Genomic DNA, 72089 nt, shown 5'->3' with positions numbered 1-72089 from the left:
ATATTATATGAATAAATGGATAAGCACCTCATGAACATCATCCCTACAATTTCACGGAATACACATGTATTATAAATACACATACAATTATAACTAACCATGCCAGATCAATCGAACTATTACCATTTTTAAACATCATCCATTAGGTTACCGTATCCAACATATATTACAGAACATTCAGATAACAACTTTATGTCTATCACACCATACCACTTATCGTGAGGTCGGAACCTCACACAAACGTTTAGACACATCATAGACCCATAATCACATCCAACTAGTCAATCCTGATCACGTAAGTTACCATCTGATAAAGGTTACCTCTCGCCTGAGCTTAACTCGTATGCCCCTCATAACACATCTTTCCATTTGCATAACCAGCACCTTCTCCCATACATAACCATACAGCTAACACTCATTACGAGAAACCGCCTCCTAAGACTACGTCTTATACTTCCTCACAACCATACATAACAATTCGGTCTCTACAAAATCAACCTGTTTAGAATGGCCATCTTTCCTATTTATCATCACCCTTAACCACTAGTGACAACACCTCCACACTACCACCGTTCGTACATCAAACTTCTTACACTCATCTCTAAACATCACAGTTTCTTTTCTATCTTTGGTTATCATCCCAAATAACGAACATCAAATACATCAACAAAAATCATCTCAACACTATTTCCAATTCCATCCTTAATTGTATCGTCACCCGACTCACTACGAAGATCTCATATCGTGCAAATTCTTTACCCAACTTTTACTTTACTTAATTCCTCGAAACTCATGATTATCATGTCATCCTGAAACTCCTATATAACTGTTAACTCAAATCCTCATGATAGTATCATACATCTCGACGATTCCTTACTTTTATATCACATAACTCCGGTGAACATTTTCTTAGTTTTACTCCCCTCATTCTTTTCTTTTTACACTCGACAAAAGCAATTAACCATTCAAATCCTTATTACCTCTTACCTAACTCTTTAATGCTCCGGTTACCTTCTCATTGCTCCAAAACTCACATCTCATTATTTCATATCGTATCATCTAACTCTTTCTTACCATAAATATTTTCTTATTATGCTATCACTCACCCTTGCCACCAATCCATCTATAGAATCAACGTTTACTTGTTCAAACAATTGCATCTCCCTTTTTACATTTCTAGAAATCAAAATTCATTTTATACCGTTAATTGCCCAAAGAAATCACACATTGGTTTCACCTCTTGATAACACAGATTCCCAAACTCACTCACTATCTGCAAATCCACATTGTGACATGTCTCCATTAAGTTCACTATATACCACTCTTCTCAATTCCTCTAAAACGACCTTTCACTACATATATTCTTAACCCACACGATTCCTAACCATCTGCCTCCATAATTCCTTACACATCTCAAGTTGCCACCATCCACATCCTTCATTTCAATCTTTTCATTCTCACGTTCCATAAACTCACATTATCCCTTGCCCACATTCACTTACTTTTACATTACTCAATACAAAATCATATCACTCATCTCATTTCACAAAACATGCTTCATGCCTCAATAAACCTTACCAATCTTCCTTTTCGTTTTCCACTACCTACTACAATTACATACAACTCATATCCTCCCACCGAACTCATACTCACTACAGGTGTCACTCCTTACGTCATAAGATTGGGTAACTTATGCATCAGGACCAATACATACGTAAAACAATGCATAACGAAGTAAAATAACACATTAGAATCAAACATAATATGCAACGAAGTCAAAAGATAGGCATATGACCCAAAACAGGGGTCACTAGATCGAGTACAGGCCACTCGATCGAGTAAGTGACTTACTTGATCGAGTAGGTGTAGGTCAGAAGCACGTGAAACAAATTACCAGGGTTACTCGATCGAGTAAGGGATACTCGATCGAGAACCAAGGTGCACTCGATCGAGTGAGGGCCACTCGATCGAGTACCCTACGCATTTCTCAGCACTGTCTAGTTTTCGTAAAACGGTCATAACTCACTCGTTTGTTGGTCGTTTTGGGCGTGTGACCTATCGTTAGAATCGTAAAAGAACAAGCTACCACCTCCAATTGGAATCACATTAAAATCATTTATTCATCTCAAGTTATAACAGTTTAAAGACAACCTCTCTATAATCGAAAATACAACTACTTGATTTTACGTCCAAACAACTTAAATGACAACAAGGTAAACAAAAACAACTCGATGCTCATAAAACCAGTATCCCTAACCACATGTTACTATCTTCAAAAGCCAAGCAACAACATCCATTATGCACATGCATCATTCAATTTACCAACCATGTATTACCTACATGTTTTTATTCTATAACTTTACGTAAACAAAATCACAAATATATAACATCAAGTCTCCTATTCACATGTTACTAGCATAACAACATTATAAAATCTCTTCCATCATACAACATGCTTTATCAAAAATCATATTATCATGCAACAATTATCATCTTTTTCCACCAATTATTCATGCTCTTACTCAAACTTTCAGCTATATAAACTCGTACAACACTACCAACAACATATATGTATACATAACTCTATGTATAACTCAAATCAAACAAATTTTCTTTCCGTATTTCTATAATGCCATATCGTAAAACAACTATCATGCTTTCAATCAATAATGTATAACATCACCTCATTATCATCTTTCTCTACACATTCCCCATTCTCCACATACATACATCCACCAATTTATACCACACTTTGCTACAAAGATACACAATTCACAAGATAAACACATAGCGATCCCGACTCATATCCCATGGTGACCGGTTCAAAATTGTAGGGCGAGCTCGCGACTTTAAGACGTCTCCCAAGTCTTTGCATTAGCTCCTACAACTTCTACCCCGGGTTCATTTTAATTAGACTCCTTAGGTTCATTATATTCATTGGTTACAGTTTTCAGGATCGTCGCTCTGATACCACTTTGTGACACCCCCATACTCCAAATACCTTACCAAGACCACTTAAGGTATAAGAACGTCACCATCTCGATTACCCGAGGCAATGATAATCAAATGACAATGAAGAAACATAATTTAAATAACAATATAGTTTAAAGTGATTACATGATCAAAACCAAAACTGTTAAACTGAAATACAAGATTCTGAGACGGTCTACCGCTAAAACTATCAAAGCTATAAAACATCGTCTGACACAGCGGAAGACTTCTAATTGCCACGTGATGACTCATCCCACCTATCCCATACGCGTCATATCATACCTGCTTAATAACTGCTCACCACCCCCGAATGGATCACCACAGTTTTTAAAACATTTAAATGGGGTCAGTACTAATTACACGATACAAACCAACATGAAGCAAACACCAAGCAGCTCAATCAACACATCAATCCCCAGTCTCCATCATTAATCTCCACACAACTGACTACACACTAAAGTGTGTAGCCCTTCAGTACCCATCGCAACAGGTACTCCACACCGCCAGTGGTGGACCGCAGCCGTTCCCACCTAAGCCCCACTCATCTCATCGAGCGATAAACCCATGTTCCTTAATGTGCACATCCCTCCTGTGGCGGGTTCCACAGGAGGCGAATCAAGGGCGTGAAGCCACTCCCGCAAGTGACTCCACTCAGCCAGGGACGCACCCCGAAGAACACAGACAGATAAACATTAACCATAACACAAAATCAACAACCGTCTGAAACAATCAACAATATGAAATCACAACCGTCTGAATCAATGAACAATATGAAATTACAGCCGTCTGAATCAATCAACAATCACTAACTACAGAACAATCACCACACACATCATGTAACTAATACTGAGTAGGGAAACCCTACCTGGAATGCAATCACTATTCAGATGATCTAGCAGCTGTCTCAAAATCTTTCTTCTATGAACCCTCCTCCTATACACATATTCATAAAATCACTACCACAACAATATAATCATAAAACCCCCAATTCCCAAATTAGGGTTTAACCAAAACTACCTAAATGCTATAAAAATGATACGTAAGACTTATCCTTGACGCAAGGATCACAATGATATCAAGAATGAATGAAACCGACTCCTCTAGCTCTGGGATTTGTCAATAAAGCGGAAGAACAAGGCAACGTAGGATGAATTCTCTCTTTATCAGTAGATTAGGTTTGCAAAAGTATTTAGGAAGATGACGAAAAGTTACTAAATATTAATCCGCCTTATTAACAAAACTCGTCAAATATCACCCAAAGACCGACTTACTCGATCGAGTAAGTCTCGTACTCGATCGAGTGCCAAGGCTACTCGATCGAGTACCCTACAGGCAGATAATTGTTTCGTTACTCAAACATACTTACTTGACAGAGTAAGCCCCACTAGATAGAGTACCCAAAGACTCGTAAAATCGTAGTATTACAGGACTACCCTAGCATGAGAGACTGTTACCATCTCGGTTGCCCGAGGTTAGTATATCATAGTTACCATTCCAAGACAACATTTATTAAAGTATATAGTTAATGATTACATGTTCCATAAACCAAAACCGAAATAAAGATTACTAATGTTCAACAACTGAAACTAAAAGATAAATCTCATGATAGCGGAAGCTAGACTCGAGTGATGACTCCTCATCTTGTCCCCATAGCTAATACTCATCATCACCTGTCACAATCTGCTCACCATCCCCGAATGGATCACCACAGATTTTACAAAACAACAACAAGGTCAGTTACTGAATAATCAAAGCAAGACAAGTACGAAAGATAATTACTGATCATCAGCCATCTCCAACTCCCAATCACAACAATCAGCGGTGAGGGACCGCAGCCACACCCACCATGGTCTCTCTCATCAACGAGCAATAATCCCTGTCCCTTAATGTGCACATCCCTTCTCATGGCGGGTTCCACGGAGGGCGAACTAGGGTGTGAAGCCACTCCCGCAAGTGACTCCACCACAATCATCACAACACCAACACCAACATCACACCAACACCAACACCAACACAACACCAACAGATGATCACAATATCAATCGTACATCAATTAGCACATAATTCTCAATTCAATTAAACAGTAAAACTGAGTAGAAACCCTACCTTCTCGCAATCTGTTATGTCACAGCCAATCATACAAATGCACAACTAGTAACACATCATCACCTACAACAACTATAATCAACAATCAACAACATATACGATGATCAAAACCCTAAACCCCCAAATTAACCTAAATTAAGGTTTGTTAACTTATAAGAACAACACTAGATCAACAAAGATAAGACACTTACTACGGCGATTGACATGGAATAAGAACCCACAATCGACGACCTTTGTCTTGGAATTGATGAAGATGATAAGAGGATAATGAAACGTAGTTTATGTTTTGGAAGAAATGATTTTAGAAATTGACAAACGACTTATATATAATCTCTAATCATTTTAATCAAAATCGCGGAAATAACACCCGTCAGACCGGATAATCGGTCGAGTATAGAGTATACTCGGCCGAGCACCCTCTACTCGGTCGAGTATTCGCATACTCAACCAAGTATTCCTAGGCGGAGAGTTGTCCAGAAACACACGACACACTTACTCGGCCTAGTAAGCCATACTCGGCCGAGTAGCAGATTTAGGAAAAACTATAATATTACAGCAGTGGTGGCGCGAGAGCAGGAGGGAGCACAACATCCAGTATACTACGTCAGTAAGTCTCTGCTTCTTGCAGAGACCAGGCACACATCACTCGAAAAAATAGTCCTTGCACTCGTTACTACATCCTATAAATTGCGTCCTTATTTCGAGTCTTATACCATTTCTGTGATAAATAATTACCCGCTTAAGACTATCATGAGAAAGCCAGAATTATCGGGCAGGATGGCTAAAGGTTTCGTACACTTGAGTGGATATGACTTGAAGTTTGAACCTCACACCACGAAAAAATCCCAGGCCCTGGCATATTTCGTGTCTGATTTCTGCCCGTCTCTCCAGACCCATGCAGAACAAGACATCCTCAACCTGGAAGAAGATAAGAGAGAACAGATGTGGGAGCTTCATGTAGACGGGGCCTCCAACGCAAGAGGAGCAAGAGTAGGATTGGTCCTCAGATAAGCTCAGGGAGATCTCATTATCCAAGCAGTATGATGTGAATTCAAGGCCACAAACAACGAGGCAGAATACGAGGCCTTGATCCCGGGACTGCGTCTGGCTCTAGATCTGGAAATCAGACACCTCAAGGTTTGCAGTGACTCTAAACTTGTAGTTAACCATGTAAATGACTCATATGCAGCCATGGATTCCAGGATGATGGCGTACCTGGAGATAGTGTAGTGTATAACCCAAGGACTTGGCAGAAATGAAGTGATTCTGACAAGGACTCAGTCACAATCTCCTGAATGTTACCAAGTTTGTAAATTTGATAAAACATAGCAAATGATCTGCTAAATTCATGAAATTTGTTGACAAATCATTTAACTGAGTAAACTAACTCTGAATAAAATTTCAGGATTTTAGAGGCACTCTAAGTTTTATAAATAAATTATAATAACTGACTGACAGATGAAATCAGACGGCTTGACACAAGACTGTTGTTTAGGACTGAATAAGAACCAAATGATATAATTATCAACTCAAATCCCACAAAATATTCACAGCGAAGCAAGTCAACAATTTAGACAACTTAAATTGGGATTTATCACAGCCAAGCACGGATAAATATCCAACTCAAGCCAACGACAAAGCCAAACAACCCACAGACTAAGCACGGGATTGAATAAACTTTTCACCAACAGACGTTGTTCAACATCTAAAGTCTAAGCACAAGATGTTAATAGGCTTGACTCTTAATTACAAACTAAGCACAAGTTAAAGAGGTTTGAAATTGAGAGAAATCTCAGGTTTAATATTCATCAAAAGCTGCCTCAATGCAGATGGGGTAGAGGTCTTTATATAGGCCTCTCCCTTGGAATTCTGTTACAAAATAACTCTAGAAATCTCATCTAAGAGCCAGCATTAGTTCTTAGGATACAAACAAAGTGATGGAAATATTTTACAAATGATAACAAAATGATTTAAAGCAAACTGAACAAAAGAAAAGAAAATTGAAGCTGATAGTGACAGGTTTCTCCCCTTAACTGTTGTGCTGCTTTGGCTGGGAGTATAAGGACGGATTAATGCAGTTGGTGCCTTGACTTTGGCTCTAGGTGACATATTAAATATGGAGAGATAAAAAAAAGGACCTTTGCATCAGTTCTTCCCTTGTTTAGCCAGAAATGGCAATTTGCTTTATGCTTTATGTCCCTATCTACAACTTGTGTTTCAGCTTTGCTTTCTCTTGGGTGCAGTGTGAATTAAGCCTGGCTACCTGGGACTTTTCTGAGCTTTTTTTATCAAACTTTCAGCTGGCCAAGGTGGCAGCTGGTAGTTGTGATTGTAATGATACTTGTGACCGCAGGCGTGATAGTGGTTGTTATCAGGGTAGTGTGGTTAGGACTGTGGCATGGATCCTGATCAGTGTTGGCCTGATCCTTGGCACCTCCTACAAAGAGTTGACCCTCAGATTTGCTACATTCAACATCAAGCAAATCCCTAGAGACCAGAATGCATAGGCAAACGCTCTAGCCACCCTGGGGGCAACGTTCAAAGCAGGAGCCATCTCCACAATACCAATTGTTCACGTGCTGGAGCCAACAATACTAAAAGCTGAACAGGAAGCAGGAGTATTAAGCAACACCAGCGGTCAGGAGGAGACTCTGGATTGGAGAAAATCGTACCAGGACTGGCTGCAGAATGATATCCTACCGGCAGATAAAAAAGAGGTAAGAAGCTTTAAAATGAAAGCGTCTAGATTCATACTAATCGATGGTGTTTTGTTCAGGAAATCCCTCGCTGGACCCTACCTCAGATGCCTAGATATGGAGGAGTCCAAGGCTGTTTTGCATGCTCTCCATAGTGGTGAATGTGGAAATCATGCAGGGGCAGGAGTCTGTCCAATAAGGCACTGAGGTAGGGATACTTCTGGCCCACAATGCACAAATATTTTGTGGAATTTGCAAAAATATGCGAAGCCTGTAAGAGACATGCACATCTCAGCCATCTGCGAGCAGAAACTCTACATCCAGTCATCTCGCCTTGGCCCTTTATGAAGTGGGGGACGAACATCGTGGGAACATGATGGTGAGCGAGTCTTTGTTCACTCAATCAAACACATTTATATTCTCAATAAACAACTAGATACTGGTTAACTCGAGGTCGATCCACGGGACGGTGTGCTTTGGGTTCTAAGTCTATCTATCTCAATTTATGATAGTGTCACAATTGGTTTGGGTTGGAGTTGGTGAGTCTAAACTAATAGAAGCAATAAAGTAAAACAAGCAATAAATTAAGAGATGTAAACAATTGATTAAAGGTACTAGGGTGTCATGGGATCATAGGGGAATCATGGTGAAATAGCATAAATGAATCATATAGATGCAAGCAAATATTATTGATGGACTCAAGTTAATGTATCTCTTACAATTCCTAGAGGAAACTTAGGTCTTGGAACCGAGTCCGTCAAGACTTTACAACACCTACAAGTCAACTTGGTTTTCCCTATTCATGGTGAGATAACATAAATGAGTCCTAGGAAGGTTTGGGTCCCGGAGCCGAATCGATCAAGACTGTACAACACCTACAATCGAGTTAGTCCTTCCTAATTAACTATATGCATGGTCTAACAAGCCTTGAGTTTATTTAAGTCTTACAAATATTGTTGAAAGGATAAGAGAAACATGCTAGGTTTTCAATCAAGCATTTCATCAAACATGACATGTGCATAACTTGGAAAACAATAAGCAAGCATCATATGAACTTATTAAGCATAAATCTTCCCTGTGATTAACTCTCTTAATCCCCCACTAATCCCTAGTTAGGAAACTACTCATTACTCATCATGATTATTATGCGAGCAATGGTGTCAAACATCACAACACAAGTCAACATGATGATTAAGCAGGATATTAAGTAAGGATTAACAAGTAAATAAAGAGATTTGTAAAATTACCAACTTGGAAAGTAAAGATGAACATAAATAAAGAAGGATCCTTGCATAAAGATGAAAACTTGTCACATGGTCTTCAAATACATACCAAAGAGATCCAAATGTAAACTATTGAAGATTAAAAGAACAATTGTTGAAAGATTTAAGTGCTTTGTGGAAAGATTAAAGACTAATCTACTCCTAATCTACTCCTAATCTACTCCTAATAAGAGCTTAATCTAAACTAGGGAAGCTTTGCCTCCACAAAGAGGGCTTAATCCCTTGATTATTACAAATAGAGTATATATAATAGTACAAAGATTAGGTTAACTAAGGGCTTAAATGACGATTAGACCCTTTTAAAAGAAGATTAGAGCCTTGCAAGTCTCGGAAAGAAGCCCACATCTTGCCTTTGCTTTGGACGCTTAAACTGCAGGGAGAGACGCTCGACTTGTGCACGGGACGCTCGGGTTGATCATTGAGACCCCCGGATCGTGGGTCAGCATGGTTTTCTCTTTTTTTGCCTGCCTCAAGATCTGTGGGGATCATTGAGGGGTCGTGGGGGTCTTCATCATTTCCCCTTTACATGTTTTATTGACTTAGACCTTTAGTATTGGTCTCCTCTTTGGTGCTTGGTCGTTATATGCTATCAATTTAGCTCCGATTCACTCCATCTAGTTAAGTTAGTGCTCTTCTCCTACAAAGGACACCAAACCTCATAGAATATGCATAATAGGAAGCTAGAGACAAGAAACGGCCCTAATACACACTAAAAAGCATAGGAACTAGGCTAGTTATGAGATTAAATGTGTGTAAATAGGAGTCACATCAGAACATTGCCCAGAGCACCAGGAAACAAGGTCTACATGCTCACCACGACAGATTACTTCTCCAAGTGGGTAGAAGTAGAGTCATCCTTCCAAGTTACAGAAACCCAAGTTATATCTTTCATTAAACGCAATATCATCTGCAGGTTTGGCATTCCAACTAAAATTATATGTGATAATGGATCTCATTTTATTGGAAATAAGAAAGAAACTTTATGTGCTAGTGATGTGACTGATATTTGAGCAAATTTAGTCCCCGAATTAACCTCTTTCACATGCTTTCTATCACATATTAGGGTCATTTCTTATCTTTAGTTTCCCATTTTGCATATTCTTTGAGGTTTTAGGTCCTTGGTAAGAGAGGATTACTAACTATGCATTTATGGAGCGAAATAGAGCTAAATGGATTACATCCAATGACCAAGCATCAAAGAGAAGACCAACACTAGAGGCCTAAGTAGATAAATAAAGTGAAATGGGCAATGATGAAAAGATCCTTGCATCCCCAACATGATCCTTGCGGATTGTTAAGGAGCCAAACAAGGGAACAACTCTGTCCAAGAATCCGAGCGGCTCGAGCATGATCCGAGCGTACCAAAGTGCCAGGATCCGAGCGACTTGATCCCAAGACGAACGGATTGAAGAGCTATGATCTGAGCATCCCCTGTATGATCCGAGCGGATCACATCTTAATCTTTCATTAATCTCTCAATTGTTCTTCCTTTTATTTGGGTAATTAGAAGATTATTTTGATTTATTTGGAGGATTGACAACCTTCCATCAATCATCAAGTACTTCTGTTATTCTTGGCTTTATTATTTTGGATCATCTCCATAGGTGTAATTCCTTTTTAACCTTGTTTAATTATTGTTAATCACTTTCATTCATTCATCATGTTTTGCTTTGTTAGTATGATTGACAACCTTATTAGCATGCTAAACTTGATCATGAGTGAGTAGTTTCTCTAGCTAGGGTTAATGGGGAATTAGGGGAAATAAACATAGGGATTGATCTAGCTTAATCTAATATGTTCTCTTAATTAATTTGCTTGCTTGTTATGATTTCAACCTATGCACATGTTATGTTTGATGAAATACGAGCCTATGAATCCTTGCATTTTTTACCCATCTCTTATTTTTTCAATGAGGCTTGTAAGACATAAACCAACTCGATCCTCATTAGACCATTCATAGAGTTGAATAGGAGGAGACTAAGTTGACTTGTAGGTGTTGTACAATCTAAACGATTCGGCTCCGGGACCTAAATCTTCTTAGGAATTGAAAGATATACACTAACTCGATCCCATCACAACAATAAGTGCTTGCATCTAATTGAGAACATGTTTGTATGATCTACTCCCATGAATCCCCTATGAATCCATGACACCCTAGTGCCTTTAATCATTTGTTTACAAACCCTTTTAGTTACTTTGCTTTATTTTCATTAATATACATCTTATTGATTAGTTTAGAATACACCTCATCTCAACCCAAATGTGACAACCCTAGACATAGCTACTTGCAATTGAAATTCCTGCATTAATACCCGTCCCTTGGGATCCGACCTTTACTTACCTATTTAATAAGAGTAGTTTGTGAAGTTATAAATATTGTTTTGGTTGATAGCTTTGACGACAAGTTCTAGTCACACCAAAAATGGCGCCGTTGTCGGGGACGATGTTAAATTGATTTGATTTTCATTAATTGTTTTTAGTAGTGTCTTTCTTTACCTTGGGGAAGTCAATCTCCTCAAGGTTGTTCTAATTGTTTTCGAGTTGTTTGATATTTTGCATGACTAGGAGATCACAAGGTAATTTGTTACCTATTGATTTCGAGAATGAAAGGACCTTAACCAACAATAGAAGAGTTGCTAGAGGTAATTCAAGAGTTGTAGGTATTGGAGAGATTGTGGACATTCAACCAAATAATATTGAGTTTATCAACCCTTTTGCAAGAGAAGGAGAGGATAACCCAACTCCAAACCAACCATAAAATCAACCCACAATGCCTAAATTTTCATCACATTCCGTACCAACCGAGTAGAACCTACCAAATGGTACTCCTACACCACCACATTTAACCGGTAATTTCATTGCCAAATCCGCATTCATACAATTAGTTGACAGAAGTCAATTTGGAGGGATGCCTAGTGAAGACCCTCATTCACATATGGAGAGTTTTTGTGACTATTGTGATGCGATTTCTCAAATCGGAGTTACTCAAGACCAAATCCGATGGGTATTGTTTCCTTTTTCTTTGATCGCTACCGCAAAACAATGGTTGAAGAGCCTAGACAAGGCTACCCTTGGTATTTATTCATGGAAGAAGTTAGCACTTGCTTTCTACAAGAAATTCTATCATCCGGAGAAGACTAACATGTTGACAGCCCAAATTACCGGGTTCAACCAAAGGGATGAAGAATCATTATATGAAGCATGGCAGAGATTTAAGGACACTTGTCGTTCTTGTCCACATCATGGACTTAGCGCGTGGTTCTTTGTGCAACAATTTTGGAACGGTTTATATGAAGATTCCCGCAATATTCTCAATATGGGATCCAATGGGATGTTTACCGAAGTTGATGACAATCAAACATGGGCCAAAATCGAAGAGATGGATGTAACACCCCCATATACCGAGGAGCCTTAACCAGACCTTTTTTAGTATATAAAGGCGTTACCATCTCGGTTGCCCAAGGTAAGTAATCATCAAAAGTCGATAAAAGAACGAATAAAGTTATATAACAAGTGTTACAACCAATTAATAAAATAAAGGTACAACTCGTCAGCTACACGTTATCTTTATCATAACTCGTGACGACACACCCCTGCCAGGACTCCAGCTATCAACCACATCGGCCACCTGCTAAGACTGACTGCTCACCATAAGGGATCACGGCAGACACATAAACAAATAAGACAACCACACAAGGTCAGTAACGGGAGCAAAACACAACATTAACCAACAACAACCGGCAACACAATATAAACACAACCAGTCACACACAATCATACCTACTCCAATCAATCTCCGTCACCGACTGTCCACTGGACCAGCCCTGCTAGTGGGGGACCGCAGCCGTTCCAACTTAAGCCCCGCTCATCATACCAAGCGATAACCCTATCCCATTAATGTGCACATCCCCTCCCGTGGCGGGTTCCACGGAAGGTGAAACTAGGGCGTGAAGCCACTCCCGCAAGTGACTCCACTCAGCCGAGAACGCACCTCGAGAACCAGAGACAAACAATCACAGACAACTGCAATACAACAACAACCGACATCCAGTATACACCAACCGACTACCACGCATACTCGACTACACGGTCACAACAACAACATAACATCACACAACAACCGACACTCTAGACATTCAACAGAAACTGAGTAGGCGAACCTACCTTTAAGCGACTGCGACGATTCCATGTCCATACACGCAACACCCAGCGAACAAGCAACACCTACACACACAATATAATCATCTATCACTACCATTATAACCCTAACTGAAAATAACAAAGATACGAATGATGATGACGACATACCAACATGAGGAAATCTGGCAAAGGACTGCTACCTGACTCAAGATATGCACTCCTAAGGCACAAGGACCTTCAAAGGCTCCCATGGAAGGCATATGGTGAAGGGAAGAGGAAGGGACGACATCTAGGTTTAGAAGAAAGAGGCGGAAATGATTTGCGATTTCAGGAAACACGATTATAAACCCTCGCTGAAAAAACACTACTCGATCGAGTAACTAACATACTCGATCGAGTGGCCCCTACTCGATCGAGTATCCAAGCTACTCGATCGAGTAGCCTCTACTCTATCGATTACCACCCACAACTCAAGACACAAGGTAACTATGGCACGTACTCCTAAGAACCATTATTGCTCCCAAGGTCAGTCAACGGATCCCTAAAAGGGCGGGTATTACAATGGCGGTTCATAATCCCCAATATAGTAGGCCTCGAAATACCACTAGAGGAGGAAAGCATGAGTTAGATTCCATCACACAATTGGGTGCTCAACTAAGTGCTCATATTGACACCATCAATTTGAAGTTTGAGAAGGCCATGGCTAAGCTTTATGAAGGTTCCAAATCAGCCAAACAACATGTCAATGCTATGGTGGCATCATTCTCAATTCCAAGTGGAGTATGTGAAAGTTGTGGAACCTTGGGACATGACCAAAGTGAATATAGAGGAACAAATGAACAAGTGAATGCTTTCCAAGCATACAAGAATGGCACCCCTTATTCCAACTACTATAATGAGAATACAAAATTCCATCCAAATCTTTCATGCAAAAGCCAAAATGTTCAAAACCCTCAATCAAAATACGCCCCACCTCCAATGAGAAATCAAGCTCAAAGACCCTTTTTCAACCAAAGCCAAGGATATCAAAATCAACCTTCTTACAACCAATCCAATGACCAAAGCTTTGATGTTCAAAAAGCGGTCCTCTAAATGCAAAAGAATCAACAAGAATTCTTCACCCAAATGCAAAAAGATAGCCAAGCCAAAGAAATCACCATCAACAACATACTAGCTCACCCCAAGATGTTAGAAACTCAAATGACCCAATTAGCATCTTCTAGCTCTCAAAGACAAAAGGGGCAATTACCACCTCAAAGTAATCCCCCAAGACATGAAATGGTTAGTGCCATCCATTTGAGGAGTGGGACAAGGTATGAGGGGCCAAAGACGCCAATTGATGAAGATATTCTAGATGCTAGTGACAAGCAAAGAGTTGTGGAGAACTCTAAGGAGGAAGATCCTACTACCAATGAAGTTTCAAAGAAGAAGAATGAAGAGAAGGCTAAGGAAAAAGAGTCTATTGTGATTAGACTTCCATTCCCAAGTCATCAAGCTAAACCTAAGTTTGATGAACAACTTGGAAAGTTCATGGAAATTGTGAAGAACTTAGAAGTCTCAATCCCATTCACAGAATTGATCAATCATGTTCCGGCCTATGCAAAATACATGAAAAACATTCTTACCAAGAATAAATCCATCCGAAAGCTAGAGACTATTGCCTTTACTAAAGTGAGTAGTGTTATTGTTCAAGGGAGTTCCCCTACAAAACTCAAAGATCCGGGAAGTTTTTTTATTCCATGTACCATTGGCGACACTAAAATCAATAAAGCATTATGTGACCTTGGAGCAAGTGTAAGTGTCATGCCATACTCGGTATGTAAGAGGCTTGGAATGGGAGAACTCAAATGCACCAACATTACTCTTCAAATGGCGGATCGATCAACAAAGATACCTTTAGGGGTATGGGAGGATGTGCCCGTGAGAATTGGCAAGTTCTTCATCCCGGTAGACTTTGTCATTGTAGACATGGAGGAGGATTCCAACATTCCTATCATTTTAGGAAGACCTTTATTGCACACCGCGGGAGCGGTAATTGATGTGAAACATGGAGAGCTCACACTTGAAGTGGGGGATGAGACAATCACTTTCAACCATGACAAAACAATGAGAGCTCCCCGACTACATGAGCCATGTTTCATGATCGACCATTATAGCCGAGAAAGTGATAGAAAGAAGTTAGCATCTCTATGCAAAGATCAAGCTATGCGTAAAGAATCACCACCCATATGGAAGAAGAAAGTGGATGACCTTCAAGTAGCTCTATTCGGAGAGAAAGGAAATTTCAACAACAATGAGAGCTTGAATAGCTCACCCATCATGAGAATTAAGGAAGAAGGCCTCATTGGCCATGACAACAAGACATAAGAGTTGCTCTTGTCAACTCATGATACCATTGGGGAACAAGCTAGTGAAGTTTGTGGTCTATGGGATGATGAATTTGAAGGATTTGTCAATCCTTATATTGGAAATGCTATGACCCTAGACCAATGCTTTGTTGATCCTTGTCATCATCTTGACTCGAGTCACCACCATGAAGAACACAATGCACAAAGATCTATGCAAGATCTTTATAATGAAAATGAGCAAGCCTTCGGCTACTTCTACAAAGTGTTGAGCAACATCAACAACACCTTGGATTTGCCCCCTTGACATCTCATACAAGAATGAGAGTTTGGTGGAGTCCTCCCTAAACCCCCATTTGTAAATATTCTAACCTCTTAACTAGCATTTTATTTCCTTTATTGCATCTTTGTCATTTTTGGATTTACATTTTTATGCTTTGATCAAAATTTTTTATATGAGAGTAAGTGAGGGAGGTATTTTAACATGTTTTGATGTGTAGTGTTTGATCAAGTGTGAGGATAGCAATTGCCTAGGCTAACCAAGCCTTCGTAGTGCACCCACAACGTTTGGCAAAGGAAAAGAAGGAGGAATGATATGGGAGAAGAGATCCCCATGGGCAGACCTGAGCCCGTGGGAGCTGAGGATGATCCGGGCGTCCCAGAGGAGGATTCGAGCGTCCTGGCCTTAGGACACGGGTCCTGGGAAAGCCTAAATTGAACAAAGTGTCTTGTATCAAAATCCGAGCAAATCATACTCAGGACGCCCGTTCCAGACTTTGAGCCGCTTTTCTTGAGACTAATCCGCGTGTCCTAGCATGTCTCAAATTCATGAGTTCACGCTGTGTGTAAATCTGCACGTCCCCAGGAAGATCCGAGCGTCCCCAGAAGGAATCCGCTCGAGTTGGGCTGGATCCGCGCGTCCTGGCACGGGTTGGCAAATTTAGGATGTACTGTGTAAGAATCCAAGAATCTCGTGTTGAATCCGAGCGTCCCGAGCTGATATTTAACAAAATACGGGACTCATCCCTTCCTTCCTAAATCATTTCTTATCTTTTACAAAAACAAACACACATCTTTTCTCCCTGAAAACCCTCAATCCCCTCATTCAAAAACACCAATTTCTCAACCAAATTCACCACCATCAAAACAAAACTTGCTCAAATCAAGATTAAATCACTCCTTTTATCAACAAAAGACCATCTAAACATCAAATTCCTCACAAATTGAATCAATTTTCTAGGGTTTGGGTATAAATTCGAGAATCCTAAAATTGATTGGGAATTGATTGAAGCTTGAGGAAATAAGGAGCATTCAAGCACAATATTAGTTTGTTGATACAAATTTGAGAAGGAGAACACAATGGCAAGAACAAAAGGCAGAAACAAGGCACCCAAAACCCCAAATTTATCAAAGAGGCAACAAGCTCTTCTTTCATCCAAGGCTTTCGTAGTGGTACAACCAAGGGTGGAAATCCAAGAAATTTCAACTCCTATAGAGGAAGCTACAACACCTACTCCGGTTATAGAACAATTGCCAAATTTTCCGGAGGTAACTTTCTTAACCAATGCTAATAGGAATGAATTTTTATCTCTTACTAGAAAGACTATTGTGGCCACCAAGTTTATATGTTAAGATGCCTTAGAGAAGTTGGGTGTGCTTGAGAGAACTAGGAAATTTTTCGAGTCCATGAGGTTGCTAGCCCTGTTTGAAATGGAAGAATTGACTTACCCTTCACTAACAATGGAGTTCATAAGCTCCTTGAAGGTGACTAAGATAGAGACTCAAAAATATGTTGAATTCCATCTTGTGAACAAGAGTAGAATAATACATTTGAGTGAGTTTGGTGAAATGTTTGGCCTTTTACAACATTATCATTATGAGAAGAAGCCTTTAAAATATGATGCCGCACCCCTTTGGAAAGCGATTACCGGGCGAAAATTTAACTCTTTCTGGGAGTTCCATGCTTTATATGTTCACCATCCGAGCATAAGATTATCGCACAAATTTGTGGGAAATACCTTGATTGCAAGAAAAGGCACCAATCACTTTACCGAGCTTGATTTTGTCTACATTGAGTCCACCATGAATATCAATGGAAAGTTCACCAAAAAGTACAACATTCTTCAACTATTGCTTGATCGGTGGCTTGAGATTGATAATGGGAAAGATGGAGAGGCTTTCATTGTGAATGGAGGCTTAGTGACGAGGTTAGCCAAACACTTTAACCCGAATTTCAACAAAGATAAAACATACAACCCGGTTAAAAGGAGCAACCTCCTTGATTTAAGCACTATGATCAACAAATTCCATTGGGTCAAGAATGACAATCTTGACAACAAATTTGAGTGGCTCATCAAAGAAGCTAAGTCCTTCATCTTGCCTAGCAAAATATGACGCATCGCCGTCCGTAGCCCAAACTACCTACTACCCGTCTCCGAGGAAGCCAACGTGATAATGAAGCAACATAGGGAATCAAATGCAAAACCCTCCTCCTCCACCATTGTGACTCCACCATATCCCTTTGCCTACCAAGTATTCAAACTAAGTGGTTCCAATGTCATGGTAGACAACGACTATTTGACTCAACTAATGCAACAAGTGCATAAAGAAGCCTATGATGACCGGGTAAATGCCTACCGTGCCCAATATCCACCCCTACTACATCTAGCTAGGCAAGGACTACTTGATCCTTCATGTCCTGTGCCTAGTTGGGCGGATAAGGAGGTATTCTTCCCAAGTGCTTCTCAAGATGCAAAGATGGATAGTCGGAGGCTAGTAGAAAGGATATTGTTATTGAATATGGGGAAGGTGGTGATTCATGCCAAGAAGAAGAAGTGCAAGGTTCAAGTTCCAAAGATGATGATGAGAGTGGTGAAGCCTCCGGGTCAATGGAGGTGGATGATGAAGAAGATGAAGAAGAAGTTGGTGATGACACTGATGATGATGAGGATGTCGCAATGAGCGACAATTGAGGGTGACAAGCTATTTGGAGGATGCCACATATGCGGGGTTGATTACTTGACTTCAACCTATTCCATTGTGAGTTTCCTATACCTCCTTTAGCATTGTTTATATCTCTTGTTTTAAATTTTAATCTTGATCATTTGTCTTGAGTCCTAGCAACATTTAAAGGACTCCCACCTCGGTTCCATTGAGGTGTCTCATATTGTTCCCACTTTGAAAATCTAAAATGACAGTTAGTTTCATGCATTGCATACTTGTGCATGAACTTCCCTACTTTTACACTAGAAATAGTGTCTTGATCGGTTTGGGGAAGTTCAAACACAAGGAATGGGAGTTAATCTAAATTAGCTCTCCAACCAATAAAATCATGCATCATATAGGATAGATTAGAATGCATCACTTGTATATATGTCATATAGTTTGCATATTAGTGTAGAAATCATGCATTCTCATTTAGCTTGCATAATTTCCTATCCTATTGGCCATTGAGGACAATGCCCATACTAGTGTGGGGATGGGAAATTCTAACTTAACTTTTAAAATCAAAAATGATAAAAATTGAAAATTTTTGAAAAACACAAAAATATGTTCTTTGATTTCATAAAAACAAAAACCATAAAAAATTGAAAAATTGAAAAAACCAAAAACCTGTTCATTCCTTTGTAGTGTAGAATTGTATATTGTGTATATACTTATGTTTGTTGTCCTCCTATTACATTGGATCGACTATGCCACATCCGAGGCATGAGGAATATGAAGACCGAATGCTAAACAATATAACTTTCCAAATCTCCAATTAAATAACAATGAATATATGGGCTTTATTTTGATTGAACCAAGTGTGTTCTAAAAATTCCCCCTGTGATTTTAGAGTTGCATTTAGTTTTTTGATATACTAGTTGATAGAAGTTCCCATTAGGATGTATATATGTTAGTTGCATCATGGCATGTAGTTGCATTTTAAAAGATTTTGTGAAAACATCTATCAAGGCATGAAAGTGTATATAAGGCCCTTAGATAATTTTTTTCTTGAGACTTTTCTCATTAAATCACCTCTAAAACACCTTAGTATGTGTCATGAGTATCCTTTGACCCAAGATTAAGGCCTCAGTCAAAGACATAATTAAACTCTTCCCCCTCTTGCCATCATTCAAGGTGACCCTTGAAACCATGCAACCATCTTTCACTTTGACATTTTTAACAATAAACAAGGAAATGGTTCAAAAATAAAATTCAAGTACCAAAGTTTCAAAAGAATTTGGAAAACATTAAGCCAAAGATAAGAACTTATGTTGATGGAAAAGCACCCTCGCTAGAAAATGGGGTAACTTTGAAAATGTTCAAAAATCAAAAGTCAAATTTTCTTGTATCAAAATTCAAACATCAAAGAAATGGCAAAAGTTCCAAAAATTCTTCATTTCAAAAATTCAAATTTTCTCACTAACCAATTGAGTAATAACTCAAAAGAAACTTACCCATTTTGAAACTTTAGGAAAAGTGTTGGTTTCCATTAACCCATTTTATGCATGGTTAAGAGGATGCAACATTCTTCTTGTCTAGGCAAGAAATCTTCTTCATCCATTTTTTTTTTTTTTTTTTTATCTTTGAACTTGAACCCCTTTTTCTTTTAACGATTGAGGAAAAGGTGCTTGGTTGACAACTTGAGCATATTTGTTAGTTTTCTTCCAAGAGAAAATTCAAAGAAACAAATGACTTCTCCCATTAAATCCGCTCCCATAAATGAAATGTTGGGAAGCTCATATGTCGAATTACCCATTTCCTCTAAGAAACCCAAGGGTATTTCTCCTCCCAAAGCCTGATGCATCCTACCTCATGTGTCTTGTTGACACGAAACAAAACCACAACTCTAATGGAGAAGATGGCTAGAATATTTGGGATGAAAATGAAGATGAAATTTATGAAGATGAAATTTATGAAGATTTTGGTAATTTGAATGACGATGGTATGTTTAATAATAGTCTTGACCCATTGCCCTCACCACATGCTACAAATGAGAAAATCATTGAAATCCTTAAATGATGACTTGGAAGAAAACTAACATGATATGCTCATTGTCACCAAGCGTTTTCCAAACAAAAGAAAAAGGGGTTCAAGTTCAAAGATAAAAAAAAAAAAATGGATGAAGAAGATTTATGCCAATGATGAAAAGAATGTTGCATCCTCAACACCTAATCCGCAATCATTAATCACCAACTCTTTTCCTAAACCTTGAAACTTGGGTAAGATTCTTGTAGCCATTACTCAATTGGTTAGTGAGAAAATTCGAACTTGAAATGAAGAATTTTTGGAACTTATGCAAACTTTGAGGGGGAAAGCTCCAAGAAAATTGATGATGTCTTGCTTAACCCCATTTCTAGCCCTGTTATCCATCAACATAACCCCATTTGGCTTAATGTTTTCCAAATTCTTTTGCAAACCATACTAATTTTATTTGTTGAACCTTGCCTTGTTTGTTGTTAAACTATGTCAAAACCCTAATCTTCGTCAATATCTTTTGCCCTCCCTTGATGATGGCAAGAGGGGGAAGTAGTTTAATTATGTCTTATGTGTGATCCCTTAACTCTTAGTCTTAATTTAGTTCACCGTAATATGTCTTTTCAATATTGATTAGATGGTCTAATCTTAGACTAAGTATATTGACTCTTTTCTGCCTTGATCATGTTTTGTATGTTTTTGGGTTTGTTTGAATGCTTAAAGACCTTCCAACCATCAAGTTAAGGGGAACTTCACACATTATTAAAACTTGCCATCATCAAAGGGGGAATTTGTTAGAACACACTTGGTTGATGATGCCAATTTTCATTGTTATTTAATTGTTTGCTTCTTAGTTATATTGTTTAGCATTTGAAGCACTCAATGAATTTCCAAAGATGGTTTAAGAATGATTAAGATGAAGTTATGACAAGAAACCCTTAGCCTTAGTCAAATGTTGTAAAAAATTTCAATTTTTATCATTTTTGATTATAAATTTCTTAGTGATTGAAGCAATCAAATGGACTCTCAAAGACGGCTTAACATGATCAAGATGAAGTCAACAAGAAGTCAAGATAATGATATGATCCTAGCATTAGTCGAAAAATGTAAGAATAAGTGTAACATTCTCATTTACGTCAAGTGGCTGCAAAACCATGCAACAGTGCACTGCACTGTGGTTTCTGATACTACCGTATGGAGGGACTTTTATTCGAAATGTTTAAGTGTCAAAATCTTTACAAATTTCATATTCTCAAAGATTTTACATTTGAATTATCCCAGTTTGAAAACAAATCTGAAAAAATCAATTTGCAAAACTCACATGTGACTCCTCTAAAGTTGTGCATCTACTTTTACATAAATAGAAAGTTGATTTAGTCAAGTACTAAAGCACTCTTCCATTTGTGGTAAGTTGTCACTTGTCAAATGTATTGAAGTTTTAAATCTGAAATTTTAAGTCATAAATTCACATTGATTAATCCTCTAGGTTTGTGCATTTACCTTTTACTAAAATGGTAAGTTGAACTTGTCAAAGTTTTAAAGCTAGAAATGCTTTTTGCCATTTTGGTAAAATGTCACATGTTGAGTGTTTTGGGAAGAGTTTTCTGATTTTGATCAATGACTTGTGCTCCAAGCCTATAGCCTAACACTTAACATCACTAAAAGGCTATCTATTTAATATTGGATTTAATTAACCTAAGTTGTACTACTTAGATGATCAAATCCACTATAAATAGGGTGCCTTTGCATCATTTATTACCTAAGACTTTTATGAGCATTAATTGTTAAAACACTTTGCAAAACATCAGCTCTTGTTCTTCAACTTATTTGCAAAATTGTTTTCTATTTTAAAAGTCTTCAAACGTTTTTTTTTAAAAGGGCTGTAAATCTCCATGTATCAGTTCGCTGCACTGTGGCATATGAGCTTGTTCCATGATTCTCGTGTTTAGGTCTTAATTGTGATCTCCATATTCATTAAGTGAACGATTGATATTCAAAGACTCTGTAAACCTATGAGATAGAACTTAAGTCTTGAAGCGGAGTAGCTTTGAGCGAGTGAAAGTCTTCAAGAGGAGTAGCTTCAAGCAAATGCAACTGGGTAGGTTGGCGAGTTATTTTCATTGTAAGGGGTTTAGTTGTTTGAGTAAATTTCTAAACAAGCAATAAAATAACGGTTAGACGTAGGCCTCGGAGTAGAGGCTGAACCAATTTTTTAAAAAACATCATCTTGTTTGTTTATTTACTTTTACGTTTGTTCTCCTTATTTATATCTTGTTTATCTCGCAATCTGTCTGTGTCACAGTGTTCAATACTGTGTCTCAGACCTGCTGATTGATTCAATCTTGTGAACTTAAAACGATTAAGTATCTCAAGTTTTCAACTTAAAAGGGATTCACTTAAGATTTTCATTGCTAAGAGTATTCAACTTAAAAAGTATTCACTTAATATCTTCATTGTTAAGTTGAAAAAAAAATACTCTTTCATTCATACTTTTCTGGTCTGTACAACAGTCGACTTTACTGTGACATATACTGAGCTGAATTCGTGTGTATATACTTCTAACTCAAATAGTTCTAAGTATAAACACCTCTATCATTTAAAGTATTGTCCATATCAGTTTAGTCTATTGTCCTAGATTTCAAAGAAGCTTAATTCAAGCTTAAAAATTTTAATTGGGCACCTAATTCACCCCCTCCCCCTCTTAGGTGTTCTCGTCCTTGACTCTTCACTTTTTAACCTTGTTTAATTATTGTTAATCACTTTCATTCATTCATCATGTTTTGCTTTGTTAGTATGATTGACAATCTTATTAGCATGTTAAACTTGATCATGAGTGAGTAGTTTCTCTAGCTAGGGTTAATAGGGAATTAGGGGAAATAAACATGGGGATTGATCTATGCTTAATCTAATATGTTCTCTTAATTAATTTGCTTACTTGTTTTGATTTCAACCTATGCACATGTTATGTTTGATGAAATGCAAGCCTATGAATCCTTGCATTTTTTACCCATCTCTTATCTTTTCAATGAGGCTTGTAAGACATAAACCAACTCGAGCCTCATTAGACCATGCATAGAGTTGAATAGGAGGAGACTAAGTCGACTTGTAGGTGTTGTACAATCTAGACGATTTGGCTCCAGGACCTAAATCTCCTTAGGGATTGTAAGATATACACTAACTCGATCGCATCACAACAATAAGGGCTTGCATCTAATTGAGAACATGTTTGTATGATCTACTCCCATGAATCCCCTATGAACCCATGACACCCTAGTTCCTTTAATCATTTGTTTACAAACCCTTTAATTAATTATCTTTGTTTTCATTAATATACATCTTGTTGATTAGTTTAGAACACACCTCATCTCAACCCAAATGTGACACCCCTAGATATAGCTACTTGCAATTGAAAATCCTACATCAATACCCGTCCCTTGGGATCTGACCTTTACTTACCTCTTTACTAAGAGTAGTTTGTGAAGTTATAAATATTGTTTTGGTTGATAGCTTTGACGACAAGTTATAGTCACACCAGCTAGGTGGAATATCTCACTGCAGAAGTCTACCCCTAGGAACCCCCAGCAAACAGGCAAGCCGAATCCAGTAACAAGATTATTTTGGGGAACCTAAAAAAGAAGCTGGAGGAGAGAGGGGCAAAATGGCAAATGGGCAGAAGAGTTGCCCCTGGTTCTCTGGGCTGAAAGGACCACGCCTAAGGTGGTAACAGGACAAACACCTTTCAGCCTGGTGTTTGGAGCTGAGGCAGTCATTCCATCGGAGGTTAGGGTCCCAACCCATAGGTACGGATGCATAAAAGATGAGGGGAACGGGGTGAAAATGGCAATTAGTCTAAACACAATAGATAAGCTTAGAACCAGTACCCAGATCAGGATGGCTTCATACAGACAAACAGTGGCTAGGAGCGATAACAAGAATGTAAAGGTAAGAACCCTGTAGATAGTAGACCTAGTCCTCAGGAACGTCTTCCAGAATACTAAGAACCGGCAAGCAGGGAAATTTGCCTACAACTGGGAGGGACCGTATCAAGTGGAGAGTGTAGTCATAAATGAAGCCTATCGACTCATAACTATGGAGGGACAAATTGTAATACCCGCCCTTTTAGGGACCCTTTGACCGGCGTTGAATGACCGTGGGAGCGGGAGTAGTCTTAGAAAAGTGTGCCAAAACCATCTGGGGTTGCGAGTTATGAGTGGTACTCGATAGAGTAGGGGCTACTCGATCGAGTAGCTAGGTTACTCGATCGAGTAGAGGGCCACTCGATCGAGTAAGTTGGGTACTCGATCGAGTACCGAGTTTTCAGCGAGGGTTTTATATCGCGTTTTGTTAAATCCGCAAATCACTTCCGCCACTTTCCTCCTATCCTTCAGTCACCTCTTTCCCTTCCCTTCACCTCAAAACCTCCATGGAAGCCTCTTGAAGATCCTTGTGCCTTAGGAGAGCGTCACTTGTGTCGGGTAGCGGTCTCTTGATGAGTTTTCTCCCTAATAGGTATGTCATAATCATCATCCGTGTCCTTGTTCTTTTAGTTAGGGTTTCCCTGTTAGTAATAGATGATGGTATTCTGGTTATAGGCGTTGCTTGGTCGCTGGACATGTTATCTGTCGGCATGGATTGGTTGCGGTGGCTTAAAGGTAGGTTCGCCTACTCAGTTTCTATAGATGGTCTAGCGTGTCAGTTGTTGTGCTGTATTTGGTTGTGTGATATAGTAATTGTATTGTGATTGTGGTTGTGATCGTTGTTTATGGTTCGCGAGGCGTGGCCTCGGCTGAGTGGGGTCACTTGCGGGAGTGGACGCCCTAGTTTCGCCCTCCGTGGAACCCGCCACGGGAGGGGATGTGCACATTAATTGGACGGGGTTATCGCTCGGTATGATGAGCGGGGATTTGGTGGGTACGGCTGCGGTCCCCCATCGGCGGGGCGGTCCAAAGGGACGTCGATGTGACAGAAATTGGTTGGATTGTCGTGATTGTGTGTGTAAGACTGATAGCATCGTATTGTGTTGTTAGTTGTAGTTGTTATTGCGGTGTCTTATCTCAGTACTGACCTTGTGTGGTTGTTTGTTTGTTATGTGTCTGCCGTGATCCCTTATGGTGAGCAGTCAGTCTTAGCAGTGTTGATGTTGTTGATAGGCGGAGTCCGGGCAGGGATGAGTCCTCACGAGATATGGCGGTCATAGTGAATAGCCTTTGAGTTGTACCTTTATGTCGTATTTTGGTTTAAATCGCTTGTATCATAACTTAATAGTTCTTTTATCGACATTTGATTATTGCTATCCTCGGGCAACCAAGATGGTAACGCCCTTATATCCTAAGGAAGGCCTAGTTAAGGCTCCTCTGAATATGGGGGTGTTACAAAGTGGTATCAAAGCGACGATTTTGGAACCTGTAACAAATGAACATAATGAACGTAGGGAGTCTAATAAAATGAACTTGGTGTATGTGTAATGGGAGCCCCAGCTGATGCTAGATTTTGGGTGAGTAGGCGCCCTCATTTCAAAATCTTGGTCCCATGACACTTAAGCCAGTCACATGGTATGGGAATGTGGAGTCCGTGTGTCTAGGTGTGGTATGCATGTTAATTGTGTCGGAGTTACCTCCGGTTAAGTCTTTGTTAGAATTAATAGGGGTGTGTTAGTGATAAATTGGGCCATGTATGGTAATTGTTGATGAAATTATTAAAGTTCTCTGAATGATTAGTGAGCTTATATGATGGTTATGAAATATGTGACGAAAGTTTACGTGATAGAGATGTGTGAAAATGTGGAATTGAGTGTCGTGACATGAAGAGTGAACATGTAGGTGTTTGCTATAAGTTGATGATGACGGAAGTCATATATAAGTTTATAAATCCTACCGTAATTACTATGATGATAGTTATAGAAATATTGAGTAATAATCTGAATCATAGCATATGGTAATGTGTATATGCTTTGTTAATTGGTTGAAACTTTTCCGCTGCATGACGTTTGATGTGAGTAAAAAGGAATTGCTTATAATTGCATTAGAGAACATGGATAGATTGATTTGTTATGAAGAGTATATAATTATGTGTTATATGAAAGAATAAATTAATGTTAGTTACATGTTACGGTGGAAGCAAGTGTGACAACAACACGTTAAGACAAGTTTTGAGTATGATAGGATGACGTGACTAAGCTTGAGAGTGACTCGGTGGCAGGTAAACCGATTTGGGTAGTTGAGTAGCGTAAGGTGGCATACACCTTGTTAGTAAGGCGATACATTGTGCGTGAGTAATGATTGTAAAACGTGATCGAAGATAATAATTAGTGCCGAATTCCGAACTTAGTTTGGAATCGACACGCGGTGTTGTTTTGCAGGTATCCTTGATTTACTTCGTACTTTTGACCGAGTACTTAACTATACTTGACCGAGTGCGGGTGTTTACTAGACCGAGTATACCTCACTCGATCTAGTTAGGAAGTTATGATGTCGGGATGTGGGAAAAAAAATTCCTACTGATACTCGATGATTTAGCTCCTACTCGATCGAGTAGGGTGGTACTCGATCGAGTACCCCAGGCACTCGATCGAGTAGGTTACTGTACAGCGAATCCTACGGGTTTTCTTAAAACCCCTAATCTTTCTACTTCTTCCTCTTATTCCCTATATTTCGAAACCCCTAAGTTCCTCCTAAATCCTTATTCCTCCTCAAATCCTCTCATACACTTGGGTTAAGTGGTGATTCTTGGGTTAATTTCCTTGCTTAATTTCGTTTCTTTACTTTGTTAATCAATCAAGGTATGTTATTCTTCTTAATTTACACGATTTATTGTTTTGAATGCGTTAGAGAAGTGAAACAATCTGAAATTTCGATTATTATGATCAATTTGGTGCTTTTAATTGTTGAAATATGATTCACATGCCTCCTTTCCATGTTTGTTGGTGACTAATTGCTGTAAATTAGATTAGAAATTGCAAAATTTGAAATCGAAATTTCTAGGGTTTCCAAAATTGAAATTGATTTTTGGTTGTTTTACAATGGTTAGATGGTAGAATTGAGCCTTAAGTATTGTTTATATCATGTTGGAGGATAGATTTTGATGATTTTACCCTCAAAAAGTTGCCTTAAAACTCCGTCTTAAAAGTACCTCAAATGGAAATACGTGATTTATAATTGGAATTTGGTGTTGTGAATGACATTATAAGTATGAGTTGAACTTCAATATGAAAATAGAAACGATAATTGATGAAAATATGCCAAAATTATCACAGCTGTAAAGACCGTCTGAAAATTCTAATGGAGTTGTTGTTCATAATATTGAAGGGTGATAATGATATGTTCTAAGTTATTCTTGTCTATGAACTAGTAAGAATACCTCACATGTGATTAGAAGTGTGTTTGGAATAACCTTAGAATCATGCTAAGATATTCGAATTGTTGAGCATACGTAATCACCATGATAATTTCTTTCACAACTATGGCCTATGAGTAGTAGTAAACTGAGCTTGTATGTCAAAATTTGGAAACCGTTGACGAATGTGTGTACATAGTGTGATATTCAGGGTTAATAGCATGAATTATGTGCTTCACATGTCAAATTTGTTGGTGAAATTGTGTACTTAGCTGAGTATGTTGAATTCAAATTACATGAAATAAATATTTGCATGTTTATACAAGCTGCTTGAACATATGCCTAAAGCAGATGCCGAGACTGAACCTTGGAATCCGCCAAAGTAAACGGGGGAGGGGTAATCCACCTGAGATGGGGGAAGGGAGTGGACTGTGGTACTGCAGTTCGAATACCCTTGATTGTTTTTGTTGATTTTAAGCAGAGGGAGCGTTTTGTAGCCTTACAAAAACGCAAAATGAGACCTACGAGGTGTATAGACACTACTTTGTTTGAGAAGTTGGAGATAGAGACGGATGTCCGTCACATTTTCGAGACCTTGGGTCTTATGGGTTTGTATAGGCTGAGGAAACACACTTATCCTTTTCTCACCTTAGAGTTTATGAGCTCCTTTAGCTATGACCCAGCGGGCCAGACCGTTGAGTTTAGGTTGATGAATACCAGTTTTCTGTTGACTATGGATTTGTTTGCCTCTCACCTTGGGTTGGCCAAGCCTCTCAAGGACTCCATCACCGATATTTCAGCCGAGTGCGGTGTCTGCCGCCTGATGCCTTGTCCGACCGGGAAGCAAGCTCCCACCTCGAGCAACATGCTTTGATTAATGATTTTTCGACATGTTACCTTGAGGGTCTTTCTCCGTTCTCTTTCGAACCTCCTTTATGACGAAAGGATATCGATGAAATCCGAATAATCATGAGGTCTTACATCGATGTCTTACCTCAACCCGGAGCGGGCCAGGAAAGTGGTCTTTAATGCTTCTTCTATGGTTTGTCTTTGCCCTTGCCTTGATGGCTTCTTCCTCTTCCCGGTACACGGTTGTGGCGCTATCGCCACTCGGTTAGCTGAAAAGCTAACCTCTTTTGAGGCCTCTTCGGAGTACGTGCCTCTAGCTACCCGAGTGCCCACTATGGACCGTGCCTACTATCTCGACCTGAAATGGTTGAGGACTTTGGCTGACGGTGGTCTAGCTTGGAGGGTGTGGGGCATGAGTTGGATGAAGATTCCAGCTCCGGAGCACCTCCCACCCACGAAACCCTTGGAGCCGACGGTAGTGACTGTGGACTCCAATGATGAGGAGGAGGAGGAGGATGATGACAGACCCCGCCATCTACAGACTTATCTCATCGACGACACCATCCTCGAGGTGATGCCGGAGCCGACGAAGGGAGAGAATGCGGGAGTTGCGGTGGTGGAGAGACCCAGATTGGGGAGGGGACCCCGTCGAGTGAGGGAGAGGGCCTCGGAGACTAGGCCACACCGGTAGCGCCCGCACGCGGCATCCTTTTCCGTGCTACCCTTACCTCGACACCCCGGAGACGCGATTCAGCTACTTGGCAGATAGAGTGTCATCTACCTTGACACTCCGGAACATGCACGAGATGGCGTACGCTCAGGGGATAGAGACCGAGGGACCGCATCCAGTTTGGTGGAGTGGAGTTGGGGACTACTCAGGGGTTTTCCATTCCTACGGGGTGGATCAGTCGACGTGGGGGGCACCTCAGTCCTTTCCTTACGGTGTCTTGACTCCATGGTATGGGGCCCAGGAGCGGGAGCGGGAGCGGGAGCGAGGGATGCGGGGATCGGGTCATCGGGAGCAGGTACTTCTGGTGGTGGTGATGATGAGGTGATGTTTGAGCAGCAGCAGCAGCAGCAGGAGTGATACTCCTTGTTTTATCCTTGCTGACGATGGTTGGTTTTAGTGGTTAGTGGTATGGTTAGACTTTAGTAGTTGATTTCGTTGAGACTTGATTTTGGACTTGTATTGTGGCCATAAGGCCGGATTTATTACTTACCTATGTTGCAGGATTGATTTTGGGGTCGGGAAATCATCTCGACCCAAGTTATGTGACGGCTATATATATATGTGTGTTAGCTTATGACAGGCTTTATGAGGAATTTGGCCTGTAGGTACTCGATAGAGTACCCCGTACTCTATCGAGTAGCTGGAGGGAGGCGGGATAAAAATCATTCTGACCTGTAGGCTACTCGACCGAGTAGCCAAGACACTCGATCGAGTAGCATGGCACTCGATCGAGTATCGCTACATACTCGATCGAGTAGCACTGTTACAGTAGGTTTTTGAAAATTAAAAATGTTCAATTGTTTTATAATGGCAAGTTTAATGTTTAATGTGGTTATTAGTGTGTAATAACACCTTTGAACTGTTAAATTCATATGTTGGAAGTCGTGCTTGAAGTTTATAAGAGTATTTGTCACAACTAGTGAAGCAGCGATAGTTTCTTGTTACTTTAATGTTGCATACACCTTATTACGAGCTATTTATCGGAATTATATCTCCTCACACACTTGTGCATACCGTAGTAAAGTGCCTTCTAGACGGCAGCTAACTAGTCCGGTAGTTGGTGTATAACTGCTAACTTAACGAGTATATGGTTAGTGAGTAATGTCCATAACAAATAATAGGGTTTTATTTAATGTTATGATGCGAGTAATAGGTAATATGGGTTGTAATTTTCCGCGGTGAACTTCGGGGATGAAGTTCCTTTTTAGAGGGGAAGAGTAATGTCGCGAAATGAAAAGGTTGTTTTGAATTATGTTTCGCTTGTTTATAATGTGGTGGTCTTATGTTTGCTCTAATTACAAAATTTTTGAAGTATAATTGATTACTTTAGTTCTTTAAAGTGAATGTGGTGGTATGTTTCAAGAGACGGTCATGAAGAAATAGTTATGGTGCGATGAACCGTAATTGAATCACGTCGCCAGGTAACATGGTGGCATTAGTTGTACCACACGAAAGTTGATATGAGACATGTTCTAGATTGATAGTTTGATAGTTGTTACCGTATGTTGGGTGATCGTGGGTGGTGATTCGTATTGCGAGTTTGACGTTTTACATATGTATATAGAGTAACGGTTGACGGTGATAATGTGCATATGATAGTAGTAAGAGTCGTTATGATTAGAGCGTAGGCAGTGATGATGATGACATGGGGGGAGGGGTGGTCCCCGGGAGTTGTGACTTGAGTGGGAAGTATGGCAATGTCGTGTTTTCCCGTGTCTTGTATGTCGGGATAGGTGAGTTGAACTTCGGGGACGAAGTTCTTTTTAGGGGGGAAGACTGTAATACCCGCCCTTTTAGGGACCCTTTGACCGGCGTTGAATGACCGTGGGAGCGGGAGTAGTCTTAGAAAAATGTGCCAAAACTATCTGGGGTTGCGAGTTATGAGTGGTGCTCGATAGAGTAGGGGCTACTCGATCGAGTAGCTAGGTTACTCGATCGAGTAGGTGCCACTCGATTGAGTAGGTTGGGTACTCGATCGAGTACCGAGTTTTCAGCGAGGGTTTTATATCACGTTTTGTTAAATCCGCAAATCACTTCCGCCACTTTCCTCATATCCTTCAGTCGCCTCTTTCCCTTCTCTTCACCTTAAAACCTCCATGGAAGCCTCTTGAAGATCCTTGTGCCTTAGGAGAGCGTCACTTGTGTCGGGTAGCGGTCTCTTGCTGAGTTTTCTCCCTAATAGGTATGTCATAATCATCATCCGTGTCCTTGTTCTTTTAGTTAGGGTTTGCCTGTTAGTAATAGATGATGGTATTCTGGTTATAGGCGTTGCTTGGTCGCTGGACATGTTATCTGTCGGCATGGATTGGTTGCGGTGGCTTAAAGGTAGGTTCGCCTACTCAGTTTCTGTAGATGGTCTAGCGTGTCAGTTGTTGTGCTGTATTTGGTTGTGTGATATAGTAATTGTATTGTGATTGTGGTTGTGATCGTTGTTTATGGTTCGCGAGGCGTGGCCTCGGCTGAGTGGGGTCACTTGCGGTAGTGGCTTCACGCCCTAGTTTCGCCCTCCGTGGAACCCGCCACGGGAGGGGATGTGCACATTAATGGACAGGGTTATCGCTCGGTATGATGAGCGGGGATTTGGTGGGTACGGCTGCGGTCCCCCATCGGGGGATCTGGTCCAAAGTGGACGATCGATGTGAAATTGGTTGGATTGTCGTGATTGTGTGTGTAAGACTGATAGCATCGTATTGTGTTGTTAGTTGTAGTTGTTATTGCGGTGTCTTATCTCAGTACTGACCTTGTGTGGTTGTTTGTTTGTTATGTGTCTGCCGTGATCCCTTATGGTGAGCAGTCAGTCTTAGCAGGTGTTGATGTTGTTGATAGCTGGAGTCCGGGCAGGGATGAGTCCTCACGAGATATGGCGGTCATAGTGAATAGCCTTTGAGTTGTACCTTTATGTCGTATTTTGGTTTAAATCGCTTGTATCATAACTTAATAGTTCTTTTATCGACATTTGATTATTGCTATCCTCGGGCAACCGAGATGGTAACGCCCTTATATCCTAAGGAAGGCCTAGTTAAGGCTCCTCTGAATATGGGGGTGTTACACAAATGGTTCCCAGATCATGGACGAAGAGTCAAGGGCGAGAACACCTAAGATGGGGAGGGAGTGAATTAGGTGTCTATATAAAAATTTAAGCTTAATGAAAGCTTCTTTTAAAACTCTTAAACACTTTAGACAACACTTAGATTAAAGGAAAAGTTGATACTTAGAAATATAGAGTTAGAAGTATTCAACAACGATTCAGCAAGCAGAAGTCCCTGTGTACTCAACTGTTGTTTCTAAAGTTAAACGTGGGCTTAGAGTGGCAGCGGAAATAAAACAAAATAGACACGACAAACAATGTTTTTAAAACTGGTTCGGTCACTACTCCGCGACCTACGTCCATCGCTATTTTATTAAACGTCTTAGAAGTAAACTCATATAAACTAAGACCACCACGAATAATAAAACAACTCCCCAACCTAATCCGGTTGCTAATGCTTAAAAGCTACTCCACTTCCAAGATATTTGCTTTGGGATACTCTGCCTAATGACTCTGTGCTTAAACCTACTCTGCAATAAGACTTTTACTTTGGGCTACTCCGCCGAAAGACTCCGTGCTCAAAAGCTACTCCGCTTCGAAGATTTCTTGCTTATGATAACTCTATCCTAAGACTTTGGTTTAGTTCTACCCGGTTGTTACAAGACTCCACTTATCTCAATGTTGTTCACACAATTGAACGGAGGAGATAAAGTTTAAGTGCAAAACAAGGGATCCTCGAACTCGATTAAACGACTAGGTGCAACACAACAAACTCAATAAAAGACTCAAAGAGAAAAAACAACCTTGCAAAATGTGACTCAGTGATTTTGAAATGATAAACGATTTTGAAAAGTTAATTTACTCGATAAAGCATAAGTCTTTTTCAGTTTAAAACTCGTTTGTTGCACACTTGTAAAAATGAATTAAGCAAAGTATTTGTAATGTCCAAGTAGTATACTTTACATATTAAAATATCTCACACACCATTAGTCCAAGTGATAAAAATATTGTAAATAGTTTGCTTGCTTGGGCAACATGCACAAGTCAACCGAATTCTTCATCAAGCAATCAAGTATTCTTCCTCAAGAAACTAGTGCACACTAATGCAAGAAATCAGTTTTAAGCACACACAAATATGGGTTGGGTTTTCCATCAAGAAACAAGCATAAATGGTTGTGTTTATGGGAACCATAAACATTTCCATAATTGTAAAAAGCAAACAACCCATTTATAGAAAGTGTCTTATTGTGCAAGCAAACTCTTTAGCAAGACATTCAAAGCTCTATTTTCTTCAAAGACATCAAAACATTTTCAGAAAACTATTTGTGAACATTGAAAACATTTTAACAATAGTTCAAATATTTTCGAAATATTTCTTTGAAGGACGAGTCATAAGTAACAGTTGACTGAACTGTTGTTTTTGGACCTAGACATAAATTCGAGTTAAAGATCTCCTTATAACACATGACTTTAACACTATTGACAATCTTCATCTTTGATCTTCACGCTGACTTTCTTGATAACCTTGAATTGATAATTGGAGCTTCATGCTACATGGTTAAAACTTAAGAGGCACACAATTAAATAACAATGAGATTAATTTGTCTTAAGGCATCATCAACATTAACTAATCAAATTGGGTTTCTTCAATGGAACATCATCCCCTTAAAAAATTATTTCATCTAAGCGACCAGCACCGTCATCAACCAGGTACTCAGTCTACCAGATGCAATTCTGCCAGGTTCCAGGTTTTGCTTTAAACATTCTCTCGCCCTGAAAATTTGATTGGTCTTAAAATTTCCTAAATAAATATTGGAATTAATAACCTTAAATACTCTCTTATTCTATTAGTATTAAAATACTTAGTTTTTAAACATCCATTGACATTGGTGCTTTGGTAGCCGTTAAAGATTAAAACATTCTTTGGATTTTTTTTTTGAAATTAGTATAATTATCGTTATTAAAATATTCTTTCAAATAAGTGGTCATTTGAATGGATTTGCAAACTAATCTAGTAGAACTTGCATTCACTACAGAAGGCGTGTATCTGTGGCTAAGCACTTATAACCAGGACAACCAGCTGATACGTGCCTAATGTATAGTCTTTTTAGCCTATTTCAGCACGTATTTCTATGCATTTTCATATTGTTTTTATGGTATTTTGCCCCGAATTGGCTACTTTGGTTCGTTTTGTCCATTTTGTAGAAATGAACGCGAAAGTAGTGGAATCGTACCCTTTTTCGTCTTTTTTGCATGCATTTAGAGGAGACGGGATTTTCCTGAGTGAGATACTGTGTTTGGAAGTGTCGTGGCACGCAATACGAGGCACTTAGACGCGGACTTGAGCTGAAATAAAGATGAGGTACTCGATCGAGGAGTTTTACCACTCGATCGAGTGGTTTTCACGTCCTCTGATGGTCGATCGAGTGGTTTTTCACTCGATCCTTAAGCTGCACAAAGACCTGTTACTCGATCGAGCACCTTTCCAGTCGATCGAGTAGAAATTGCTGAAGAGTTGGTCGATCGAGTGGTTTTAATCCACTCGATCGAGTGGTTTCGTTGGTTTTGGGCTTTAAACAGCCCGTGAGTTGTTTATTTTCGCTAAACTTATTTTCTTTTGCTATTTAAGCACGCTTTACTAGGTTAATTATCATCTTTTCATCTACAAAACTCTCTACTGTTAACATTATTACGTTGCTTCATCCTTCTCTATTGTTACTTTATTTTCGGGATTGTTTCACTTGGAACTTGTGTTCTTTACGCCGGATTCGCTTGGATTGTAATTTCTTCTCTCCCTTTAATAATAATTAATCATTTGTTTGCTTTTATTACTTGTTTCGTTGCATTTACTTATTTGCCCTAATCTTCCTTATTGCAATCTATTGTTATTTCATTATGTTTTCTGCTGGAATTTTAATTGTTGTTAGTTTAATTAGCGATATGAGTAACTAAATCCCTTTCATGTTGGGATTAGGGAATCTGCGGTAGAAATATGACGACGTAGTAAATTAATTAGATGAATTAATTGTGAGACCCTATCACCATAGCAATTTAACTGTATTATCCGACCTAGTTGAGTGCACGCTTCTATGTCATCCTTTAATCTGGCTAAAAATTAATCCTGGATCGAAAGATTGGACTAAATAGGCCTGCTATGAACAGTAGACTACCCTAATGAGGACGAAAGTTAAGTTAGTGGTATTTTAGGATAGAAAGCGGACCAAAAGGACCTTTCAACATCCGTCTCACATTAGTTCGTCTGAGTCATTTACAGCTGAGTTATTGGACTACCGTAGTGAACCGAAATCCCGACATGTCCCTCTCTTCTTGATAGTCTAAACCGATTTTCTGCCCTTATTGCTTTTGTTTTTATTTCTTTTTCCTTTAATTCTCCGTAGTTTAGAAATCAATTCAACAAAACCCCCCCATTGTTACTTTAGGACTAGAATTAGGCAACTGTTAATTACATTACCTCCCTATGGATTCGATACTCGACTGCCTCTGCTACATTTTAGTTGAGACCGTTAGGTTTTATCTTTGATAGGGTTGCGATAGCCGTGTCACCAGCCTCCCACGCCGCATTAGCACCCACGCAAGCCTGGCTCCTCCGACTGAGTGGGAAAACAAAATCCTAGATCCAGCAATCCAACAGCGATGGCCAAACACACAACGTAAACGTGCATGCACAAAGCAAAAGTACACCAGAAACGGTAAAGCACAAAGTATTCCTAAAGCATAAATACTGCATTTATATATGATGCATATAAGTTCTTTAGAACGACAAAATACATCTGTTCCTCTGAACCAGACCAAAGCACACCGAATTGTTTTTCAAAACTAACAAAGTACTATGCCACGCAGGGCCAAAATACTACTAGCTAGCAAAACAAAACAAGCATCTAATCAGGGAAGCAGCTGGAGGACCTGCATGAGCCTCTGCCTCCTACACCCCGAATCCAGAAAGCACGTCCAGATTTGGCTTCTCTGGAAATTCATCAGCAAGTGACTTCTCCGCTGCTTCCAGGTCCCAAGCCAAATGCTCTCCACTCTAGAACTCCTTTATGCAGTTAATCCTGGTCTATAGAGAAGCATAAGCAAGAGCATCCACCATGGTTCTCTTGAGATCATCATTCTTCCATTTCAGCACCTGCATCTCGGTGGATAAAGAAGATTCAGTATCCAGAACCTGGGAGAGTCGATGTTTAGCTTCAGATAGTTAACCCTGAAGCTTCTGCTTCTGAGAAGCCTCCTCCATCAGTAGGCTCTGGATCAAATCCAACTCAACCTGCATCTTGAGCTTATCCTCCTTAGCCACGCTCACCTGACTCACCAGCTCGGACTCACGTGTCTGCAACTTATCAACACTGCCTTCCAAGTGGGAAATATTCTCCTGAAGAAGCGGAATCATTTGCAAAGACTGTCATGCACAATAAAACAAAATACTTAGAGAAGATCAAAGGCTAGATAGGAAGAGTAAAGAAGAGAAAAGCACCTCGAAAGAATGTTTAGTGGCTCGGTCAACCAAATCACCCACGCTCTTATTCTTCAGCATAGACCTAGGACCGGGAAGCAACATCAGGTTGAGATGGCCAAACCCCTTGTAGACTTGGCATTGCCAAAGTGACCGGGAAACCTAAGTACTACTTCAGGAGGACCACCAGAAGTAAGAGACCCAGGAGCAGAATTGGGCCCAGAAGCAGTGGGAGTTCCAGTACGAGGAGGAGCGTGTCCAGGAATTAGGGGTCTTAGTGGCCAGAGGAGTGACCACAATGGGGACATACTTCTTGGTCGAGTCAGCAGCAGATCTCCTCTTAGCACGGGCACCAGAGGCAGAGGTGGAGTCAACCTTCCTCTTCTCTATCGGCTTGGAGGTGCCCTCTGCATGCTTCTTATTCCTGAGAGCCACGATTGTTGCCAGTTTAACCTTGGGCTTAGCAGAACCTGGGGAGAAAAATAGGAGCGTAAGTAGGGGCAGAAGTCATAGCAGCAGCAGCATCATCAGAAGCAGAAAAAAAAACATGGGATAAAGGAAACATAGCAGACGACATTGACTCTCCTTCTTCTTCTTCCCTGTCTTCCTCTACTACTACTTCCTCTCCTCTAGTGGTGGGGGCAGAATCCTGTACAAGATTCGGGAAGGTCCTGTGCGCGAGTGGAGGACCAAATAGCTTTGTAAGAGACGTTGCCTCGTCAAGAGACAGAATTAATTGGCACAAACCTACACAAAAAACCAAGGAAAAGTGAGCATCAAAGAAAAAGAAAAGGTTAAGGCATGCAAGTACCTTATGTGGATCGCAAAGTACTGGTTATGTAATCAATGGGAGGAAGAAGTGAGCTAATCTCAACAAAAATAAACCGGGTAAACTTCTTGCTATCATCGGGTTTCACCGGAAAGAAAATACAATTTTCTTCATCATTGCGGGCTTGAATGGTCACTTGATCTCGGCTAAGTGATCTCACCGAGAATAAATGAGCAAGATCATGAATACCAATATCTTAACCAAACGTCTTATTAATGGGACAAATCGCAAGCAAGGTTCGCAAAGCATAAGGAGCTACTTGACAAACGGCTAATCGATTGAAAATAAAAAACTCTTGAATTAAAGGTGGAAAAGGAAACCTCAAACCAAATCGGAAGGCATATTCATACAAACACATCCACCCCGATCTCACAAAGTCGGCCTTCTGGCCAGGAGTTGGAATGTGGAACACCACTTGGTCGGAAAACCCGTGCATTTCCCTAATAAGGGCAAGATCGGCCGCCGTGAAGGTGAAATCATACGAATGTTTGACGAAGAGAACGCGGCCGGAGGGGAAAAGGTTTGCCGGCGCCGGAGGATCCGAGTTAGAAGAGGGGGACGCATCTTCTTGAGACATAGCAGAGCAAAGAGAATAAAAAAAAGGACGAAGTACCTGATGTATGGGCCGAAGGGTATAATTAAATTGGGAAGTTTTGGGGTTGAAGAAGAACAATGAATGAGGGTAAATAAATAAGGGAGGCGGTTGGAGTTAATTAATTGGGGGAAGCACGAGGTGGCGTAACTGCCGCGTCCCGTCAGTTTTAGGCGTCTCGGAGCAGAAATTCCCGCCCAAAGTATTTTGAGACGGAAATTTGGGGGCAATTTTTATGGATAAAAATTTACATTTTTATTCCTAGCTGACGTGGCGCATCTGTTGGTGGAAAACAATTGAAAAGGATAAGTGACATGGCAGTCTAAGGACCATTGGATCAAAGCTACAACAAACACACTTTGATAAATATCTCACGCAAGAAAGGGAAGGAAAAGTCAACAACTACTCCCTATTTTAATGGAACCGACGCAGGAATATAGGAGCAGAAGCAGGAAGACGTTACAGACTCTAAAACCCTAGCAAGCAGTAGCTATATAAAGACAAGCAGAAGCAAACCAGAGAGGATATCATCCTACTACCAAACACTTGTCTACTATTAAGCAATCACTAGCAAAATCCGCCTTTGTATTTCCTCATTTAATTCCGTCTCGATTATAGTGCCAAAATTGGTGGGATTCCGACTCCCCCCGCGGTTATTCCCACATCGGGTTTTCCGCGTCACCAAAGTTCCTCGTGTCAATCTCTTATTTCGTTGCATTTTCGCTCGTTCATATAATCGCATTTTAATTCTTTCGTTGACCATAGATCGATCACTTTAACTCACAAATCAGATTAATAACTCGGTAAATTTTTACCAAAACCTCCGATACGTGTTCATGATATTTGGACACGTCTTGGCCATGTGCCCATGGTATTTAAATACATTTTAGACACACTTTCAAACAGAGTCAAGTTGAATTTAAGTTGAATAGTAGGCATTGTTTTATGGTGGGGAGTTGAACTGGGAGTGAATGATATTCTTTAAACAAGGAATGCGGTGTCGAAATAGATTGATTAAAAAATGTGTTCGCGGGAGAAATAAGAATAAGTTATAGTCAAGGTTAAGTTTTAGCTTCACTTATTTAAATTTAATATAAAATAATTTTACAAAAATAAAATCGTACATTTATAACTATAAAATATATATTTTCTTTAATTTAAATAAAGTGGCACGTGTCCTAAATTTCAAGGGATGTCATGTCACGAGTCTGTGCCATGTCTGTATCCCTTTGGTGCCACCTAGGCTGTTCACGAGCAATCCTACCAATTAGGCCTGACTTGCTTTCTTAGCATGTTTGGACAAGTATTTTAAAAATAAAATAAAATTAAGAGAGCGGGCCAAATCCGGCCCGCCAAGTAAAATGGCGGTTATGGACAATAAGAAAAGACTCATTGGCTGGCCCTTTAGGCTCGTTTAATATTTACATGTTTTATTTTTTACTTTTGCATAATCATTTTTAAAGAAATATAACCTGAACCCCAAATTACACGTTATTTCAGAATCGAAATTCGACCCTACCGGTTCAACCCGATGGGTCAATGATAAATCAAGAATATAAATAAAATATTAATATTTCTATATTATATTTGAAACAATAAATATAAAAATAACTATTTTAATATTTTCAATTAAAATAATATTTTAAAAATCAATTTTATATAACTTTTATATCATTAAATAATAAAATAATTATTAAAATAATTTTATTTATGTGAATTTATTAATATAAGTACGATAAATAATGAATATAATCATATTATTAATATTAAATATGATTTAATTTTAAAAAAAAATTGGTTGAATGATAAAATAAAAGACGTTATAAATAAGGAAAATGAAAAAAAGAATGTAGAGATAGAAAGAGAAAGAGAGAAAAAAAAAAGAAGAATTTTCTTACATTCTGCCCTAGATTTCAGCAATGACGGCGATCAAATCTGCAGCAAAGCAACGAACTTTTTCTTCTACACACAATAAAAATCAGCAAAAATCAAACAAAAATAGATTTTCTCCGTTGGATTTCACTGTAGCAGGACCTTCGACTGTGGTTAAGATTTCTTCGAACTCTGTGGACCTTCAACCATTTGATTTGGAGGATCTTATCACAGATGAAGAAGCTGAAGAGTGGATCGTGCAAAATCGAGGCAAGCACAAGCAGACACTTGACACCATTGCAGAAGAACCAGAAGGTATGTTACGATTCTCTGAACAAGACGTTAAGGTTGAACTGGAATTTTGGAAACACTCTGTAGTCTGTTTCATACTTGGTGCGAACCCTCCATGGGATGTTGTGGAAGATTTTATACACCATTTGTGGGTAGATTATGGGGTTGAGAGGGTCTCCTTTCTTCCTAGTGGAATTTTCTTGGTTAGATTTAAGAGTGCAAAGGGACAAGAAGCAGTATTGAAACAGGGTCACTATCTTTTTGAAAATAAGCCATTGATTTTGAGACCCTGGACTCCTGATGAAACCCTAACTAAGAATGATGTTGATGTGGTTCCTGTCTGGGTTAAACTACATAAACTACCATTGAAATTTTGGGGTAAATGTATCCTTAAGATTGCAGGTTTATTAGGGGATTTTGTCAGGTGTGATGACCCCACAGTGGACAGAACTCGCTTAGCCTTTGCTAGGGTATTGGTTGATGTACCTTTTGGAAAATCAGCACCTAAGGATGTTAAATTTTTGGATGAGGAAGGAAAACTGGTGACTGTCCTTGTTGAGTATGAGTGGCAGCCTATACAGTGGAAGGATTGTGGTGGAATTGGGCATGACATGCTTACCTACAGGAAAGCGAAGAAACAAAAGCTTGTGAAGAAGGTGACTCAAAAATGGGTGCCTAAGGCACAGAGTAAAGGGCCTGTCTCCAAACCACCTTCTCCAAAACCTGTGTCCAAACCTAGGACTCCCTCTCCTACACCAATCCCAGTTACTACACCAGTTGGGCAACCAAGGAAGCCACAAATCACAGGGAATAAGCATGGGTCTACGCAGGTGGCTACACCAGCAAGAGCTGTGATCAGGCTGAGCATGCAAGAGTTAATTGACAAGGGGAGTACCTTGACCAAATTTGGTAATTACTCCTTCCTTAAAGCATTGAATAATGTCACACCTAAAGTTGGAGTTGGCACAAGAACAGTTGTATTACCCCCTGAGGGGGGTGGTACGCAATGATGGGCTTTTGGAACATTAGGGTGTTAAATAATCCAAACAAACAGAAGCATATTAAATGGTTCTTGCATCATCATAACATTGGGTTGTTTGGCCTCCTTGAGACGAAGGTCAAACCTCCGTCTCTAAATACCATTAGACAGAATATTTGTGAAGGATGGTGTATCTCAACTAATTCTCAGTGGCATAAGGGAGGAAGGGTATGGTTATTATGGAAACCTCACCTATTTCATATACATTTCCTTGAGTACAATGTACAATTTATTCATGTTCTTGTGGATGAGATTGGCTCTGGTCAGTTCTTTCATATGACTATGGTGTATGCTTTTAATGGTGTCCAAGAGAGAAAATGTTTATGGATGAAATTAAAACACTTTAGCATTCAAGTGAATGGTCCATGGTTGATATGTGGAGACTTTAATACTGTTACTAAACCTTGTGAAAGATTAGGAGGACAGTCTACTGAGGAAGAGATGAATGATTTTCAGGACTGTCTGGATCATTGTAGTGTTGTGGACATGCCTGCTACTGGGTCTCACTTTACGTGGAACAATAAGCATGATGCTAGTAGTAGAGTGTACAGCAGGTTGGATAGAGCCTTGGTGAACAGTGAGTGGATACTTCAGAGGCCTGATTACTTTGCCCACTTTCACCTTGAAGGGTACTTTGACCACACTCCCTGTATCATCCAACATCCTAATAGCTCTAGAAAAAGAAAATCCTGCTTTAAATATTTTAATATGTGGAGTGGGACTTCTCAATTAATTCCTTGTATACAGGTTGTATGGGATCGTCAGGTGATTGGTACCCCTATGTTCAGGCTGGTCAGCAAGCTTAAGCAGTTGAAACAGCCTCTTAAAGACCTAAACAAAGCTTTATTTGATGATGTTGAAAATAATTCTCTTAGAGCTTGGCAGGTGCTGGAGTACATTCAGGAGCTTTTGAGGGCTAATCCTACCAACAGTGACCTAATATCTTCTGAGGTTACTGCACTTAAAGATTATCAGGAATTGTAAAAAGCTGCTAATAGCTTCCTGTTACAAAAGTCTAAAGCCATTTGGTTAAAGGAAGGAGATACTAATTCTAAAGTATTCCACAACTATATTAAAGGCAGGCAAGCTAAAAATAAGGTTTTGAGAATTTCTAATGATCATGGACAGTGGATCAATGATACTGATCAGATTCAAGCTTCTTTTCTGTCCTTCTATCAGAACCTGCTGGGTGCAGCTGATCATGTTCAGCCTGTTAATATTCAGGTTGTACAAAGAGGTCCCATCTGCAATACTGATCACTGGACTGTTTTGCTTGCTCCAGTAACTTCTCTTGAAATTAAGGAGGCTCTTTTTTCAATACCTGCTCATAAAGCCCCTGGCCCTGACGGGTATTCTAGTGCATTCTTTAAGGATGTCTGGCATGTGGTTGGGGATGACATCTGTACTGAAATTAAAGACTTCTTTACTCATGGGAAATTGTTGAAGCAGCTTAATCATACTCTTGTTATTCTCATCCCTAAGGTTGAGATGCCTGAGAATGTTACCCAGTTCAGACCCATTTCATGTTGTAATGTGGTGTACAAGGTGATAGCCAAACTTCTTTGCACCAGACTGGCTGCCATTCTTCCTCACATAATCAGTCCTAATCAGGGGGGCTTTATTAAAGGGAGGAATATTATTGAAAATATTTTGGTGTGTCAAGATGTTATAAGACTTTATAAAAGGAATGATGTGTCTCCTAGATGCATGATAAAAGTGGATTTAAGGAAAGCTTATAACTCTGTTGACTGGGGATTTCTCAAACAGATGATGGTAGCTCTCAATTTCCCTCCTCAGTTTCTCAACTTGATTATGGAATGCATTACCGGTGCATTATATTCTTTAGTACTCAATGGTGAACAATTTGGTCATTTTCCAGGCAAGAAAGGATTGAGACAGGGAGATCCTTTATCTCCTCTTCTATTCACTATAGCCATGGAATACCTTACAAGGATCTTACATTTTACAACTGATGTGCTTGACTTCAAGTTTCACTCCTTGTGTGGTAAACTGAGACTCCAACATCTTATGTTTGCTGACGACTTGCTAATGTTTTCTAAGGGTGACCTTAACTCTGTAAGGGTCCTTCTTAGATCTTTTGCCACTTTTTCTGCTACTTCTGGTTTATATATGAATCAGCAAAAGTCCAACATTTATTTTAATGGGGTTCAACAACATACAAAGGCTCGGATTCTTAGCATTTCTGGATGTCAGGAAGGACAACTTCCTTTTAAATATTTGGGTGTCCCTATTACTGCAGGGAAGCTTGGTAAAAAGGAATGTCAGGCTCTTGTGGAAAAAATTGTTGAAAGAATTAGGTCTGTTGGTGCAAGGAAATGCTCCTGTGCAGGGAGGTTAGTGATAATCTAGTCTGTGTTGACATCCTTATACACTTATTGGGCTAACATTTTCCTAATTCCAAAGGGTGTTTTGAGGAAAATTGATAGCATCTGCAGGAATTACATGTGGGATGGCACAAGCACCTATGTTAGAACACCCCTAGTCAGTTGGGAGCATGTGTGTGTGCCAAAATTAGAAGGAGGCCTGGGTATTAGATATAGCTTAACCTGGAACATGGCTACTATAGGCAAACTAGTGTGGTGGATTTACAGCAAGCCAGATAGTTTATGGGTGAAATGGGTTCACCAATTGTACTTAAGAGGTGAGCCTTGGGAATCTTATAAGCCTAAAACCCATTTGAGTGGGAATTGGAGGGATATATGTAAGGTTAAGGACATTTTTCATTATGGTTACTCTCAAGGATACTGGCTTGCTACTCAAACTGGTTACACTGTTAGCTCTGGTTACGAATGGCTTCGACATAAAGAACAGAAAGTGGGATGGGCTAAGTTGGTGTGGAACTCCTGGAACCTGCCTAAGCGTAGTTTCTTAGCTTGGCTCATTTTCAGAAATGCTCTCAATGTTAGGGAGAAGTTGTTCAGGCATGGAATTAGTGCAATGGCTGATTGCTGCATTTGTCATGCTGCAGAGGAAACTGTTACCCATCTTTTCCAGCAGTGTGAATATGATAAGCTGATTATTGCAGGTGTGTGTCTCAGAATGCACATTTTTGTCCCTACTGGCAATGGAGTCATTTGGTTTGGACGAAGGAAGTGGACTCAGACTAAGAAGAGTGTAAGCATTGGAGGGATACTGGCAGCTTATCATGCTATATGGTATCAAAGGAATCAAGCAAGACTTGAAGGTGCATTACTGAGACCTGAGATTGTAGTTTCTCAAATCATACAGTAAGTGAAGTGCAGGATTAGTAATAGGCACGTGTTGATTAGTGGTAGTAAGGATGTGGACTGTATCAAATGTATTATGGAATCCAGTCATTGAAAGAAATTGGTTATCATTCCTAATGTATTATCTATAGTTTGTAATAGTTCTTGAGCTTAATGAAATTCTTTCCTTCTACCAAAAAAAAAAGACGTTATAAACTTTTTTTTCTTACTCGTATTCTGACCCTAACCCGACGCGAGACTCGTATGACCCGACCCGTGACCGACCCGTCGACCAGTTTGACAGGTCTAATTGATATGCAAACGCTAAATTAAATTAAAAAATCATAAAAAATGAAAGAAAAACATTAATTTGATTAATACTATTGCAATTAACGAATTAGTACTCCATCCAAATTATCATCTAGAAGGGCATATCCGTCTTAACCTTAAAGACGGGTCAAGTATTAGACATAAGTCAAAAATAGAATATATTTTGAGTAACAAAAGGTTTGTCCCATATATCCAAGTTGGACGTTTATTAACACGTTTTATTCTTAAGCCGGATATATCTGTCTTAAGGAAGAGAAGACCTACTAGTTACCATACTTACCAATAGAGAGAATTTAGTTTGATGTCTTTTTTAGTTAGGGGTAGGCAAATAAAAAATAGGAGACAAAATGTATTGTAATGAGTAAAAAATATATTGCGAAAAATAAACTGTGATTTTAATTAGCGATTTAATTACCCGACTTACAATGAAAGATAACAAGTTCCCCAAAACCACTTGGGGAACTCCGCCAGTGTTTCAAGGATTTCGACCATCCAAGTGGGGATGAGTCTGATGAGGAGGAGGAGGTGATCGGTCCCAACACCCCAGACATGAGTAACTAGCCGGGGATATATGACTAGCCGAAATCAAGGAAGGAATTGATCTTAAGATAGGCTACAAGTATAAAATGACATCTAATACTCGTATTCAACATTTACCAGTCCACCTTAGATTCCCGCCCTTTTTACATACTTTTGCCCAAGGTATTCTCATTTCTCACATTAAAATGACGAAATGCAGATTATTTAGCATCAGTTGATCGAGTCTTCCTCAATCTGCCACGTGTAATGCGAATAGTTTCCTCCATAACAGTCTCTTGTGAGGCAATAAGAGGCTTGTCGGTCTTGGCAAGAATGGTTGCGATCTGCATAGTTTCTGCCTTGTTACTTGCTGGTCGTCTGGGGCTTGGAGGAGCATCCGGCATTGATATTGACTTCTTCAATGGGCTAGGAGCAGGTAAAGGAGGTGCAAGGCCCATGGTAGATGAGCCTTCGGTAGAGCTCTGCTCGTCTTCCTGTGGACTAGAGGATGTGCTTGAAGTAGGAGAGAGTGGCTCTTCCACTTGTGGCGGAGGCTGTAGCGCTCTCGTGGGTGGTTGGAGAGGAGGAGGTGCATCCGGAGAAGCAACTACTGTAGCGGGAACATGTCGAGCTGCAGGAGCGTGTTGTTCGGCCTGTATAACAAAAGCTTGTAATTCGGCATTAAAGTAGTCAACATTACACTATGAAATGCACAAGGAGGTTATTTTTTAATGACCCAAAATGAGAAATAAAATTGCGAAATTGCATTATGTGCTGGTAATTCACAATACCAAAAGCGAAGACAGTTTGTGAGCTACTTTGGTTTATTCCATATTACACAGCCGCAGAATAGAGAACCTCTGGCTCCATTAAAATTGGAAATATGTTTAAAAAAATAAAAGAATAAAAAAAAGCAAGCAAAAATAGAAGAAAACTGGGCAAAATCAGTTTTGTAACAAAGTTTCTGTCCCGTAAAATGTAAACATTTGCTTCGCAGTTACTCTAGCTGAAACACATTTACTTGAGCAAACCTCCAGAATGAACTTAGGATGCACCTCTTATAAATAAAACACCATCCAATAGAAAAAGTAGAAGTGACGAGGGTTGCTACTTACTACTCGTAAACTCAAAATATCCTACAGAGGCAAATTAACACTAAAATTATGCATGCGATCATTTGATCCGATCAAAAATAAACAAGCACGGGAGATGTCCACAAGATATGAGGCCTATCTGTTGAAAGTTGAAGATTAAAATAGTGTCAAAGGTTCATAGAAGTGGTAGTTCATTATGTACTTTGATCAGAATTCTCCAAAGATATAAGATTAAAACTAACCTAGAAATATTCAAAGTCCAAAACACCATCTAGTTCATTTTTCCAACACATTATAAAAATAACTTTGATCCCAACGACGAGTCGGCACACTCACACCTATAAAATACTCCGTATATATGTATTTTGAACTTCTGCATGGGATGCAGCATTGAGGATCATATAGAATAATGTATACCTGTGTCGGCTGAGGTCTTGGTGTAGATTGTGTGGCAACATACTGCAAAATCTCAAAAATTCGTGTCTGACCAAAGCTTACAGCCCTCTGGCAATACATAGAAGCTGTATCTCCAGCTCTGGATCTCAATTCCAGTAAGTTACGATCAATTTCTGTCTCATGCTTTGAAACATAGGGTTGAAAGAAGGAATCATAGACAAACGTTGTTCCCTAAAACAAATTAACTGGTTGCATAAGAATGGCAGACACACTAAAAACATCAATATCAATAACAAACATTTAATTTCAAAGAACATGATAACGATACCTTTGTCTTTGGGTACCACAGGTATATAATGAACGCCAGTTTAGCCTCACTGTACATTGGAACCCTGTTAAAAAGTATAACGCTTAGGAAACATCCGAACTCAGAAGAGCAATTGCGTATAACAAAGCATTAGAGAAGTTTCCAAATATTTTATCCTGGGTACCATGAAACAAAAGTGTCACCAATCCTCTCAAAGACGGTCATTACAGCAATTAAAATCCTGTAAAATAGCGATAACATACCACATAGAACTGTTATAACTTATAATAAACCAATTTTATTGCAAATGCAGCAATTCAATTCAGGAACGAAAACGGCACAACAAATATTAACAGTTATACCAATACTGACACCAAAAGCGCAGCTGCTCTATCTCAGGTTTATTCCGCTCCAAGGTTTTATAGCACTCATATGCCGGATATGCATATCCAAGTATCATACTACAAACACAAGAACAATGCTCAAAATAATGGATGAAGTAGAAACCCGAAAGTCATAACTGCGCCACGGATAATACAACAAGGCAACTTACACAAGTCCTCGGGTAAGAAAGCTTCCAATCATCTTTTCCTATCCCTGAAACCTTATAAAACAAAAAGACAAATGTATAAGTTATACCACTCGATATTCTCTTCACAATTTTGCAGATGACATCTTTACAAATGCTAAAAATAGTAATTTTAAAATTCAACTGCCAAATATTTTTACGTATTCCTTTTTAGCCCATCCTCGTCAATAGTTCACGCATTCCTTTTACGTATATTCTCTGTGGTCAAGAGTAAATCTAACAATCCCTATCCCACATTCCCACATGCAGGTGCTTATATAAAAAGTCAATCCAAAAGCAAGACTAAACTATTCGCGGGGATAAAAAAAAAAGCCGGCATTTTACTTAATAAAGGTATTATAGGATCCACAAATCACCAAAATGGCAAATTATAAGCATCAATTCATGTGAAACAAAGCACAAATGTATCTGACATTTAACAACGAGATCACAAGTGAGCACATTGAGTATTATGTGCAGCTGTGACCCCAAATTTTTGATTTTTTTTCAGTATATCTTACTCCATTAGTAGTTCCCCCTGAAAATTGACGTGAGAAGATCGTTTCAATTAGAAATGGAAGTGGGCAAGTGAGTTGTTGTCTGTTGGGCTGGCACGCTCTAGTACGGTCCATGGCCTGTTTTAACACAACACAGTATTCGCACGGCCCAACACGGCACAACATGCCATGAATTGAAATCTGATAAAAAAAGACCACCTAGGGTACGACACACTCAAAGTACAAAGAAATTAGGTTAAAGTGGAGAAACTGCTAAGACATACTCAAGTACGGCACAGTACGACATGGCACGCCATGAGCCGTGGGCCGCCATTTCCATGTCACTCACACGGCACGACATGAAGTCCACATTTCCGTGCCTGGGACGTGCTATCACAGTGGGTTGGCACGAGGCACGACCCATTTCTATCTCTAATTTCAACAAAAATCTTAAGGTGATGGTTGATACTCAATCAATGATTGTGTACTCTCAAAGTAAATTTATTCATAGTTTAATATAAACATCGTATTGAGAAAATCATTGAAATTTATTGTATGATCACCAAATATACCATCTTGTTTTTATGGTATGAGAGTCAGTATTGACACATATCCAAAATATTATCTTTGTGACATCTTACGTAATCTTCTTATACGGTATTAATTGTAACATTCCGTTTGATGTTTATGTAGTTGGTTAGGTATGGAGTTAGTGTCGGGAGAGTTTATGATGTAGTTGATACGACATCGTGAGCGATGTGTGGAGGTAGGAACAGTTGGTAGAGTTGGTGTTAAGAGTTCATGGTTTCATGTTTTAGAAGTTGGGGTTTTGTGAGTTTTTAGTAGCTTTGTTGCGTCTTGACCGAGTTAGTATGTTTGTTCGTATGCATGGGTTGAACTTCGGGGACGAATTTCTTTTTAAGGAGGGAAGACTGTAATACTACGGTTTTATGAGTCTCTGGGTACTCTATCGAGTGGGCCTTACTCTGTCGAGTAAGGGTGAGTTGCGTGTTAAAATAGTTTCTGACCTGTTGGGTACTCGATCGAGTAACAAGGTTACTCGATCGAGTAAGGGGGCACTCGATCGAGTACCTCGCTACTCGATCGAGTACCTCGCTACTTGATCGAGTAGCTCGGTTAGCGGGTGATAATTCGACGGGTTTTGTTAATAACACGGATTAATATATAAATCTTTCCGTCACTTTCATAATACACCTTTACAAACCTAATAACATTAAAAGGGAGATTCAAGTTACGTCCTTCGCATTCATCCGTGTTGTTGACAAATCCCGGAGCTTGAGAGGTCGGATTCCATCGTTCTTTATACCTTTGTGATCCTTGCGTCGAGGGTAAGATCTACATACCAATTTTATAGTATTTCGTTAAGTTTCGTTAAACCCTAATTTTGGGAATTGGGAGTTTTTATGATTTGTTAAGGTTATGTTGATTAGGTGATAATTGTATGATTATGTGTATAGGAGAAGGGTTCGTAGAGGAAAGGTTTTGAGACAGCTGCTAGATCGTTTGATGTTTGTGTTGCATTCCAGGTAGGGTTTCCCTACTCAGTATTAATTACATAATGTGTGGTGATTGTGCTGTAGTTAGTGATTGTTGATTGATTCGATATATTGTTGATTGATTCAGATGGTTGTTGATGTTGTGTTGTGATTGCTGATTGTTTGTCTCTGGTTCTCGAGATGCGTTCTCGGCTGAGTGGAGTCACTTGCGGGAGTGGCTTCACGCCCTAGTTTCGCCCTTCGTGGAACCCGCCACGGAAGGGGATGTGCACATTAATGGGACGGGGTTATCGCTCGGTATGATGAGCGGGGCTTAGGTGGGAACAGGCTGTCCCCCGCAGGGGTCCAATGGACGGCCGGTGTGGAGGAGATGGAGTGGAGTGCTTGATTGTGTATGATTGCTTGAGCCGTGTTGGTTGTTGTCTTCGTTGATTATATAACTTGTGTAAATAGTATCGACCCCTTTTAATGTTTTAAAACTGTGGTGATCCATTCGGGGTGGTGAGCGATTATTGAGCGGTATGATATGACGCGTATGGGATAGGCGGGATGAGTCATCACGTGGCGATTAGAAGTCTTCATTTGTGTCGATGTTTTATAGCTTTGATAGTTTTAGCATGAGACCGTCCGAGAATGTTGTATTTCATTTATCGATTTTGGTTTTGATCATGTAATCACTTAAACTATTTACTTTTAAGTATGTTTCGTTATTGTCTTATGATTATCATTGCCTCGGGAAACCGAGATGGTAACATCCTTATACCTGGGTGGTCCTGGTAAGGCACTTGGAGTATGGGGTGTTACAAAATGGTATCGATCCTGTAACTGTAACCAATGAATCCAATGAACATAGGGAGTCAATTAAAATGAACCCGAGGTAGAAGTTGTAGGAGCTAATGCAAAGACTTGGGAGACGTCCTAAAGTCGCGAACTCGCCTTACAATTTTGAACCGGTCACCATGGGATACAAGTCGGGATCGCTATGTGTTTACTAATGCTCTATTGCGTGTGTTGGATGGATGAGTGTTATATAGTTGAATGGATGTGTGGTGGAAAAGATGAAGGCAATTTTTTTTATGATAACATGAATTGTGATGGGAATTACTACTGGTTATTATTGTGTATATGCATATGATTGCGTGCATAGGATTGGATGAATAAGTTGTATGAATATGGGTATGAATGTGATCTATGATTTGGTAGAAAAGATGAGTTAAGGAATTGCATGAGAATATGAAATTCATGTGGAGAATATGTTTATGTGATGGGAGTTGATTTTCTACTTTTGCTATGTTAGTAACATGTGAATAGGGGGATTTTATGTCGTATATTATGTTATTGTTGTACGTAAAGGTATAGAATAAAAGGATGTGGGTAAATCATGATTGACAAGTTAAATAATCTATGTGCATGATGAATGTTGTTGCTTGGCTTTTGGAGATAGTAACATGTGATTAAGAATACTGGTTTTGTGAGTATTGAGTTGTTTTTGTTTACCATTGTTGTCGTTTAAGTTGTTTGAAAGAGAAAATCGAATAGTTATGTCGTCTGATTACAGCAAAGTTGTCTTTAAACTGTTATAACTTGAGATTCATAAATGATTTTAATGTGATTCCAATTGAAGGTGATAGCTTGTCCTTTTACGATTCTAACGATAGGTCACGCGCCCAAAACGACCAAGTAATGAGTGAGTTATGACTGTTTTACGAAAACTGGACAGTGCTGAGAATTGGGGTACTCGATCGAGTAGCCTTGGTACTCGATCGAGTAAGGGGGAACTCGATTGAGTACGTTAGTTACTCGATCGAGTTAGATCGAGTAAGAGGAACTCGATCGAGTACGTTAGTTACTCGATCGAGTAGCCCTGGTGATTTGTTTTACGTGCTTCTGATCTTCACCTACTCGATCGAGTAAGTCCCTTACTCGATCGAGTGGCCGGTACTCGATCTAGTGACCCCTGTTTTGGGTCATATGCTTATCTTTTGACATTCGTTGCATATTATGTTTAATTCAAAGGTGTTATTTTGCTTCTTTATACATTGTTTTATATGTATGTTAGCCTGATGCGTAAGTTACCCAATATTATGATGTAAAGAGTGGCACCTGTGGTGAGTATGAGTTTGGTGGGAGGAGATGAGCTATATGTGGTTGTGCTGAGAAGTGGAAAAAGAAAAAGAATATTGATGAGCTGATTGAGGCATGGTGTAAGTTTTGGTGAGACGTGGTGAGTGATTTATTCGCGAAATTGAGTGATGTAAAAGTAAGTGAAAGTGGGTAAGGGATGATGTGGGTCTAAGGAACGTGAGAATGAAAAGATTGAAAGGAAGGTTTGGATAGTGGCAACTTGAGATGTGTAAAGAATTATGGAGTGAGATGGTTAGGAGTCGTGTGGGTTAAGAAAATACATAGGGAAAGTTCGTTTTAAAAGGGTTGAGAAGAGTAGTATATAGTGAACTTTGTGCAGACATGTCGCGAGGTGGATTTGTAGACAGTGAATGAGTTTGGGGAGATTTGGTTTATTAAGAGGTGAAACTACGTGTGATTTCCTTGGGCATTTAACGGCATGAAATGAAGTTGTTTAAACAGTGAACGTTGATTTTATGGATAGGTTAGTGACAAATGTGAGCGATAGCATAATAAGAGAAGATCCATGGTAAGAAAGAGTGAGATGATATCGACATGAAATAATGGGATTTGAGCTTTGGCGGAATGAGAAGGTAACCGGAGCACTAAAGAATTAGATAGAAGTAATAAGGAGTTGAGCTATTAAATGGTATTGTTGAATGTGAAGAGAAAAGAAGAGTAAAAAGTAAGCTAAGGAAAATTTTCACCGGAGTCAAGATGTATGATACTATCATGGGGATTTGAGTTAACGGTTACATAGGAGTCTCGGGACAACATGATTATTTATGGGTTTTGAGGAATTAAGGGAGTAAGAGGTTGATAGAGTATCTGCACGATATGAGATATTGGTGGAGAGTTAGATGACGATACGGTTAAGAATAGTGTTGGGAAGAATGTTGAGGTAAATTTTTTTTTTGATGGATTTGATGTTCGTTATTTGGAATGTTAACCAAAAATAGGAAAGAAACTGTGATGTTTAGAGATGAGTGTAAGAGGTTTGATGTCCGGACAATGGTAGTGTTATGGTTTGTGACTCATGGTTAAGAGCGATGGTATATTAGAAAGGTAGCAGTTCTAAGGAGGTTGTTTTGGTAGGGACCTGATTGTTGTGTATGATTGTGAGAGGGTATAAGATGTGGTTAGATGAGGCGAATGCTAATAGTTGAATAGTAAGGGTATGGTTATACTTGGCAGGAAGTGATGGTGTGCGAATGGGGGAATATGTTATGAGGGGCATATGAGTTAAACTCGGGCGACAGGTAAGCTTTGTTGAATGGTAACTTACGTGATCAGGATTGACTGGTTGGATGTGATTACGGGTCTGTGATATATATAAATGTTTGTGTGAGGTTTTAACCTCACAAGTTGTGATATGGTGTGATTATCATAAAGTTGTTATTTGAATGTTCTATAATGCTGTTGGGTACGCTAATCTAATTGAATGATGATTAAAAAGGTAATAATTTGAGTGATCTGGCATGACTGGTTATGCTTGTATGTATTCATGATACATGTTAATCTGTGATATGGTAAGGGGATGATATTCATGAGGTTATCTGTTTAATTCATATAATATGTTGCGATGTGATTTAGTAAAGTGGATTTGAATAAGTTTTTCTTGTCTGAGAAATTATTTTGAGTCGGTGTTTGTGGGAATTGTATGTAGCTCTGATGTATATCGATGTGGTTGTGGTGCCTCGGGTGGTGATCCGGGCACGGTATTTAGTGTTGTGATGCGGGTATTTTCGCACTTTGGTGTGGCTGTTGGTGGCGGTGTCGCGATGACGTCACCGGTTGTGGTGGAGTAGGCGGGATGATTATGATACGAGTTTTCAAAAGTACATACAAGTCATACATAGATTGTTGTTTTGTTTGATGTTGCTTCCTGTGAGTTTCAGTTTGTACAGATAGACAATTATTTTGTTTATTGATATTTCTTACCAGTTAAGTTTTGGTATGAGGGTAGAGTATGATATGAAAGAGAGTTGTATATGTTTTCGTTGTTGTCATGGTATAATGACATTCTGTTAATGGGACACGGTTGTGATAGGTTGTTACAATAATTTTGATCTTGTTCTAGTTAAGGTTTCAGTAGACATGGTAATGGCAAGTGAGTCGTAGAACATGTGTGGGAATGACCCGAAAGATGCAGGTGGTTCATAATCCTTTGTTGAAGACAATGAGTGTAGGGTGTGGGGAATTAGTGTCATGTTAAGTTTTGTATGAGTTTTGCGGTAATAAAGAAAAGAACTTGAGGATCTAGTGTGAGTATACGTAACGAGTGTAGATAGTGAGTTATGCTTTTGGGGAGATAGGTGCTTTACCTGGAGAGGTATGTTGTCTTGCAGTAAGAATGGAGAGTTAGTATGGTGATTTTGCTACGAGTTTTATGGTATAGGTTAGGTGGTGTGCCGTATGAGTTGAGGTATGAGAAATGTTTAAGTAAGAGAGCCTTGGATATATGCATGACGATGTTTAGAGTATAGGTGGTTATTTATGACATGCGGTGGTGATGAGGATAATGAGAAGATATAGCTAGGATTTAGTATTAGTGAGTTACGAGGACGTAACATTTGTCTTAAGAGGAGTAGGATGCGATCAAAGAAATTTTGATGGTTGTGCATATGGTAATATATTTAGAAGTTTGAGTCTTGATGTAGAATAAAAGATTGATTCGTATTGTGGGTGATTTTATTAAAGGTCATGACCGTGCTTGTAGGAGCGTGATGTTTAGGAGTGTGAGAATATTTCACTAGGGTTGACAGTTGGATGATGAGGTTATGAGTGTGAGTAAACTTCGAGGACGAAGTTTATTTTAAGGGTGGTAGAATGTAACATTCCGTTTGATGTTTATGTAGTTGGTTAGGTATGGAGTTAGTGTCGGGAGAGTTTATGATGTAGTTGATACGACATCGTGAGCGATGTGTGGAGGTAGGAACAGTTGGTAGAGTTGGTGTTAAGAGTTCATGGTTTCATGTTTTAGAAGTTGGGGTTTTGTGAGTTTTTAGTAGCTTTGTTGCGTCTTGACCGAGTTAGTATGTTTGTTCGTATGCATGGGTTGAACTTCGGGGACGAATTTCTTTTTAAGGAGGGAAGACTGTAATACTACGGTTTTATGAGTCTCTGGGTACTCTATCGAGTGGGCCTTACTCTGTCGAGTAAGGGTGAGTTGCGTGTTAAAATAGTTTCTGACCTGTTGGGTACTCGATCGAGTAACAAGGTTACTCGATCGAGTAAGGGGGCACTCGATCGAGTACCTCGCTACTCGATCGAGTACCTCGCTACTTGATCGAGTAGCTCGGTTAGCGGGTGATAATTCGACGGGTTTTGTTAATAACACGGATTAATATATAAATCTTTCCGTCACTTTCATAATACACCTTTACAAACCTAATAACATTAAAAGGGAGATTCAAGTTACGTTCTTCGCATTCATCCGTGTTGTTGACAAATCCCGGAGCTTGAGAGGTCGGATTCCATCGTTCTTTATACCTTTGTGATCCTTGCGTCGAGGGTAAGATCTACATACCAATTTTATAGTATTTCGTTAAGTTTCGTTAAACCCTAATTTTGGGAATTGGGAGTTTTTATGATTTGTTAAGGTTATGTTGATTAGGTGATAATTGTATGATTATGTGTATAGGAGAAGGGTTCGTAGAGGAAAGGTTTTGAGACAGCTGCTAGATCGTTTGATGTTTGTGTTGCATTCCGGTGGGTTTCCTACTCGATTAATTACATAATGTGGTGATTGTCTTTGTAGTTAGTGATTGTTGATTGATTCAGACGGTTGTGATTGTATATTGTTGATTGATTCAGATGGTTGTTGATGTTGTGTTGTGATTGCTGATTGTTTGTCTCTGGTTCTCGAGATGCGTTCTCGGCTGAGTGGAGTCACTTGCGGGAGTGGCTTCACGCCCTAGTTTCGCCCTTCGTGGAACCCGCCACGGAAGGGGATGTGCACATTAATGGGACAGGGTTATCGCTCGGTATGATGAGCGGGGCTTAGGTGGGAACGGCAGTCCCCCACATGAATGGTCCAAAGGACGATCGGTGACGGAGAGATGGAGTGGAGTGCTTGATTGTGTATGATTGCTTGAGCCGTGTTGGTTGTTGTACTTGATTATATAACTTGTGTAAATAGTACGACCCTATTTAATGTTTTAAAAACTCGTGGTGATCCATTCGGAGGTGGTGAGCGATTATTGAAAGCGGTATGATATGACGCGTATGGGATAGCCGGGATGAGTCATCACGTGGCGCTTAGAAGTCTTCCGCCGTGTCGACGGTGTTTTATAGCTTTGATAGTTTTAGCAAGAGACCGTCCGAGAATGTTGTATTTCGTTTATCGCTTTTGGTTTTGATCATGTAATCACTTAAACTATTTACTTTTAAGTATGTTTCGTTATTGTCTTATGATTATCATTGCCTCGGGAAACCGAGATGGTAACATCCTTATACCTGGGTGGTCCTGGTAAGGCACTTGGAGTATGGGGGTGTTACATTAATAGCTACGGAGTACCATAATCTGATTTCTAATCGTATAACTTCTTTGATATATTAATTAAACTAATTTAGATCTGCTCAATGAATATGTGGTATTTATAGTGATTTTATTTTTATATTAATTAATCATGCTAAATTAATACCTCATCAATTTTTCATATTTTACGTCATTATATTTTGATATGAGAAAAAAAAATGGAACTGTAAAATTATTCAAGAAAACTGAGTAAAATTGAACCGTAAAATAATAGTATTGTCTCATTAATTGTTCATTAGCTTAGACCCCGTGCATTAAATGCACGGCTTATAATTTTTTTTTTTAATTTCTACTAAAATAGATATATAATAATGGTATCCCATTAGTTTTCATTTTTTTCATAATTACATTTTGCTTTGAGAAATAAAAAGTTAAAACTAAAAATTAAATAAAAGAATTGAGTAACATGTTGAAATGAATTTTTTTAAACAATATTTTCTTATACCGCAAAGCTAATGATTTCAATTTGTAAGTTCTCTCAATTTTTTGTTTCGAAAGTAACTAAAACGGTTTATTATTATATTTTATACATAGTATGAGTCAAGTCATTCTCAAATAATAGAATCAGTAAAATATTTAGTAAATCATAGTTTGATAGAGTACAATTTTTTATTAAAATATTTTAATTAAAAGATTATAGATTAAAGTTTAGTCAAAAAAATATAATTTAATGAAAAGATTAATTTTAATGAAAAGATAATATAAGTTAATGAAATAAATTATTATAACTATTAGTTACCTTAGTTAATGTATACATAGTTGTTATTACTTATTAGCTACCTTATTTAGAAATATGCTTTTTGGAGGGAAATTTGTGAGGATACCTATTCATTTAGTAAATAGGGGATTTTTCTCGTTATTGTATTTTGTTTGGAGAAAAAAGAAATTAAAACCAAAATTTAATCCAAGAGAATTGACAAATGTGCTGAAATGTATTTTTTTATTAATAAATATTTTTTATAACAAAGTTAGTGATTCCAATTTATAGATTCGCTCAATTTTTTTTTGTCTTGAAAGTAATAAAAACGATTTATAGTTTTGTTTATACATAGTATGAGTCAAGCCATTCCAAAATAATAGGATCAATAAAAGATTTAATAGTTTATAGTTGTATATTATTTATATTTTAATTAAGATACTATAGTTTAGTGTTTAGTGAAAATTATTGATGAAAAGCTTGATTTTTAATGAAAATTTATATAATGAAATACATTATAATTATTATTAATTTTCTTATTTAGTGAATATAATTAAATTATCAATAGCTTCCTTATTTTAAAAGATGCTTTTTGGAGGGAAAATTTGTGAGTTCACCTATTCTTTTATTTAGTACGTAGATAGGGGATTGTACTTCGTATAATACAAAAACTCAAGTTGCGTACTTATTTTCGCGTCAATCAATCTACATTTATAGTGTTATTATAACATGTTAACCCAACCCGATTCCAATTCAATTGACTAGTTTGCTAAATCTAGGTAGGAGTACATTCTATGATTATACGACATGAAAAGGTTAATAGAGAAACAACGTGAACAAACTCATAGAAGGTTAATAGCAATATTCTTTCCTATTGTTTTTAGTAAATATTTGTTCTCCAAGTTTATAATCTTTGTAATAGTTGTATTTTCCTAATTCTCGTTAACCTAGCTGGAGCTCTTGTATTATAAATAGATTGTATGTTAATTGTTAATAAAATCAAGCTTTTACATAATTACATCGTTTCTCTTATATGGTATCGAGCCTCCGATCACACTAATCTCTCTCAATTTTTTTTCTTGGATGGCCAAAGTTCCTCAATCCCCAATGCTCACGAACCTAATGTCTCGTTTCTCATTCTCAACCTCTCTCAATGCGTTAAATTAACATCTCAAAATTATCGTTCTTGGTCCACACAAATTGATGATTTTCTCATCGGATTTGATCTCTTCAAATACGTTGATGGACCGTATCCTTATCTTCCGGCAACTATCACTAATGCCGAGAAAAAGGAAGCCTCGAATCCCGCTTACAACACTTGGATTCGTCAAGACCGTCTCATCAAAGGTGCCCTCCTTGGCACGATTGATCCTTTGATCACTCCTCTTCTTCTTCAAGCAAAAACATCCAACGATGTTTGGAAAACTCTAGCACATACTTATGGAAACCCGTCTCGTGGTCACATTCTTCAAGTTAAAGACTGTCTCAAGACAATCTCAAAGGGTGATAAATCAGTCACTGATTATATGCAAGCTATTAAGACTTGCACTGATGAACTTGCTTATCTCGGAAAGCCAATGGATGCGGAGGATATCATCGCTCGGGTAATCGAAATCCTTTATTTTGAGACCTATAAACCTGTAATTGACGCGGTACGTGCTCGTGACACTCTTATTTCTTTTGATGCTTTACATGAAAAACTGCTAAACCATGACTTAACCTACAAACCATCCCCTCCTCAACCCGACTTACCCACCTCTGTCCATTATGCCCAAGCATCGTACTCTCGCAAATACACCAAACCAAACACTTCAAACGCCTCTCCTGGTATCCTGCCACGACCCTCAACCTCTGCATATCCCTCATCCTCTACCTATCCTGCCCAATCAAACTCTACCTCCCTCATCCCTTCCACTCCCTTCAAAGGTCGCTGCCAATGGTGCAAAAAAATTGGTCACTATGTCGATGTTTGCAAGGATTTCAAACGACTTTTTCCCAATGCCCAAATTCCACCTTTTCCTCGTCGGTCAAACTCTCAACCACAAGCTTACCTAACCCGCACTCGTTGTAACACCCCGCACACCAGAATGCCTTACCAAGGACCATCCCAGTGTATGACGGTGTCACCATCTCGGTTTCCCGAGGAGGTAGATCAAATTAGACAATAAAAGAACAATGGTAAATATTAGTATATCTCATACAATACAACTCAATACAAACTCTCTTTACAACAAAGATACAACTACAACACTCATGACACTGCATCTCTAGACTGGTAGCGTGATGACTCGATCCCTCCAATCCTAGTAGCCACAATCAACAGTACCTGCTAAGCCAACTGCTCACCATCCCCGAATGGATCACCGAAGATACCACAAAACAACACGGGGTCAGTACCGACTAATCAAATATAAGACAGGTCAACAATGTAAACAGCTGATCATCCTCTATCCCAGTCTCTCTATCACGCACAGTAACCGACTACACCCCAAAGGGTGTAGTCCTGCCAGATTACCCATCGCAACAGGTAATCCTCGCCGCCAGTGGGTGACCGCAGCCCGTCCCACCTAGTCCAGCTCATCAACGAGCGACCACGATCCCTGTCCCTTCATGTGCACATCCCCTCCCGTGACGGGTTCCACAGAGGGCGAACTAGGGTGTGAAGCCACTCCCGCAAGTGACTCCACCACAATCACACACACAGCATCACAGCTGTCACAACACCACAACCGTCACAACACAACCACATCAACACCTTCACCCAAACACCCAACCTCCGATGATTGGCAGATATCAATCATGCACAGTACAATCACAATCTTAAATCAATTAACAGTAAACTGAGTAGGGAAACCCTACCTCGTCGCAGATCATGTAAGACCTCCATACACAGCCACGCACGACTCCAATAAGCATCCTAACAATGACAACCATCTCCTATTACACAACTATACTCAAAGAATCACTCAAAAGAATACAGGGCAGAGACTTACCTAACCTTACACATCGACGGTGACATAGACGACCACCACACACGTCATCCTTCCCCAGCGAATTCCGTCCTTCCCATGGTGGAGGTTTAGGCTAAATACATTAGAGTGTGAAGATATGGGGTGATAGGAGAGGGAGATAGACTAGGGTTAGAGAAAGAGAAACTGTCGAGGAAAATGAGAAATGAAATGAATCTCGCGAACTTGCGTTTATATTAACGTGTCGACAGCAGCCATACTCGGTCGAGTACGGGAGTACCTTCTGTGGATCGCCAAGTACTGGTTATGTAATCAGTGGGAGGAGGAAGTGAGCTAATCTCAACAAAAATAAACCGGGTAAACCACTTGCTATCATCGGGTTTCACCGGAAAGAAAATAAAATTTTCTTCATCATTGCGGGCTCGAATGGTCACTTGATCTCGGCTAAGTGATCTCACCGAGAATAAATGAGCAAGATCATGAATACTAATATCGTAACCAAACGTCTTATTCATGGGACAAATCGTAAGCAAGGTTCGCCAAGCATAAGGAGCTACTTGACAAACGGCTAATCGATTGAAAATCAAGAACTCTTGAATTAAAGGTGGATAAGGAAACCTCAAACCAAATCGGAAGGCATATTCATACAAACACGTCCACCCCGATCTCACAAAGTCGGCCTTCTGGCCAGGAGTTAGAATATGGAACACCACTTGGTCGGAAAACCCGAACATTTCCCTAATAAGGGCAAGATCGGCCGCCGTGAAGGTGGAATCATACGAATGTTTGACGAAGAGAACGCGGCCGGAGGGGAAAAGGTTTGACGGCACCGGAGGATCCGAGTTATAAGAGGGGGACGCATCTTCTTGAGACATAGCAGAGCAAATATAAGAAAAAAAGGACGAAGTACCTGATGTATGCACCGGAGGGTATAATTAAATTGGGATCGGAAGTTTTGGGGTTGAAGAAGAACAATGAATGAGGGTAAATAAATAAGGGAGGCGGTTGGAGTTAATTAATTGGGGGAAGCACGAGGTGGCGTAATTGTCGCGTCCCGTCAGTTTTAGGCGTCTTGGAGCAGAAATTCCCGCCCAAAGTATTTTGAGACGAAAATTTGGGGGCAATTTTCATGGATAAAAATTTACATTTTTATTCCTAGCTGACGTGGCAAGCATCTGTTGGTGGAAAACAATTGAAAAGGATAAGTGACATGGCAGCCTAAGGACCATTGGATCAAAGCTACAACAAACACACTTTGATAAATATCTCACGCAAGAAAGGGAAGGGAAAGTCAACAACTACTCCCTATTTTAATGGAACCGACGCAGGAATGTAGGAGCAGAAGCAGGAAGACGTTACAGACTCTAAAACCCTAGCAAGCAGTAGTTATATAAAGACAAGCAGAAGCAAACCAGAGGGGATATCATCCTACTACCAAACACTTGTCTACTATTAAGCAATCACTAGCAAAATTCGCCTTTGTATTTCCTCATTTAATTCCGTCTCGATTATAGTGCCAAAATTGGTGGGATTCCGACTCCCCCCGCGGTTATTCCCACATCGGGTTTTTCGCGTCACCAAAGTTCCTCGTGTCAATCTCTTATTTCGTTACATTTTCGCTCGTTCATATCATCGCATTTTAATTCTTTCGTTGACCATAGATCGATCACTTTAACTCACAAATCAGATTAATAACTCGGTAAATTTTTACCAAAACATCCGATACGTGTTCATGATATTTGGACACGTCTTGGCCATGTGCCCATGGTATTTAAATACATTTTAGACACACTTTCAAACAGAGTCAAGTTGAATTTAAGTTGAATAGTAGGCATTGTTTTATGGTGGGGGGTTGAACTGGGAGTGAATGATATTCTTTAAACAAGGAATGCGATGTCGAAATAGATTGATTAAAAAATGTGTTTGCGGGAGAAATAAGAATAAGTTATAGTCAAGGTTAAGTTTTAGCTTCACTTATTTAAATTTAATATAAAATAATTTTACAAAAATAAAATCGTACATTTATAACTATAAAATATATATTTTCTTTAATTTAAATAAAGTGTCACGTGTCCTAAATTTCATGGGATCTCATGTCACGAGTCTGTGTCATATCTGTATCCCTTTTGGTGCCACCTAGACTGTTCACGAGCAATTCTACCAATTAGGCCCAACTTGCTTTCTCAGCATGTTTGGACAAGTATTTTAAAAATAAAATTAAGAGAGCGGGCCAAATCCGGCCCGCCAAGTAAAATGGCGGTTATGGACAATAAGAAAAGACCCATTGGTTGGCCCTTTAGGCTCGTTTAATATTTACATGCTTTACTTTTTACTTTTGCAAAATCATTTTAAAGAAATATAACCTGAACCCCAAATTACACGTTATTTCATAATCGAAATTCGACCCGACCGGTTCAACCCGATGGGTCAATGATAAATCAAGAATATAATTAAAATATTAATATTTCTATATTATATTTGAAATAATAAATATAAAAATAACTATTTTAATATTTTCAATTAAAATAATAATTTAAAAATCAATTTTATATAACTTTTATATCATTAAATAAAAAAATAATTTTATTTATGTGAATTTATTAATATAAGTACGATAAATAATGAATATAATCATATTATTAATATTAAATATGATTTAATTTTAAAAAAATCGGCTGAATGATAAAATAAAAGACGTTATAAACTTTTTTTTTACTCGTATTCTGACTCTAACCCGACGCGAGAATCGTATGACCCGACCCGTCGACCAGTTTGACAGGTCTAATTGCTATGCAAACGCTAAATTATATTAAAAAATCATAAAAAATGAAAGAAAAACATTAATTTGATTAATACTATTGCAATTAACGAATTAGTACTCCATCCAAATTATCATCTAGACGGGCATATCCGTCTTAACCTTAAAGACGGGTCAAGTATTAGACATAAGTCAAAAATAGAATATATTTTGAGTAACAAAAGGTTTGTCCCATATATGCAAGTTGGACGTTTATTAACACGTTTTATTCTTAAGCCGGATATATCTGTCTTAAGGAAGAGAAGACCTACTAGTTACCAATAGAGAGAATTTAGTTTGATGTCTTTTTTAGTTAGGGGTAGGCAAATGAAAAATAGGAGACAAAATGTATTGTAATGAGTAAAAAAATATATTGCGAAAAATAAACTGTGATTTTAATTAGCGATTTAATTACCCGACTTACAATGAAAGATAACAAGTTCCCCAAAACCACTTGGGGAACTCCGCCAGTGTTTCAAGGATTTTGACCATCCAAGTGGGGATGAGTCTGATGAGGAGGAGGAGGTGATCGGTCCCAACACCCCAGACATGAGTAACTAGCCGGGGATATATGACTAGCCGAAATCAAGGAAGGAATTGATCTTAAGATAGGCTACAAGTATAAAATGACATCTAATACTCGTATTCAACATTTACCAGTCCACCTTAGATTCCCGCCCTTTTTACATACTTTTGCCCAAGGTATTCTCATTTCTCACATTAAAATGACGAAATGCAGATTATTTAGCATCAGTTGATCGAGTCTTCCTCAATCTGCCACGTGTAATGCGAATAGTTTCCTCCATAACAGTCTCTTGTGAGGCAATAAGAGGCTTGTCGGTCTTGGCAAGAATGGTTGCGATCTGCATAGTTTCTGCCTTGTTACTTGCTGGTCGTCTGGGGCTTGGAGGAGCATCCGGCATTGATATTGACTTCTTCAATGGGCTAGGAGCAGGTAAAGGAGGTGCAAGGCCCATGGTAGATGAGCCTTCGGTAGAGCTCTGCTCGTCTTCCTGTGGACTAGAGGATGTGCTTGAAGTAGGAGAGAGTGGCTCTTCCACTTGTGGCGGAGGCTGTAGCGCTCTCGTGGGTGGTTGGCGAGGAGGAGGTGCATCCGGAGAAGCAACTACTGTAGCGGGAACATGTCGAGCTGCAGGAGCGTGTTGTTCGGCCTGTATAACAAAAGCTTGTAATTCGGCATTAAAGTAGTCAACATTACACTATGAAATGCACAAGGAGGTTATTTTTTAATGACCCAAAATGAGAAATAAAATTGCGAAATTGCATTATGTGCTGGTAATTCACAATACCAAAAGCGAAGACAGTTTGTGAGCTACTTTGGTTTATTCCATATTACACAGCCGCAGAATAGAGAACCTCTGGCTCCATTAAAATTGGAAATATGTTTAAAAAAATAAAAGAATAAAAAAAAGCAAGCAAAAATAGAAGAAAACTGGGCAAAATCAGTTTTGTAACAAAGTTTCTGTCCCGTAAAATGTAAACATTTGCTTCGCAGTTACTCTAGCTGAAACACATTTACTTGAGCAAACCTCCAGAATGAACTTAGGATGCACCTCTTATAAATAAAACACCATCCAATAGAAAAAGTAGAAGTGACGAGGGTTGCTACTTACTACTCGTAAACTCAAAATATCCTACAGAGGCAAATTAACACTAAAATTATGCATGCGATCATTTGATCCGATCAAAAATAAACAAGCACGGGAGATGTCCACAAGATATGAGGCCTATCTGTTGAAAGTTGAAGATTAAAATAGTGTCAAAGGTTCATAGAAGTGGTAGTTCATTATGTACTTTGATCAGAATTCTCCAAAGATATAAGATTAAAACTAACCTAGAAATATTCAAAGTCCAAAACACCATCTAGTTCATTTTTCCAACACATTATAAAAATAACTTTGATCCCAACGACGAGTCGGCACACTCACACCTATAAAATACTCCGTATATATGTATTTTGAACTTCTGCATGGGATGCAGCATTGAGGATCATATAGAATAATGTATACCTGTGTCGGCTGAGGTCTTGGTGTAGATTGTGTGGCAACATACTGCAAAATCTCAAAAATTCGTGTCTGACCAAAGCTTACAGCCCTCTGGCAATACATAGAAGCTGTATCTCCAGCTCTGGATCTCAATTCCAGTAAGTTACGATCAATTTCTGTCTCATGCTTTGAAACATAGGGTTGAAAGAAGGAATCATAGACAAACGTTGTTCCCTAAAACAAATTAACTGGTTGCATAAGAATGGCAGACACACTAAAAACATCAATATCAATAACAAACATTTAATTTCAAAGAACATGATAACGATACCTTTGTCTTTGGGTACCACAGGTATATAATGAACGCCAGTTTAGCCTCACTGTACATTGGAACCCTGTTAAAAAGTATAACGCTTAGGAAACATCCGAACTCAGAAGAGCAATTGCGTATAACAAAGCATTAGAGAAGTTTCCAAATATTTTATCCTGGGTACCATGAAACAAAAGTGTCACCAATCCTCTCAAAGACGGTCATTACAGCAATTAAAATCCTGTAAAATAGCGATAACATACCACATAGAACTGTTATAACTTATAATAAACCAATTTTATTGCAAATGCAGCAATTCAATTCAGGAACGAAAACGGCACAACAAATATTAACAGTTATACCAATACTGACACCAAAAGCGCAGCTGCTCTATCTCAGGTTTATTCCGCTCCAAGGTTTTATAGCACTCATATGCCGGATATGCATATCCAAGTATCATACTACAAACACAAGAACAATGCTCAAAATAATGGATGAAGTAGAAACCCGAAAGTCATAACTGCGCCACGGATAATACAACAAGGCAACTTACACAAGTCCTCGGGTAAGAAAGCTTCCAATCATCTTTTCCTATCCCTGAAACCTTATAAAACAAAAAGACAAATGTATAAGTTATACCACTCGATATTCTCTTCACAATTTTGCAGATGACATCTTTACAAATGCTAAAAATAGTAATTTTAAAATTCAACTGCCAAATATTTTTACGTATTCCTTTTTAGCCCATCCTCGTCAATAGTTCACGCATTCCTTTTACGTATATTCTCTGTGGTCAAGAGTAAATCTAACAATCCCTATCCCACATTCCCACATGCAGGTGCTTATATAAAAAGTCAATCCAAAAGCAAGACTAAACTATTCGCGGGGATAAAAAAAAAGCCGGCATTTTACTTAATAAAGGTATTATAGGATCCACAAATCACCAAAATGGCAAATTATAAGCATCAATTCATGTGAAACAAAGCACAAATGTATCTGACATTTAACAACGAGATCACAAGTGAGCACATTGAGTATTATGTGCAGCTGTGACCCCAAATTTTTGATTTTTTTTTCAGTATATCTTACTCCATTAGTAGTTCCCCTGAAAATTGACGGACCCTAGCGATAAATCCTGGCTCCGCCAAATTAGGAAAACGGATAGAAGGCGCGACTAATTGAATCGAAAAAATAATAAGAATGGCAAATTAACAGAAATTTAGTAATCAAACACACACCTCAAGTAGATTAATCCGAAGGAGAAATGGAGATGATGATTAGAGAGGTCGAAATTAGTAGAGGTGAATACAAAGGGGTGGTAGTGGCGGTAAATAAAGAAATTACCGGGGTGGAGCGACGTCGTACCGTTGCGAAGTCGGCGGAGAAGAGTGACTGAAGAGAGATAAAGACGTCGCCAACTAAAAAGGCAAGAAAATGGATGTTGGAAGCTGTTTTTGCTCTCACCGATGTTATGTCCCCGTTTTTTGAATTCTTCCTATTTCTTGGGACCCGCCATTTAAAATTTCCTAAATATACTTATCTCGTATTTCTCCCGGTCATGTGTTTACCTTTTGATTTGGATCGTGGAGAATAACTGATGAGCTCCTATTTCTACTAAGTTTTGGCACCATTTTGAGCTCATTTGGTAACATTTAGGGGTGGTTTTTGACGATTTTTACATTGTTTTACCAATTCCGAATACTTCACCATTTAGCATGAATTCAAGTGAAGATTAAGAAGCCAAGAGATCGAGAGAAGTGTCCAAGGAAGAGCCAAGAACAAGCTTGAAGAAACACCACGAAAAAGCCTTCCAAAGGATCAAAGGAAGCACGAAAGAAAGACGCGTTCCAGGACCAAACTCGCACCGTGCGAGTTTTCCAGGCCCAGAACTCGCACGGTGCGACTTTTTTGGGATTGTTGCCGTTTTGTATTACGGGCCTTCCCTTTGTTAAGCCCATAATTATTAGGTTACGGTAGATATAAATAAGATGTTTGCAAGTAGGTTAAGCATCTTGGGAGCACTTTAATTAATCAAGTTGTAATTTGGGAATATTTTCATCTTTTGAATTGGGTTTAGATCTAATCATGGAGAACTAATCTCCCTTTCTTAATCCGACTCAAAGGCTTAATCTTTGGTTGTAAGACTCCATAATCTTTCCTTAATTATTATTATTGTTCTTAATCTCTTTTGTTTAAATGCGAAATTTTGGAATCCTTGTTTGATTATTGTGATTAAGTGTGATTTCCTTGTTACATAATCTTTCCAAGTTCCTTAATTTATTGTTGTTGGGTTTATTAAGTGTGATTTCCTTGTAATCCCATGTTGCAACAACTTGTTATTAGACTAATGAATGTGATTTCTTCTTGGTTTAATTAACATTAGAGAGATTAAGTTGTGATTGCTCATTAATTGTGATTTCATTGTGAGTAATTCCACCTATTAGATTCTTATTGCTTCATCTTCTTGTTAATGAATCTATGTGTGTGATTTCCACTAGAGGAATTGATAAGTTGGGTCAATTATTAAGTGTTATTTCCTTGTGATTGACTTCTAATTAAGGGAATTTGGAGATTTAATCTCACTAATAGGACAATAATATTGATTAGAAGGATTGATTGAGGGGTTTTGTCAAATAAAGTGCCAAACTTTGGGTCGGGTTAAGTCTCTCTTAATATTGATTAATTTCCATCTTTAAACTCTTGATTGATTGCTTGCCTTACACTCTTGTTTGAATTTGTCTTGCTCTTGTTACAATTAAAACCAAACCAACCCCCCCCCCCCCCCCCTCTTTTACATAATTGTTGTTACTTCCTTACAATTGCTCTAATTACTCTTTTAATTTCACTATTGCAAAACCCATCTTCTCTTGGGTTCGATCCCTTGCTTGCTATTTTACTAGTTTATAATTAGTGCTAATTAGTGTGTTTAGTGGTTTATAAATTGTTAATTTGGTCGTCTTTTAGTGCGACATTTTAGGCGTGTCAATAACCTTGACATGATAATTGAGGCTTAATCAATAATCTTATTCCATTTTATAAAAGAGGGGTTGTGAGTTTTGAACACGTGAGAACCTCTTGGTTATACTAGGTCGGATACAATGTGAGAAGATCGTTTCAATTAGAAATGGAAGTGGGCAAGTGAGTTGTTGTCTGTTGGGCTGGCACGCTCTAGTACGGTCCATGGCCTGTTTTAACACAACACAGTATTCGCACGGCACAACATGCCATGAATCGAAATCTGATAAAAAAAAGACCACCTAGGGTACGACACACTCAAAGTACAAAGAAATTAGGTTAAAGTGGAGAAATTGCTAAGACATACTCAAGTACGGCACAGTACGACATGGCACACCATGAGCCGTGGGCCGCCATTTCCATGTCACTCACACGGCACGACATGAAGTTCACATTTCCGTGCCTGGGACGTGCTATCACAGTGGGTTGGCACGAGGCACGACCCATTTCTATCTCTAATTTCAACAAAAATCTTAAGGTGATGGTTGATACTCAATCAATGATTGTGTACTCTCAAAGTAAATTTATTCATAGTTTAATATAAACATCGTATTGAGAAAATCATTGAAATTTATTGTATGATCACCAAATATACCATCTTGTTTTTATGGTATGAGAGTCAGTATTGACACATATCCAAAATATTATCTTTGTGACATGTTACGTAATCTTCTTATACGGTATTAATAGCTACGGAGTACCATAATCTGATTTCTAATCGTATAACTTCTTTGATATATTAATTAAATTAATTTAGATATGCTCAATGAATATGTGGTATTTATAGTGTTTTTATTTTTATATTAATTAATTAATCATGCTAAATTAATACCTCATCAATTTTTTCATATTTTACGTCATTATATTTTGATATGAGAAAAAAAAAATGGAACTGTAAAATTATTCAAGAAAACTGAGTAAAATTGAACCGTAAAATAATAGTATTATCTCAATAATTGTTCATTAGCTTAGACCCCGTGCATTAAATGCACGGCTTATAATTTTTTTTTTAATTTCTACTAAAATAGATATATAATAATGGTATCCCATTAGTTTTCATTTTTCTCATAATTACATTTTGCTTTGAAAAATAAAAAGTTAAAACTAAAAATTAATTAAAAGAATTGAGTAACATGTTGAAATGTATTTTTTTAAACAATATTTTTTTATACCGTAGAGCTAATGATTCCAATTTTAAGTTCTCTCAATTTTTTGTTTCGAAAGTAACTAAAACGGTTTATTATTGTATTTTATACATAGTATGAGTCAAGTCATTATCAAATAATAGAATCAGTAAAATATTTAGTAAATCATAGTTTGATAGAGTACAATTTTTTATTAAAATATTTTAATTAAAAGATTATAGATTAGAGTTTAGTCAAAAAGATATAATTTGATGAAAAGATTAATTTTAATGAAAAGATAATATAAGTTAATGAAATAAATTATTATAATTATTAGTTACCTTAGTTAATGTATACATAGTTGTTATTACTTATTAGCTACCTTATTTAGAAATATGCTTTTTGGAGGGAAATTTGTGAGGATACCTATTCATTTAGTAAATAGGGGATTTTTCTCGTTATTGTATTTTGTTTGGAGAAAAAAGAAATTAAAACCAAAAATTAATCCAAGAGAATTGACAAATGTGCTGAAATGTATTTTTTTATTAATAAATATTTTTTATAACAAAGTTAATGATTCCAATTTATAGATTCGCTCAATTTTTTTTGTTTTGAAAGTAATAAAAACGATTTATAGTTTTGTTTATACATAGTATGAGTCAAGCCATTCCAAAATAATAGGATCAATAAAAGATTTAATAGTTTATAGTTATATATTATTTATATTTTAATTAAGATACTATAATTTAGTGTTTAGTGAAAATTATTGATTTTTTTTTTTTTTTTTGGTAAAATGTGAGTATTATATATATATATAAAAAATGTCTCAAATACAAAACAAAGGCCTAAACCTTTCCATGGATTAAAGAAACTTCAAGCTCTCTAGCCAATCTAACTCTTGCGTATTCAACTTCCTCTTATCCCGTTCTCTTACCCTCCTCTTCATGTCATCAATGATCAGCAATGCAATACAACTAGGCCTCAGGACCAGCTGCTCTATACGACTTTTGTTCCTCTGCTGCCACACATGATACATAGCACTCAACACCATAGCATTCTTTACCTTCCTCTGCGTTTTCAAGCCATTGTTATTGATACACTAGTGCAGGACATCAGATTCAGGAAAATTTAAGCCAGAAATATGCTGCAGTTCTTGTATCACCCGTCTACTAAAGACACATTCAAAAAATAAATGCTCCTGTGTCTCATCTTCCTGCCCACATAAGAAACACATACCATCCACATTCAACCCAAATCCTTTCAATCTACTATTAGTATGCAGGGAGTTGTGAGCTATAAGCCATGCCATGAACCTGTGTTTAGGTAGATTCCAACTGTCCCAAATTACCTTATGCCAGTCCACCTTTGTCCTGGCTCCTCTAAGCCATTCATAGCACCCAGCAGGGGTGTAACCAGTATCTGCCACACCCCCTGGTTGTAGCCATTTGCAATCACCTGCTTCACCCTGCAAATCCTCCTCCACACCCAACTGGAATTGCTAATGAAAATTTATATAATTATTGATGAAAAGCTTGATTTTTAATGAAAATTTATATAATGAAATACATTATAATTATTATTAATTTTCTTATTTAGTGAATATAATTAAATTATCAATAGCTTCCTTATTTTAAAAGATACTTTTTGGAGGGAAAATTTGTGAGTTCACCTATTCTTTTATTTAGTACGTAGATAGGGGATTGTACTTCGTATAATACAAAAACTCAAGTTGCGTACTTATTTTCGCGTCAATCAATCTACATTTATAGTGTTATTATAACATGTTAACCAACCCGATTCCAATTCAATTGACTCGTTTGCTAAATCTAGGTAGGAGTACATTCTATGATTATACGACATGAAAAGGTTAATAGAGAAACAACGTGAACAAACTCACAGAAGGTTAATAGCAATATTCTTTCCTATTGTTTTTAGTAAATATTTGTTCTCCAAGTTTATAATCTTTGTAATAGTTGTATTTTCCTAATTCTCGTTAACCTAGCTGGAGCTCTTGTATTATAAATAGATTGTATGTTAATTGTTAATAAAAGCAAGCTTTTACATAATTACATCGTTTCTCTTATATGGTATCGAGCCTCCGATCACACTAATCTCTCTCAATTTTTTTTCTTGGATGGCCAAAGTTCCTCAATCCCCAATGCTCACGAACCTAATGTCTCGTTTCTCATTCTCAACCTCTCTCAATGCGTTAAATTAACATCTCAAAATTATCGTTCTTGGTCCACACAAATTGATGATTTTCTCATCGGATTTGATCTCTTCAAATACGTTGATGGACCGTATCCTTATCTTCTGGCAACTATCACTAATGCCGAGAAAAAGGAAGCCTCGAATCCCGCTTACAACACTTGGATTCGTCAAGACCGTCTCATCAAAGGTGCCCTCCTTGGCACGATTGATCCTTCGATCACTCCTCTTCTTCTTCAAGCAAAAACATCCAACGACGTTTGGAAAACTCTAGCACATACTTATGGAAAC

At 38.6% G+C, this 72089-nt stretch overlaps 2 protein-coding genes and 1 pseudogene across 10 annotated transcripts; all 3 read right to left on the bottom strand.

Moving 5' to 3' along the window:
* Positions 1–12226: 12226 nt before the first annotated feature.
* Positions 12227–12325, bottom strand: LOC141598014 (small nucleolar RNA R71; annotated as a pseudogene).
* A 33370-nt stretch (positions 12326–45695) lies between these two features.
* LOC141597030 (putative HVA22-like protein g) lies at positions 45696–48084 on the bottom strand. The gene is made up of 6 exons (XM_074417347.1): positions 47980–48084; positions 47789–47887; positions 47611–47667; positions 47448–47511; positions 47141–47350; positions 45696–46282 (listed from the first exon to the last, which is right to left on the bottom strand). Exons 1-6 carry the CDS (start codon positions 48009–48011, stop codon positions 45851–45853), a joined length of 894 nt encoding a protein of 297 aa, XP_074273448.1. The 5' UTR covers positions 48012–48084; the 3' UTR covers positions 45696–45850.
* A 15636-nt stretch (positions 48085–63720) lies between these two features.
* Positions 63721–66954, bottom strand: LOC141597029 (putative HVA22-like protein g). 9 transcript variants are annotated; one of them, XM_074417339.1, is made up of 7 exons: positions 66686–66954; positions 66005–66036; positions 65814–65912; positions 65636–65692; positions 65473–65536; positions 65166–65375; positions 63721–64307 (listed from the first exon to the last, which is right to left on the bottom strand). In XM_074417339.1, the coding sequence occupies exons 2-7, from the start codon at positions 66034–66036 to the stop codon at positions 63876–63878; spliced, it is 894 nt and encodes a 297-aa protein (XP_074273440.1). In that variant the 5' UTR covers positions 66686–66954; the 3' UTR covers positions 63721–63875. The 9 variants fall into 9 exon arrangements, with proteins under 9 accessions (XP_074273440.1, XP_074273442.1, XP_074273445.1 ...); XM_074417341.1 differs by having other exon boundaries at positions 66690–66954; XM_074417344.1 differs by having other exon boundaries at positions 66005–66038; positions 66794–66954.
* Positions 66955–72089: the final 5135 nt, after the last annotated feature.

Source organism: Silene latifolia, chromosome 8 (assembly GCF_048544455.1).
Source record: "Silene latifolia isolate original U9 population chromosome 8, ASM4854445v1, whole genome shotgun sequence".
Lineage (NCBI taxonomy): Eukaryota > Viridiplantae > Streptophyta > Magnoliopsida > Caryophyllales > Caryophyllaceae > Silene > Silene latifolia.
Note: the sequence above shows the minus strand (reverse complement) of the source record. Positions and strands in the feature narration are given on the sequence as shown.

Coding starts and splice junctions, on each gene's coding strand:
- LOC141597029 (XM_074417339.1), bottom strand. CDS start 66,036: ATGATTGGAAGCTTTCTTACCCGAGGACTTGT. Junction 65,913..66,004: donor TTTCTTACCCGAGGACTTGT/GTAAGTTGCCTT, acceptor TTGTGTTTGTAG/TATGATACTTGGATATGCAT. Junction 65,376..65,472: donor TGTGGTACCCAAAGACAAAG/GTATCGTTATCA, acceptor AATTTGTTTTAG/GGAACAACGTTTGTCTATGA.
- LOC141597030 (XM_074417347.1), bottom strand. CDS start 48,011: ATGATTGGAAGCTTTCTTACCCGAGGACTTGT. Junction 47,668..47,788: donor CGCTTTTGGTGTCAGTATTG/GTATAACTGTTA, acceptor GCTATTTTACAG/GATTTTAATTGCTGTAATGA. Junction 46,283..47,140: donor CAAGACCTCAGCCGACACAG/GTATACATTATT, acceptor TTTGTTATACAG/GCCGAACAACACGCTCCTGC.